General features: G+C 42.3%; 1 protein-coding gene across 1 annotated transcript; it reads right to left on the bottom strand.

Annotated features, from left to right (window-relative positions):
• Nucleotides 1–26,660: 26,660 nt before the first annotated feature.
• LOC120872470 (cytochrome P450 2B4-like) lies at nucleotides 26,661–57,772 on the bottom strand. Its single transcript, XM_040252858.1, has 9 exons — nucleotides 57,553–57,772; nucleotides 48,145–48,307; nucleotides 47,905–48,054; nucleotides 47,014–47,174; nucleotides 46,419–46,595; nucleotides 44,220–44,361; nucleotides 42,880–43,067; nucleotides 32,117–32,258; nucleotides 26,661–27,204 (listed from the first exon to the last, which is right to left on the bottom strand). The coding sequence occupies exons 1-9, from the start codon at nucleotides 57,715–57,717 to the stop codon at nucleotides 26,948–26,950; spliced, it is 1,545 nt and encodes a 514-aa protein (XP_040108792.1). The 5' UTR covers nucleotides 57,718–57,772; the 3' UTR covers nucleotides 26,661–26,947.
• Nucleotides 57,773–59,665: the final 1,893 nt, after the last annotated feature.

The following is a 59,665-nucleotide window of genomic DNA, read 5'->3' as shown; positions in this document are numbered from 1 at the left end:
TCCCTGATTTCCAATGTTTCGTTAACCCGTCTTGGTACCAAATGGGCAGAGGAAGAGAAGTGTTGTGGTAAGTTTAAAAAATTTAAAACAAATAAAGCTGTATTAACAATAGTTATAGGTTTAGAAACTACCTTATGTTGGAATCTAGTAAAGTCTGCTTTAGATAAGGAAGACAGTAGTGTCCCTGTGTATCCCCCCTTTATTATTATTATTATTAGCAACTTTAGTGTGTGATGTGCTCGTTCGACTATGCCTTGTGCCTGTGGATTATAAGGAATACCAGTAATATGTTTAATAGAAAAAGATTGTAAAAATTGTTTAAAGTGTCTAGAAATGTAAAGTAGTCACTCAGTCGTGTCTGACTCTTTGTGACCCCGTGGACTGCAGCCCACCAGGCTCCTCAGTCCATGGGATTCTCCAGGCAAGAATACTGGAGTGGGTTGCCATTTCCTTCTCCAGGGGATCTTCCCGACCCAGGGATCGAACCCAGGTCTCCCGCATTGGAGGCAGACGTTTTAACCTCTGAGCCACCAGGGAAGTCTAGAAATATAGGCAGGGCCATTGTCTGTTTTTATAGAACTAGGAGTTCCCATTACAGCAAAACAAGCTAATGAGTTATAACGTGTTGTGTAGCCTCACCGTGAATAGGTGTGGCCCAAATAAAAAAAGAATTAGTGTCGATTCAGACATGCAAGAAAGAAGATGGAGAAAGTTCAGGGCAATGAGTTACATCCATTTGCCATAGATCATTAGGTTGCAAACCGCGAGGATTAATACCTTGTGCGATGGGTCGAAGATGTAGGGGTCTACAAGTAGAGCAATTACTAATAATTTCTTTAGCCTGGCGGTATGGGATTTTCCATAGCTGGTGTAGGGAGCCAGCACTGTTATGCAACAGAGCATGCTGTTCCTCTGGAGTCGCAAAAGAAAGCAGTTTATCAGCTTGCTCATTACCGTAAGTCATGGGGCCAGGAAGACAAGAATGTGCTCGAATATGTGTAATATAAATGGGAGAATTGCTGTTTCTAACAACAGATTGTAGTTCGAAAAAGAGTTGTTGAATAATGGTGGAGGTTTCTATATATTTTTAACACAAAAGTGGTTAAGGCTCTGACCTTCCACTGCACAAGTTCGATCCCTCCTCTGCCTACCCCAGGGCATGGCCTAAGTAAATATAGAGTCAGAGACAATATTAATGGGGTAAGGATGTAGGCAAATGACTTGAATAAGAGCATATAATTCATTTTGTTGAGCAGAATGAAATTTAGTATAATGACTTTATATTCCTTAAGAGACCAGAATGAAGCTTTGGCTTTTTTAGTCCCATCTATATAAAAACCTCAGCCTGTGGAATAGGCTGTGAGCTGATAATGTGAGAAATAATAAATTCAGTATTTTTAAAGAAATTCTATAGCTTACCAGAAAGATAATGAAATGAAATTTCTCCAAAATATTTCAGAAAAGCTATTTGGAAATTGGTAGAAGTTTGTAATGTGTTCTCAAATTGAGATTTATTGATAGGTATTACAATTTTATGAGAATCAGAGGCAGTTAGAGTTTTAGTCTTATTTCTTCCATTGACAATGATTAGAGCAATTAAGGTAAGATATAAGTGACTTTATTTCTTTAAAACGGGTATAGATCCATTATACTGGGTGTTCTTGTTGGGCAAGAAGTCCTGTGGGAGAATGAAGAGAGGGGAGTATAAATAATTCTAGAGGTAAATCCAGTTTGATGCGAGTAAGAAATTGTTTTTGTAATTTATTTTGCACCAAATAGAGTTCTCGTGCCTCTTGAGAAAGTGAACAAGGGCTATTGAAATCAGAATCTCCTTTTAAAGTATTAAATAGGTTATTCAGCTGATAATTAGCAATGTCTAAAGGTCTAATCCAATTTATAAAGAGCTTTTAAAAATCATTTAAGGTTGATAATTTGTCAGTAGGGATCTGAGTTAGTTGAGGAGTAATACGTTGTCTATTAACAACAAGCCCCAAGTAATGGTAAGGTGTAGAGGTTTTAATTTTTTTTAGGGGCAATGATTAATCCAGATTTTTTAAAGCATAGTTGAGCTATATCAAACATGTGTTGAGTTTCTAAGATAGATGGAGCCGAAAACAATATATCATCCATATAGTGAATAACAAGAAAGTTAGGAAATTGCTTTCTCACAGGCTCAAGGGCTTTGGCTACGTAGCACTGACCCATGGTGGGAGAATTCATCGTCCCTGTGGCAGTCCAGTCCATTGGTACCGTTTATGAGGTCCGATATGATTAGGGTAAGGGAGAGAAAAAGCGAACCTCTCTCGGTCTAAAGGGTGTAAAGGTATATTAAAAAAGCAATCTTGTAAATCAATAATAATAATGTGCCAACTTTGAGGAATAGTGGTAGGTGATGGGATTCCTGGTTGTAATGCACCCATAGGTTTCATAGATGCATTAGCTTTTCTAAGGTCTGTTGCTGCTGCTGCTGCTGCTGCTGCTGCTAAGTGGCTTCAGTTGTGTCCAACTCTGTGCGACCCCATAGACGGCAGCCCACTAGGCTCCTCTGTCCCTGGGATTCTCCAGGCAAGAACACCGGAGTGGGTTGCCATTTCCTTCTCCAATGCATGAAAGTGAAAAGCGAAAGTGAAGTCCCTCAGTCATGCCCGACTCTTAGCGACCCCATGGACTGCAGCCTACCAGGCTCCTCTGTCTATGGGATTTTCCAGGCAAGAGTGCTGGAGTGGGTTGCCATTGCCTTCTCCAAGGTATGTTAGGAGATGTCATTTGTTAGATTTCTTTTTTATAACAAATAGGAGAGTTCCAAGGGGAACAAGATTCCTCAATATGCTTTAATTCTAGTTGTGTATCTATAAGTTCCTTAGCCGTCTATAATTTCTCTTTCGTGAGGGGCCACTGCTCTGTCCAAATAGGCTCGTCATTCTTCCAAGTTATTTTAATAACTGTATTGTTTGTTAAATGAGCAGTGGCCCCTCGGAAAAACGTGGAATGTATATCTGAGTTTGCCATTGCATAAGTAAATCTCTTTCTATTAGATATAGGGGTGCATCTATCACATAAGGTTTAATTTTGCAGGTTGGCCTTCTGGTCCCTCACATGGATAAATTTGAGTACTCTGATAAACTTCTTGTACTTTGGTTTGAGAAATCCTTGCAATTTGGCAAGAAACTTTTTGTACAGGTCAGGATTTGGGCCATAAATGTTTGGAAACAATAGTAATATCAGATCCAGTGTCGAGGAGACCAGAAAATCTTTTACCATTAATTTTGATATTTATAGTCGGTTGGGCAAATTCAGATACTAATGATATCCAGAAGGACTGTTTTTGATCTGTACTGCTGAATCTGCCCATCCGTACATCATTAGGAGTTAATAGAAATGTAAGGTAAAAGAAGTAATTGAGCAATTTTATCCCCCCCTTTTGATTTGTCATAAAATCTGAGATGACATCATAATTTAATTTCTCCTTTATAATCTGAATCAATTACTCCAGGGTGAAAAGTAATTCCTTTGGAAGTCCGACTAGATCGGCCAAGTAAAAGACCGAAGGTTTGTGGGGGCAGGGATCCAAAAAGTTCAGTAAGTATTCTAGAGGGGACTGCCTTGGGGTAAAGGAGAAAGGCATTTAGGGCTGGTATATCTACGGCAGCGCGGCCGGCTGTTGAGGGTTTGAGGGAAAAGATGGAATTTGCCCCTGGTTTTTGTTGAAGGGGACCTGGGGGGGTCCCCTGCTTGGAGTTTCCCGGAATAAGTTTCCTTTCAATGTCAAATTTAGATTTACAATCTTTGGCCCAATGCTTTCCTCTATGGCAGTGAGGGCAGATTTTTGGAGGTTTTTTATTAGCTTTCTTAGGGCGGTCCCTTTTTAAATGGTTCTTATCTCCACATGTAAAGCATCCTTCATTTCCCTTTCTTAAGGCAGCAACCATTGTTTCAGCTAACATTTGCATCTTTTGAGTTTCTGATCCTAGATGCGACAAGCCTTCAGATAATCAATAATAGTCCCTGTCTCACGAAATGGAGCTATAGCCTTTTGACATTCCTGATTTGCATTTTCATAAGTAAGTAATTTCTCTAGTTGCCTTTTGGCTTCTTCTCCAATTACAGTACAGGAAATAGCAGTTTCTAATCTAGCTAAAAAATCAGCATACGTTTCATTAGGTCCCTGAACTTTAAATAAGTGATGAAGTAAAGTAGAAAAGTGATGGGGCTTTCCAGCCGTTTTACCCATGTCTTGGTACTTACCGGCCTCAATAGGCCCTTGGGGTCACTCCGTCCGAATCTGCCACGTGTACCAAGCCCCTGTTCTGGGTGCCACTTGTTGAGATCCTTTAATGGACCGGAACCTGGTGGTCTGGAGTCGATGATAAGAAAGTAAAAGAGAGAGAGAGAGAGAAAGAAAGAGGCTGATATTCCTTGGTTTAAGCAGAAACCCAAAAAAGTCCTTGATACAGGGCTTGTGTCGCTCACAAAGGCACCTGGCGCCCTCTCGAGTGGGTGAAGGCACAGTGCGCCTTCTTGAGAGGGTCTTAGAAGCCCGGGCAGGACAGTGAGCACGACGGGTTTCTGCGCTCCAGAGAATTAGCCTGAGAGACAGAGAGACAGAGACAGAGAGACAGAGAGACAGAGACAGAGAGACAGAGAGACAAGGAAAGAAAGAAAGACATGAGGACCCGAGCTCTGATGGAGCAAAGGTGTTTTATTCAACTTCGTGTGAGTATGTATACTGTCTTACAAGGTAGCTATTTTCAGCAAAAATAAAAATCAAAAGTCCAGACTTACAAATTATCAAGGAAAACATAAGGCTATCCATATCAAAGAGAGGGTTGTAAATAATCACTTTTACCATATGGTTCATAAAAAGGAAGAGTGTCCTAAATAGTTACTTATCACCGTATGGGAAAACTAACGAAGGAAATGCATGCATTCCTCAGCCCCTGGGAGTAGTTTGCTACTCCAATTAATTCCTGAATATTCACGAATTAATAATGACAGCCTTGATGTACTCCTTGTCCTATTTGGAGCCAGTCTGTTGTTCCATGTCCAGTTCTAACTGTTGCTTCCTGACCTGCATATAGGTTTCTCAAGAGGCCGGTCAGGTGGTCTGGTATTCCCATCTCTTTTAGAATTTTCCACAGTTTATTGTGATCCACACAGTCAAAGGCTTTGGCATAGTCAATAAAGCAGAAATAGATGTTTTTTGGAACTCTCTTGCTTTTTCCATGATCCAGCAGATGTTGGCAATTTGATCTCTGGTTCCTCTGCCTTTTCTAAAACCAGCTTGAACATCTGGAAGTTCACGGTTCACGTATTGCTGAAGCCTGGCTTGCAGAATTCTGAGCATTACTTTGCTAGCACGTGAGATGAGTGCAATTGTGCAGTAGTTTTGAGCATTCTTTGGCATTGCCTTTCCTTGGGATTGGAATGAAAACTGACCTTTCCCAGTCCTGTGGCCACTGCTGAGTTTTCCAAATTTACTGGCATATTCAGTGCATCATCTTTCACATCTTCCAGGATTTGAAATAGCTCAAGTGGAATTCCATCACCTCCACTAGCTTTGTTCATAGTGATGCTTTCTAAGGCCCACTTGACTTCACATTCCAGGATGTCTGGCTCTAGGTGAGTGATCATACCATTGTGATTATCTGGGTCGTGAAGATCTTTTTTGTACAGTTGTTCTGTGTATTCTTGCCACCTCTTCTTAATATCTTCTGCTTCTGTTAGGTCCATACCACTTCTGTCCTTTATTGAGCCCATCTTTGCATGAAATGTTCCCATTGTATCTCTAATTTTCTTGAAGAGATCTCTAGTCTTTCCCATTCTGTTGTCTTCCTCTATTTAACTTATATGCAGAGTACATCACGAGAAACACTGGGCTGGAAGAAGCACAAGCTGGAATCAAGATTGCCGGGAGACATATCAATAACCTCAGATATGCAGATGACACCACCCTTATGGCAGAAAGTGAAGAGGAACTAAACAGCCTCTTGAGGAAAGTGAAAGAAGAGAGTGAAAAAGTTGGCTTAAAGCTCAACATTCAGAAAATGAAGATCATGGCATCTGGTCCCATCACTTCATGGGAAATAGATGGGGAAACAATGGAAACAGCATCAGACTTTATTTATTTTTTTGGCTCCAAAATCAATGCAGATGGTGATTGCAGCCATGAAATTAAAAGATGCTTATTCCTTGAAAGGAAAGTTATGACTAACCTAGATAGCGTATTAAAAAACAGAGACATTACTTTGCCAACAAAGGTCCATCTAGTCAAGGCTATGGTTTTTCCAGTGGTCATGTATGGAGGTGAGAGTTGGACTGTGAAGACAGCTGAGCTTTGAAGAATTGATGCTTTTGAACTGTGGTGTTGGAGAAGACTCTTGAGAGTCCCTTGGACTGCAAGGAGATCCAACCAGTCCATCCTAAAAGAGATCAGTCCTGGGTGTTCATTGGAAGGACTGATGCTAAAGCTGAAACTCCAGTACTTTTGCCACCTCATGCGAAGTGTTGACTCATTGGAAAAGACTCTGATGCTGGGAGAGATTGTGGGCAGGAGGAGAAGGGGATGACAGAGGATGAGATGGCTGGATGGCATCACTGACTTGATGGACATGAGTCTGAGTAAACTCCTGGAGTTGCTGATGGACAGGGAGGCCTGCCATGCTGCAATTCATGGGGTCGCAAAGAGTCGGACACGACTGAGCAACTGAACTGAACTGATGGTGTTGGAGGACTCTTGAGAGTCCCTTGGAGAGCAAAGAGATCAAACCAGTCAATCCTAGGAAATTCTGGGAGACCACTTTAAGTTAATGATAGCCTCAAGAAAGCTTCCCAAGTGGCACAGGGTAAAGAATCTGCCTGCTAGTGCAGACACAAAAATGCAGACCCAAAAGATGCAGTTTCAGTCCTTGGGTTGGGAAGATCCACTGGGGTAGGAAATGGCAACCTGCTCCAGTATTCTTGCCTGGAAAATTCCATGGACAGAGGAGCTTGGAGGGATACAGTCCATGGGGTTGCAAAGAGTTGGACACGACTAAGCAACAAAGCACACGCACACACACTAGAAAGCTATCAGAATGTCGTGGCATGAAGCAGGCTTGCTTAACTATAAAGCCATAAATAAGCATGAGCTATGTCCCAGGCCATTAGGTAAAAGAAAAATACCAGCCTTCTACTGATTTGAATAAGTGCTATGATAATCCTAGTTTGACCTTGGAGGGTCAGACACTCTCCTGCCCAACATGAAGAAGGAGCTAGTGGTATAAGCCTGATGTCAATTCAAAGAAGGCAGTCCTTTCCCCTCTCCACTTTCCTTTGACTTTAAATTGTAGCCCACTTAATCTTTGGGGTAGAGCCCCCTCACCTGCCTGCTTGCATCTCTTACAGGTGTCCTATATTAATAAATCTACTTCTTGCCTATCACCTTGCTTCTAGCTGAATTCCTTCTGCGCTGAGGTACAAAGAACCTGAGTTTCATTAAGTCCTGAAATGAAATGCATGGAAGACCAGGTTTTGGCCAGGTTTGAGTCCCTGCTGTGGGGGTTCAAGTCCCAAACTGGATTTTGGCCGGGTTCAAATCCCAATCTGAGGTAACTGGTTTCACTTCTCTGGATGAGGTAAGTCTCAGAAAACCTCAGTGACAAGGAGCAGCCTTCTAAGAAGCCCTTAGAAAAGCTAGTGAGTTGGAACGTTTGTAGTAAAGAGTCATTCTGGTTCTTCCCTAGTGGTCCACTTGTTAAGACTCCACACTTCCATTTGATTCCTAGCTAAGGAACTAAGATCCTGCATGCCAGGTGGCACAGCCAAAAAAAAAAAAAAAAAAAAAGTTGACTCATTTCTATGCCACAGGCTAATTAAATGGACCAAAAGTCACGTCCCAAATACCCACTACTTAGTGAGCACATTAAGTGTCATGGAAATAAAAGTCCTACATGGACATTCCTTGGATGTTTAATTCTAGCTCATTTTGGTAAGGAACCTGAATCCAAAGCTCCAAATTGGTCTTCTTTAAGACATTAGATGTCCACCTTATGTCTTAGTTCTCAGTCTCCTAATGTCTGAAATGGACTGGATAACATCTCCCAGAGTCAAGACTAGTTTATGATACCTGCTTACCTCCCAAAGTTATTTTAAAGCAAGCATGATGACTGTGTCAGCAGAAAGGTTATACGTGGCCAGTTGCTTGGGAAAGGAGTTTTTCAGCTCTCGGTCACGGAAAAGCTTTGCTCCAAATGAACTTCCCCCACTTATTTACTTCCTGTCCTAGCCATTTGGGCTCATTGTCATAGCTCTCATCACTGGCTGCCAGGATCTTTTTATTTCTTTTCTCCCCAAGTTGGTGTCAGTTCCAATGTGGCAGGGACATCTCCCTGGTTGCTTGCCTAATCCCAGCCTCAGCACAGTGTCTGTTTAATGTTTTGGAAATTTTTGCTGTCATCAAGTTGTGTGTGTTAGTCACTCAGTCATATCCATCTCTTTGCGACGGCACAGACTGTAGCTTGCCAGGCTTCTCTTATCGATGGGATTCTCCTGGCAAGAATGCTGGAGTGGACTGCCATTCCCTTCTCCAGAGGATCTTCCTGACCCAGGGATCGAACCCTGGTCTCCTGCATTGTAGGCAGATTCTTTACCGTTTGAGCAAAAGGAAAGTCCTATTCATCATCAAGTTACTGTTCTGTTTTCATGTGTATGTAGGTAGAAATGTAACTGAAAGTGGGGTCTGGCCGCTCGCTGCTCAAAAGCCAATAAAGAAGTAAAGTTGGTTGGAAGGAAAGTTAGCTTTATTTTGCATGCTGGCAATTGGGAGTAGGGGGAGGCTAAACTCCTGTGCCTCTCCCCCTCAACAATCTGCAGGCAAGAGCTTTTATAGATTGAGAGAAGGGGCTGCATGCAGACAAACACAGTCAGCTCTGACCCTTTTTTTTTTTAGTTTTTTTTTTTTAAATTACATTTATTTATTAAATGTAGTATAAATAAAACTACATTTATTTATTTATTTTTGGTTGTGTGAGTCTCTGTTACTTTGCATGGGCTTTCTCTAGTTGTGGTGAGTGGGTGCTACTCTTCCTTGTGGTGGGCAGGCCCCTCACTGGTGGCTTCTCTTGATTTGGAACACAGGATCTAGGCGCACAGGCTCAGTAGTTGTGGCACACAGGCTTACTTGCTCCATAGCATGTGGAATCTTCAGCATTGGCAGGTGGATTCTTACCTACTGTACCACCAGAGAAGTCTTCTGATAGTCATCTTGAAATTGGTCATCAGTGATCGGACCAGCATCATCTCGACTCTTTCAAGTACAATTAATCTTCAGTTCCAGGGTCAGTTTGTTCCCATTTTCTTGGGGTCTGTTCTTGGAATCATGGCAGCTGAAGTCCTGGCCCAAGTCTGGTCATCGTGTAGTTAACTTCGTCCACGCGGTGGGGGGTTTAGTATCTGTAAGACAGTTCACAGAATATGGCTTAGAATGTTATCTTATAGCTCTTGAGTAGGAACTAAAAGTCCTTGACTTTGCTTAATGGCTAAAGTATTATTGTTTTGTCCTGTTTGACTGCTTTTATTCGCTTCTACATTTTCTCACTTTCTGATTAAACTTATTCTTTGGCGAAAGTTTTTTCCAGAGACAAAAGGCAGTCAGAGGACATCGTGGGGAATGGCCATAGAGTCCCGCTCCGTTTCAGAAATGAAGCCCTTTGTGAATGGCAACTTCTTTGTGAGCAATACAAAAGAATTATTGACATATGTACTTTGTAAAATGAAAAATCACTTTGCAGTAATGTACTCTGCTAAGGTATTTTGTAGACAGAAATATTGTTATCTGTTATGAAATACTTTGTAAACCACCCAGTGTTTATCTATGCTATATCCTATGTACATAGTAGAATCTTTGTAAATGTCAAAGTGCATTGTAAGTTTAGAAGTACTTTAAAAAATACAAAATGTTCTGTAAACAGCAAGAAATTCTGTGTACTGCAGTATACTCTGTAAACATTACAGAGGTTTTCTAAAGGCAATTTTTTTTTTTAATGTGAAGTGATCCATACAAGTTGAATTGTTTTGTAATCAAGTGCTCTTAAAACTGTAAAATGCTTTATAATTGGAAAGATGTAAATTGCTCTATGCTTTTGAATAATCAAATTATTTACAAGAGGCAAAGTCTCTTGCATATTGTAAAGCACTGAGCTCACTAAATAACAAAGTAATGTGTAGACAGCAGTGTGTTTGTCAGTGATAACTGGCTTATTAATATAGGATTTGTTATTTATGAAATAATTTGTGACTTCCCTGGCAGTCCAGTAGATAAAACTCTACACTTCCACTGTAAGGGGGCATGGGTTCAATTCCTGGTCAGAGAACAAATATCCCACTTGCCTCGCAGGGTGGCCAAAAATTTTAAAAATTAAACAAATACTTTAAAAAATAAAATAATTCAAAATGGGATAGCTTTTGAAGGACATGACCACCACAGAAATGGTCTTAACTACTTTGAAGCATTTGACCCCAGGTGTCTAAAACATGCTTGGCACACACCAGAGGCTCAATAAGTGTTTCTGGGATGAATGAATATTTTGTAAACTTTAAAGTATTTTGCAAACACTAGAACGATTTTAAATATTACACCATAAATTACATAGATTAAAAAGTATGATGTTTTGATAATCAGCAAATTGATTGTAGATTGTAAAGCATTTGGTCATTTTTTAATGCAGTTGGATATCTACAAGGCAGTGCTTGTTGTTCGTTATTCATTTTTCAGTTGGTCAGTCGTGTCTGACTCTTTGTGACCCATTGACTGTAGCACGCCAGGCTTCCCTGTCCTTCACCATCTCCCAGAGCTAGCTCAAACTCATGTCCATCGAGTTAGTGATGCCATCCAACTATCTCATCCTCTGTCATCCCCTTCTCCTTCTGCCTTCAATCTTTCCCAGCATCAGGGTCTTTTCCAATGAGTTGGCTGCTTTTTGCATCAGGTGGCCCAAGTATTGGAGCTTCAGCTTCAGCATCCGTCCTTCCAATGAATATTCAGGACTGATTTCCTTTAAGATTGACTGGTTGGATCTCCTTGCTGTCCAAGGGACTCTCAAGAGTCTTCTCCAACACCCCAGTTCAAAAGCATCAATTCTTAAGCATTCAGCTTTCTTTATGGTCCAACTCTCACATCCATACCTGACAACTGGAAAAACCATAGCTTTGACTGGATGGACCTTTGCAGTAATGCTTGACATTTTAAGATATATGATATGCTGACATGTATTTGGAAAAGATAAACTTATTTTAATAATGCCTTCAAAATGATGAAGTATTTTGTACATGAAAAACTGTGATTTGAACTGCAAATTACAGCATCCCTTATAAAGTGTTTTTTATAACAATTAATTAATTATTTGGGGCTTCGATGGGTCTTTGTTGCTGCACGTGAGCTTTCTCTAGTTGCGGAGAGCTGGAGCTACTCTCTAGTTGTAGTTTCCGGACTTCTCATTGTGGTGGCTTCTCTTGTTGTGCACAGGCTTTGGGCGCTTGAGCTTCAGCAGTTGTAGCACACAGGCTCAGTAGCTGTGATGCACGGGCTTAGTTGCACCGAGGCATGTAGAAGTTTCCCAGACCAAGCATCAAACCCGTGTCCCCTCTGTCGGCAGGCAGATTCTGATCCACTGTGCCATCAGAGAAGTCCTCTTACAAAGTATTTTGTAACTGAATGTTTTGTAATACACCTGCAGTAGGATTCCATTTATATGAAACTTCCAGAACAGACAAAGAAACATACCAGTGGCTAGAGGGAAGGAAGAGTGGTGAGTTACTTGATAAGGGGATGAAGTTTCCTTTTGGGGTGATTAAAATGTTTTAAAAGAAAAAGATGATGATGCAGAACATAGTGATTGTACTCAATGCCATGGAACTGTTTAAAGTGGTTAAACATTAATTTTACAATACGTGAATTTTACCTAAGAGAGAGGGAGAGCAAGGGAGCACAGATAGCCATTGGCTAGAAAGAACAGAACTTTATTTTGGTCTCACTGGTTTTGGAGGATAAAATCAGAGAGGGGAGGAAGATACACAGCATAGAAGTTGAGAGCTGAACTAGCCATGTCAATTCAAGGTAGGAGGAGGAGGGCAGGGGTATGCAGAGCAGATGGAGACAAGGGTGGGAGGCAGGAGATCTGGTATTGATGCCGCTGTTCTGGGTAAGCTTGGCTCTAAATCTTGTCCTCCTTTTGGGCCTCAGTTTTCCTAACTGTGCTGGGAGGTTTGGTGGTGACACTAAGATATTGCAGGTATTTCTTGACCCTGAAATATCCTCAGTTAACAGTGCAGGCCATCTGGGGATGAGGGTGAATACATCAGGTTGGAGATGATGGGGAGCCCACAGAAGGGACTTTCCACAGGAGAGAGTGAGCAGGGAGGAGTCAGGAGCCTGCACACGTTAATTCTGGACAGAGGGAGGGGCTGGAGGCAAAGACTCCAAGGGGATCTGGACCTCTTCTTGCCTTCCCCCTCCCCTGCAGAGCAGGAAGCTGAGCTGGAACACAGAAGGTGGTCGCACTGCCCCTATCTCCCTCGGCATGAGGTCGATGTCTTCCGGGCCTTGGGAGACCCCAAGGAGAAGTTCTGCAGCAGAGAGGTCAAGAAGAGGAAGTGCTCTGAGCAGACGAAGCTCTCACCCAGACAGAGGCGTTTTCCTGGAGGTGTAAGGGAGAGGGTGTCAATGGAGGGGGATCCCTGGAAAACGTGTGGCTGCCCCACCTCCACAGTCCTGAAATATGTGCATGCTCATTTACATAGATTTGCAGGCAAAGTACTTGTGATCCTATCCTTGTCCTCAGTACCAACACCAGTGTGTGTTGGGGCGGGGGGAGTGGGGCTGTCTGTGTCAGTGCATGCAGGGGTGTGTGTCTGTAAGTTCTGCTTCAGTTCTGCCTCTTCTCAGCCTATCCCATACAGATGCCTTCCTATGTTCCTTCTGGCCCCTAGTCGTTTCCTATCTAGGAAGTTGTGTGCCTCTATATGTTGATTATAATCTCAACTAAGCCAATTTATGAGAAAATGGGAAAACACTGGAGAAATCTCTGGCAGCGTGCCTTGGCTGTGAGGTACAGGGGAACTGAAACCTCTGGCCTGTCCTGAAGTGGGTGGGCACTTGGCTGTACAAACAGTGACCTACTTCTAATCAGTGGATAAACTGCCTTTGCTCTAAGCTTCTGGGTGTCCTCACTTTTCTGGTCACTTCCACCCTCCTCCCAGCCCCCTGGTCCTGCCCACCATCAGCAGTCAACAGAGTCAGCCTCCCAGACCCAATCCCCACACCCCAACCCGTGGAGCTTCTGACTGCTCATGCCCACATCATGCTTGATAAGTACCCTTGAATAGTGCCCTGCTCACCCTGGAGCCTCATTTTCTATCATAACACCCACTCATGTGGTGTCCATCACAAAAGTGTCCATGGAGGTGGAGCCCTGAATATCCACAACTGACTTCAGCACAGGCTGTGCCCACTGGAATAACCAAGAGAGGGACCAGTGTGTGCTTGGGCTGGGCCACAGTTTCTACTTCATCCTGTTGACCCACAGTCTCAGTGGGAAGGAAAGGATCCCAGAGAGCTGCCTTGTGTGTGTGGCAAAGTTCATTACAGCTCATAAGTAGTCACAGCACATCTCTGGGTGCATAAACATCTCTGGCACATTGAACTTGGATGGGACTTGCTTTGTCCAATGACCTGAGGGCTAAACAGGTGCATATTATTCTGTTTTCCTTGTTTCTGTGTGTGTCTGGATAGAGTTCCCACTAGCTCCATTTCTACACGATTGTTATGACCTGGGGTGGGGGGCATATTGGCTGAGCAGAAAAATAAACTTTTGACTTTTAGTTCTTGAGATATTAAGCATATTTATCATAGCTTAGCTGTGCCCTGACCTACATAGACCATGACTTCCTACTGGGTCTTCAGCAAGCCCTCTGCCCTCCTGGGCCTCTCTGTTCCAATTCTACAAGAGAGAAAGATTCCATAATCAGACATTGACTGTTTCTTTAAGAGGTCAAGGGAGAAAAACAATTTGATCCCTTAACAGGAGCTGAAAAAATTATCGAGAATACTCAATGCGAGTATTAAATTAAAATTTTAAGAAGAACTTGTTGTAAAATAGGGAGAAGAGAGATATTTCCTTTGGTAGAGTAGTCATAAAATATCTGGAATAAGCAATAGCCAGCATTCAGCTTCATAGAGAAACTAAAAAGACTCTCAAACTTAGGACTTGGGCAAGATTGCTCACTATCAGTGCTATTACATTACATGATTCCAGAAGGGCTAGCCCCTGATATTAGGGAAAACATGACATGACATATGGCTTTAGCATAAGAAATAATTAAGTCATGATATTATCATTTACAGATGCTAACACCCGTTATTAGGAAAACCCAAGCGAATAAAGGAAACATTGTTTGTTATGAAAGTAATACAAAGAGTTTGTTCAGTTATGACAGACATATACACCCCAAAAGCTCAGTGGATTTCTGATATACTTATTAAAACAATTAAAATGTTCTTAGAAGAGTGTTTCTGGACTGAAGTGTGTCCTCCCAAAATTTATTTGTTACAGTCCAAACACCCATGGTGATATATCCTGAAGGAACCTTGGAAGATAATTAAGTTTAAGTGAGCTCCTTAGGGTGGGGCCTCCTTGAGGGGAGCTGCTGCTGCTGCTAAGTCGCTTCAGTCATATCTGACTCTGTGCGACCCCAGAGACGGCAGCCCACCAGGCTCCCCCGTCCCTGGGATTCTCCAGGCAAGAACACTGGGGTGGGTTGCCATTTCCTTCTCCAATGCATGAAAGTGAAAAGTGAAAGCGAAGTCACTCAGTCGTGTCCGACTCCTAGCGACCCCATGGACTGCAGCCTGCCAGGCTCCTCCATCCGTGGGATTTTCCAGGCAAGAGTACTGGAGTGGGTTGCCATTGCCTTCTCCAGCCCTTGAGGGGAGAGGATTCTTATAAGAAGAGGAAGTGATACCAAAGCCCTCACTCTGCCATGTGAGGCCACAGCAAGATGGCGGCTGTGTGCAAGCCAGGAAGACGACCGTGCTGGCACTCTGATCGCAGACTTGTGGCTTCCAGAACCAGGAGAAAATAATTTTTTTGTTAAACCATCCAGTCTATGGCATTTTGGTATAGCAGCCCATAGCCCAACCTGACAAAGAGGCTCTACAAACAATAGCCACAATCTCCTCCCACGTTTCTTAGCAATAAACTTAGCAAGAAATATACAAAACCTAGCTAAAAAGTTCAAGATGCCTCCAATGATATGAGAAGGACTAAATGGACACACTATCTTTTGTCTAGGATGTATTCAACATGTAGACTTGTCAAAGCTATGTGAATCAAATTACAAATTTAGGTTAACCCTCATAAAATCCCAGTGGAATTTTTTTTGAGACTGTAACAAAATGATTCTAAAGTATGCTTGGAAGAAAAATAAAACATGTTACATGAACAAAGAAGAGCAATGGCACCTGTAAAATATTAAAACACATTGTACAGATAGGATAATTCAAATAATATTGTATAGCTGGAAAAGACAGATTAGACAGTCAATGTGAATATGCATCATTATAAAAAACAGAGAGAAATAGACCTAAGGAGATTAAACATTTTAAATATAAATTTCAAATAGTGGCTAAAAATTGAATCATTTGATAGGTGATGGATTACGGGTACCTGCAAAATTCTGGGAGTAAATATTCCTTAATTTCTCCTGGATCTCATTCTAAACTGGCTTGTATTTTAAATATGAAACTAGCTAGCAAGAAGTAAATCAATGAGTTTTTCTTCTTTCTTTTCCTTTCTGTCCCTTTCTTTCTTTTTACTGTTCTTTCAGCTACTTAGCCATTATCTATCGATCTATATCACATACCTTGAGAGTGAAAGTGAAAGTCACTCAGTGGTGTCCCACTCTTTGCAAACTCATGGACTATACAGCCCATGTAATTCTCCAGGCCAGAATACTGGAGTGGGTAGCTGTTCCCTTCTCCAGGGGCTCTTCCCAATCCAGGGATCGAACCCAGATCACCTACCTTGCATATGTGTAAATATTAAAAATATTTTAAAGGACATCATCTGTAGTATTAACAGGTCTAATTTAGCAGTGACTTAAAGGTTATTTTTAGTGCCAACTTTTTACTTTATGTCCTTATTTGTGTAAGTTAGAAGAAAAACGGCTATTTTAATTTTGAAAGAAAAACTGTAAACACTTTTTTTTCCCTCATTGTTGGGACATAGCAGGTGCTTAATAATAGATCATTTATTTGTCTGTTCTCCGTGTTCAAGTGTGTGTCTGTGTCTCTCACTTTATCACTGAGTCTTCATCTTTCTTCCTCATCATACCTCATCCCTTCCTTCCCCCGCCCCATCACCGCCCCCCACTATCCTTGTCTCTGTAGATGTCTTGCTTTCTCTGTCCTTAAAAATCTCATCTTTTGCTGAAACGTGTTTGGGCCTGAACTGAGTCAGAAAGTCCCACACAGAGCGGGAGTGAGCAGGCATTCCCTTGGGGAAGAAAGAGCATGGCTTATCCATGGAGAATGGAATGAAGACTTCTGACTTCCTGAAGTTGCCCTGCGCATCCAGGAAGTGGCCAGGGTAGAAGGCATCTGGCTTCTCAAAGTGGTGTGGGTCATGGAGGGCAGAACTCAGGATGGGATATATGGTCATGCTGTAAGAGGATGTTAAAGACAAGTGGACCCAAATGACCACCAACAAAGAGTGACTGAATCTACTATGGTGTCTTGACTGCTGATAATGAGCTTCACCCACTGTGTGGCTCTATAGTTGCTGGCAGGAATGTTGAAATGACTCTCCCCCATTTGGTTGCTAGTATCCCATCCCTCCAGGTATCCTTCACCAACCACCCTGATCCCTCATCCCCAAGACCCTTTGGTCTTCTTTATGATCCATCAACTAAAAGGCTCACATCTGACTCAACAGAGCCCTATAAGAAGCTGACTCCAGGACTAGGGCCAGAATATAATCTGATGGGTGCTGGTATCAATCAACCATTGGGTGATCGACACCGTGAATATCACCCCTAGGTGCACCTATACTCAGCAACATAAGCTACCATGAAAAAAAAGTTAGAACCATAGGCATCGACCTGAATGATATATCTATACATTCTGCTGCTATCTGTGCTCAGTCATGACTGACTCTTTGTGACGCCATGAACTGTAGCCTGGCAGGCTCCTCTGTCCATAGGGATTCTCCAGGCAAGAATACTGGAGTGGGTTGCCATTTCTTTCTCCAGGGGATCTTCCTGACCCAGGAATTGAACCTGCAGCCCCGGCACCTCCTGCATTGGCAGGTGGATTCTTTCCTACTGGGCCACCTGGGAAGTCACCAGGGAAGCCCCTGTCTATACAGTGTACTGTTATATTAAAAAAGGAAAGCCATACTCATACACACACACCAGACACACACCAACAAGTTGCACATTGTACTGATATGGACTTAAAGGCCGGGGGGAAGGTGACATGCACACTGGACACAAGTTGCAAAGTGACAGACACGGTATCAGTCAGTTGTTGTGTATGTGGAAAATCGCTGCAGACAGTAACTTCAGCCAGGAAACTAAAAGATGCTCCTGGAAGGAAAGCTTCGACAAACCTAGACAGGTAGGTTGTAAAAAGCAGAGACACCACTTTGCCGACAAAGGTCCATATATTCAAAGCGATGTTTTCTTCTAGTCAGTCAGTCAGTTCAGTCGCTCAGTCGTGTCTGACTCTTTGCAACCCCATGAATTGCAGCACGCCAGGCCTCCCTGTCCATCACCAACTCCTGGAGTTTACTCAAACTCATGTCCATCGAGTTGGTGATACCATCCAGCCATCTCATCCTCTGTCGTCCCCTTCTCCTCCTGCCCCCAATCCCTTCCAGCATTGGGGTCTTTTCCAATGAGTCAACTGTTCACATGAGGTGGCCAAAGTATTGGAGTTTCACCTTCAGCATCAGTCCTTCCAATGAACACCCAGGACTGATCTCCTTTAGAATGGACTGGTTGTGTGTCCTTGCAGTCCAAGGGACTCTCAAGAGTCTTCTCCAACATCACAGTTCAAAAGCATCAGTTCTTCAGCGCTCAGCTTTCTTCACAGTCCAGCTCACATCCATACATGACCACTGGAAAAACCTGGCAAAGTAATGTCTCTGCTTTTGAATATGCTATCTAGGTTGGTCATAACTTTCCTTCCAAGGAGTAAGCGTCTCTTAATTTCATGGCTGCAATCACCATCTGCAGTGATTTTGGAGCCCCAAAAAATAAAGTCTGATGCTGATTCCACTGTTTCCCCATCTATTTCCCATGAAGTGATGGGACCAGATGCCATGATCTTCGTTTCCTGAATGTTGAGCTTTAAACCAACTTTTTCACTCTCCACTTTCACTTTCATCAGGAGGCTTTTTAGTTCCTCTTCACTTTCTGCCATAAGAGTGGTGTCATCTGTATATCTGAGGTTATTGATATTTCTCCCGGCAATCTTGATTCCAGCTTGTGTTTCTTCTAGTCCAGCATTTCTCATGATGTACTCTGCATAGAAGTCAAATAAGCAGCGTGACAATATACAGCCTTGACGTCCTCCTTTTCCTATTTGGAACCAGTCTATTGTTCATGTCCAGTTCTAACTGTTGCTTCCTGATCTGCATATAGGTTTCTCAAGAGGCAAGTCAGATGGTCTGGTATTCCCATTTCTTTCAGAATTTTCCACAGTTTATTGTGATCCACATAGTCAAAGCCTTTGGCATAGTCAATAAAGCAGAAACAGATGTTTTTCTGGAACTCTCTTGCTTTTTCCATGATCCAGCAGATGTTGGCAATTTGATCTCTGATTCCTCTGCCTTTTATAAAACCAACTTGAACATCTGGAAGTTAGTAGTCACGTATAGATGTGAGTGTTGGACCAAGAAGAAGGCTGAGTGCAAAAGAATTGATGCTTTCGAATTGTAGGGCTGGAGAAGACTCTTGAGAGTCTCTTGGACTGCAAGGAAATCAAACCAGTCAATCCTAAAGGAAATCAACCCTGAATGTTCATTGGAAGGATTGATGCTGAAGCTCCAATACATTGGCTACCTGATGCAAAGAGCTGACTCATTGGAAAAGACCCTGATGCCGGGAAAGATTGAAGGCAAAGGAGAAGGGTGCAGCAGAGGTTGAGATGGTTAGATAGCATCACTGACTCAGTGGACATGAATTTGAGCAAACTCTGGGAGATAGTGGAGGACAGAGGAGCTTGGCATGCTGCAGTCCATGGGGTCCTGAAGAGTCAGTGACTGAACAATAACAGTAACAAATGGGTATATATAAGCCTGAGTTCATATAAACATAAAGGTGAGATGATAAAATAGCTTTTAAAAAACTAACTCTATTGTATAACAGATTTCAATACAGATATGTTACTTTTCAGCAAATCTAACATCTTATAAAGGTAAAAAGATAAGATAGAATAAACAGGAGAGGACTTTTCTCTTTTTCTAAAATCTCCCTTTCTCCCATAAAAATCTAGAAATAAAAATTCTTCTTATAGTCCTACATCAGACAGCAACCATAGGACTGGGTGCAGACAGCACCTTCCAACTGATTCTAGCCCTGCTGGTCTCACCTTAGGGAGGTAATATCCCCAGAAGTGAGTGTCTTTGATGACTGAGTGGGGCACACCAGAGGGGAGGAGGTCACTGAATCTCTGAATCCTGTGGATGACGGCCTCTGTATAAGGCATTTTTGCCTGATCTTCCAGGGCTGGGAGATGGTGTGCACCAATCACTCTGTCGATTTCTGCCTGGACTTTCTCTGAGATTGATAAGGATGGGAAGAAGGTACACAATAAATGCTCATAACAGTGGACCTAAAATGACCTGCAGACTGTTGAGAGGGTTTTATAAATTCTTAAGTAAGATATTGGGTTATCATTCCTTCTCAATGAAAGCATCAAAAAAGAGAGTCAGAAGCTTCTTTGTGGGGAAGTCTTGTGTGATGTTTCCACTCACATTATAACAGAGGGTAACTTGGGTAAGGTTGTGTGGGTAGAAATTCATTCAACATTTAAGGATGCCTCCCCCCCCCCTCTTCTAAAAATGAGTTGTAGCTAAAAATGATGTCATATCCTTTTGTGCCACTGACAGCTAAGTGATATTAGATAAGTCTCTCCCTTCTCTAGCCTTAAATTCATTCCCGTGAAATAATGGAGTTTGATCAGTTTCTCCAAGAAACTTTGAGAGCTTCTCCAAGTCTGATGTGCAGACCATCAACAAGAAAACCACAGCAGGGGCTTTATAATTAGTTGTAAATCAGCAATGTACTTTAAAAAGTCAAGTTCTTAGTCAACGTCAAAAAGTAGTTGGCAAAAATTATGTACTTTGGTGGACGATGAAACACATTGCAAATGGTAATGCTTTGTATTGAGCCTGGCTTATAAACTAGAAAGTATCTTAGAGTCACCCAAGAATTTTTCAAATTACAAAAAACTTCATAATTACAAACACCTTCTACACCAGAAGGTGCTTCACTGATGGAAAAATATTTTGTAAACCCCAAAGTGCTTTGTCAAATTCAAAGAGCTTTGCCTGCAGCAAATCTTTATGACAAGTTACAAATCCTGATAAGGGTGATTTTTTATTTTTCAGACTGCTCAGGACAGAACTTGTCTGTCTTATCCCATGAGCCAACCACCTTCCTTAGAAATGGAAGGCATGGCCTTAGCGACCCTCAATTGTCCCCCATCCCCACCTCCCATAAGCCCAGCTCACCTATGACATCAGGGTTCTTGACAAGAAGTAGAAACCCATAGCAAATAAGGAGCTAGAGGTCTCTGTGCCAGCGAAGAATAGTGAGAGCACCGTGTGAATGAGACTTTTCTGGTGAAACCAATTCTCAGGATCTGAGCGCTCCTAGAGATGGGGATGGTCAATTTTTAATGTCTCCTCTTGCAAAGATTCCCAATGTCTGGGTCTTACTATCTCCCTACCAACACGTTACTCTATGCCAGTTATTCTTTTTCCTGATCCTTTTTTCTTTAAGCAAGGCCAACAAGGTACCAAAGGGGTGAGATCTGGAGCTAAAGTGCTTGGATTTCAAACTCAATCCTACCATTTACTAGCTGTGTGTCTTTAGACAAGGAATATAACCTCTCTGTCCCTTAGCTCATCATGTGGGGTTGTTTTGAAATAATATATGACACACACCATACCCTTGGGGTTAATTTCTTGTTAATATTGTTGATGTTGTTGTGTCCTTGGGTGTCATTGCACTCCGGATTGGCCCTTGTGGCTGACATTCCATGGATGATACCAAAAATATTTAAAAACCAGTAGGCACTCGCCTACTAACAGTGAACTAATATGGACTGGAATGGGTGAATTTAACTCAGATGACTGTTATATCTACTACTGTGGGCAAGAATCCCTTAGAAGAAATGGAGTAGCCATCATGGTCAACAAAAGAGTCCTAAATGCAGTGCTTGGATGCAGTCTCAAAACTGACAGAATGGTCTCTGTTCGTTTCCAAGGCAAACAATTCAATATCATGGTAATACAAGTCTATGCCATGACTAGTAATGCTGAAGAAACTGAAGTTGAACGGTTCTATGAAGACCTACAAGACCTTCTAGAACTAACACCCCCAAAAGATGTCCTTTTCATTATAGGGGACTGGAATGCAAAAGTAGGAAGTCAAGAAACACCTAGAGTAATAGGAAAATTTGGCCTTGGAGTACAGAATGAAGCAGGGTAAAGGTTAACAGAGTTCTGCCAAGAGAATGCACTGGTCATAGCAAACACCCTCTTCCAACAACACAAGAAAAGATTCTACACATGGACATCACCAGATGGTCAACACCGAAATCAGATTGATTATATTCTTTGAAGCCAAAGATGGAGAAGCTCTATACAGTCAGCAAAAACAAGACCGGGAGCTGACTGTGGCTCAGATCATGAACTCCTTATTGCCAAATTCAGACTTAAGTTGAAGAAAGTAGGGAAAACCACTAGACCATTCAGGTGTGACCTAAATCAAATCCCTTATGATTATACAGTGGAAGTGAGAAATAGACTTAAGGGACTAGATCTTATAGACAGAGTGCTGATGAACTATGGAATGAGGTTTGTGACATTGTACAGGAGACAGGGATCAAGACCATCCCCATGGAAAAGAAATGCAAAAAAGCAAAATGGCTGTCTGGGGAGGCCTTACAAATAGCTGTTAAAAGAAGAGAAGCAAAAAGCAAAGGAGAAAAAGAAAGATATTCCTATTTGAATGCAGAGTTCCAAACAATAGCAAGGACAGAAAAGAAAGCCTTCCTCAGTGATCAATGCAAAGAAATAGAGAAAAACAACAGAATGGGAAAGACTAGAGATCTCTTCAAGAAAATTAGAGATACCAAGGGAACATTTCATGCAAAGATGGGCTCAATAAAGGACAGAAATGGTATGGACCTAACAGAAGCAGAAGATATTAAGAAGAGGTGGCAAGAATACACAGAAGAACCATACAAAAAAGATCTTCATGACCCAGATAATCATGATGGTGTGATCACTCACCTAGAGCTAGACATCCTGGATTGTGAAGTCAAGTGGGCCTCAGAAAGCATCACTATGAACAAAGCTAGTGGAAGTGATGGAATTCCAGGTGAGCTATTTCAAATCCTGAAAGATGATGCTGTGAAAGTGCTGCACTGAATATGCCAGCAAGTTTGGAAAACTCAACAGTGGCCACAGGACTGGAAAAGGTCAGTTTTCATTCCAATCCCAAAGAAAGGCAATGCCAAAGAATGCTCACACTACTGCACAATTACACTCATCTCACACGCTAGTAAAGTAATGCTCAGAATTCTACAAGCCAGGCTTCAGCAATACGTGAACTGTGAACTTCCAGATGTTCAAGCTGGTTTTAGAAAAGGCAGAGGAACCAGAGATCAAATTGCCAACATCTGCTGGATCATGGAAAAAGCAAGAGAGTTCCAGAAAAACATCTATTTCTGCTTTATTGACCATGCCAAACCTTTATTGTGGATAAGCCTTATTGTGTGGATCACAATAAACTGTGGAAAATTCTGAAAGATATAGGAATACCAGACCACCTGACCTGCCTCTTGAGAAACCTATATTCAGGTCAGGAAGCAACTTAGAACTGGACATGGAACAACAGATTGCTTCCAAATAGGAAAAGGAGTATGTCAAGGCTGTATATTGTCACACTGCTTATTTAACTTATATGCAGAGTACATCATGAGAAACACTGGGCTGGAAGAAGCACAAGCTGGAATTAAGATTTCCAGGAGAAATATCAATAACCTCAGATATGCAGATGACACCACCCTTATGGCAGGAAGTGAAGAGGAACTAAAAAGCCTCTTGATGAAAGTGAAAGAGGAGAGTGAAAAAGTTGGTTTAAAGCTCAACATTCAGAAAAATAAGATCATGGCATCTGGTCCCATCACTTCATGGGAAATAGATGGGGAAACAGTGTCAAACTTTATCTTTTGGGGCTCCAAAATCACTGTGGATGGTGATTGCAGCCACGAAATTGAAAGATTCTTACTCCTTGGAAGGAAAGTTGTGACCAACCTAGATAGCATATTAAAAAGCAGAGACATTACTTTGCCAACAAAGATCTGTCTAGTCAAGGCTATGGTTTTTCCAGTGATCATGTATGGATGTGAGAGTTGGACTGTGAAGAAAGCTGAGCTTTGAAGAATTGATGCTTTTGAACTGTGGTGTTGGAGAAGACTCTTTGAGAGTCCCTTGGACTGCAAGGAGGCCCAACCAGTCCATCCTAAAGGAGATCAGTCCTAGGTGTTCATTGGAAGGACTGATGCTAAAGCTGAAACTCCAATACTTTGGCCACCTTGGCGAAGAGTTGACTCATTTGAAAAGACCCTGATGCTGGGAGGGATTGGGGGCAGGAGGGGAAGGGGATGACAGAGGATGAGATGGCTGGATGGCATCACCGACTCTATAGACATGAGTTTGAGTAGACTCCGGGAGTTGGTGATGGACAGGGAAGCCTGGCGTGATGCGATTCATGGGGTCGCAAAGAGTTGGACACGACTGAGCGACTGAACTGACTGACTGACTGAACAAGCAATCCCAGAATCTCAGTTCCTTACAAGAGCTAAGCATATTTCTTGGTCACATTTATTTTTATGGGAAGTCAACAAGAGATTCTACTGCACGTCTTCTTCATTTGGGGACTCAGAAGAAGAGACAGGCTCCATTGGGGATTTTGCTTGTCTAGCAGCAGAGTTAAAAGAGGGATGATGACAGACTCTGCAATGGCTCCTACAGCTTTCACTGTGAGAACACTCAGCACTCCTGCTTGTATTCCATTGACCAAAGTAAGTCATATGTCCAGGCTGGACATCTGTAGCGTGGGAAATACAGTCTATCTGTAGGGGGAGTAAGGGCACAACAGCCCTGGGGTCCAACACAGGGAAGACAAGTCCCCTTAGCTGGTTTGAAAACTGGCAGGGCTCACCAGAGGGCTATAAGACTTTGCTCTTAAAGAGCGTGCATTGTTGGGTTGCTTACTCCCCATCACAACACTAGGTTATATGGAAGAATGCAGAAGCTATCTGGAAGATAGAATAATGGAAAGCATCCAATCAGGACAGCAATAAGAAAAACAAATTTTTAAAAAAGAGGATAGTTTAAGATAGCTTTGGGACATCAAGTGTACTAACATTCACATAATAGAGGTCCCATAAGGAGAAGAGAGAGAGAAAGGGGTAGAATGTCTTTGATAGCATTGTAGTGGAAAATTTCCAGAAGCTGAAGAAGGAAACAGATTTCCAAGTACAGGAAGCATGGAGAGTCCCAAAGAAGATGAACCCAAAGAAATCCACACCAAGATGTATCATAGTTAAAATGGCAAAATTAAAGAATTTTCAAGGCAGCAAGAGAAGAACAAAAAGTCGCAAGAGACTTTAAGACTATCAGTTGATTTTTCTGCAGATTTTTTGCAGGCCAAAATGCTCAAATGGTCAAAGTGCTGAAGGGAAAACCACTCAGAGTTGAAGGAGAGATAAAGAGTGTTGCAGACAAGCAAAAAAGTAAGAGTTCATCAATACTAAACTGAACTTACAAGAAGCATTAAAGGGTCTTAAGTGAAAAAGAAAAAGTTACAACAGAGTAACTTTTTATAGGAAGTAAGAATTTAAAAGGAAGGAAAAAATCTGACTAGTAAAAGCTGTGAATCAACCACTTAAGTAAGCTAGTATTATAAAAAGGTTAGAAGACAAAACCTGTAAAATTAACTCTAACTACCATAAACAGTTAAGAGATAGATATCAAGATGTAAAAATATGGCATTAAAAATGTAAAATGTGAAGGAAGGGAGTAAAAAAGGTAGATTTTTTTAGACTGCAAAAGGACTTAAATGACTTAAATATAGATATTTAAGTTATTTTTAAAATGTAAATATAAACTTAATCATCAGTTTGAAATAAGTATATATAGATATAAGTCAACATATAGGAACTCCATGATAACAATAAATTAAAAGTCTATATTAGATACAAAAAAAAAAAAAAAAAACCTAGAAAGAAAGGAATATAAGCACAACCCAAAAGAAAATCATCAAACCAAAAGGGAAGAGATGGAAAGGTGAAGAACACCTTCCTTCCATTACCCTGATAGAGAGTAAAACAAAAATAGGGTGTCCCTGTTCTCGAATGTTCCTAGCAGCTCCATTTACAACACCCAAACTGTGGAAGCAACCACACGTCAATAAACTGATGAATGAATACACAAAATGCACCACACAATGGAATACTGTTTGGCCATAAAACGAATGATGTACTGATACCTGCTACAGTATGGTTCAATCCTGATAACATTAAGCTAAATGAAAGACCCAGAGACAATCACTTACTGTATGATGCTATTTATTTGAAATTTCCAGAATAGGTAAATTCATGTGAAAAAAAAAAAAAAGCACACTAACGGTTGTTAGGGATCAGTGGGAGGAGAGAACTGGAGACTGACATATTTTAGCAGGGTGGAGTTTTGTTATGGGATGATGAAAATGTTTTGAAATAGATGGAATTGATCCTTACACAACATTATGATTGGACTAAGTGCCATTGAAATGTACACCTTAAAATAGCTGTGGTTAATGTTACAATATGCAAATTTTACCTAAAAAGAGAGAGAGAAAGAGGCAGCACAGATAGCCATTGTCCAGAAAGAACAGAACTTTATTTTGGTTTCACTGATTTTGGAGGATAAGCTCAGAGAGGTAAAAGAGCTATTTTGGAGTCATGCAGTGCAGAAGTTGAGGGCTGAATTAGTGATTTCAATTCAACGGAGGAGGGGGGAGGGCAGGGGTATGCAGAGTAGATGGAGACAAGGCAAGGGAGGCAGGAGATCTGGTACTGCTGCTGCTGCTCTGGGTAAGCCTGGCTCTACATCTTGCCCTCCTCTGGGGCCTTAGTTACCCTAACTGTTCTAGGGATGGTGGTAACACTAAGTTATTGAAGGTAATTCTTTTTTAAAAAATTTTATTTGTTTGTTTGTTTTTGGCTGCACTTGGATCTTTGTTGCAGCACATGGGCGTTCTCTTTAGTTGTGGCAATTGGAGACTGCTCTCTACTGGCGCTGCTCGAGTTTCTCATTGAGTTGGCCTCTCTTGTTGTGGAGCACAGGCTCTAGAGCAAGGGCTTCAGCAGTTGTGACCCACAGGCCCAGTTGCCTCGTGGCATGTGGAATCTTTCCGAATCAGGAACTGAATCTATGTCCTCTGCACTGGTAGGTGGATTTTTTTTTACCACTGGACCACCAGGGAAGTCCAGCCCATATTTCTTGACCCTGAAATATCCTCAGTCAACAGTGCAGGCCATCTAGCAATAAGTGGCGACTACAGCAGGATGGATAGAGAGACCACAAAAGGGACTTTCCACAGGAGAAAGTGAGCAGGGTGGAGCCTGCACATGTTAATTCTGGACAGAGGCAGAGGCTGGATGCAAGGACTCAGAGGACATCTGTGCTTCTTCTTGCCCTCCCCCTCCTCTGCGGGGTAGGAAGCAGACCTGGAACAAAGGGGGCGGTCTCCCCAGCCCATTCTCCCTGGGCGTGAGGTCGATGTCTTCAGGGGCCTTGGGAGATCCCAAAGAGAAGTTCTGCAGCAGAGTGGTCAAGAAGAGGAAGAGCTCTGAGCGGGCCAAGCTCTCACCCAGACAGAGGCGTTTTCCTGAGGGTGTAAGGGAGGTAGTATCATTGGAGGATAAGATCAGAGAGGTTAAGGGAGCTATTTTGGAGTCACACAGCACAGAAGCTGAGGGCTGAATAAGCTACTTCAACTTGAAGAAGGAGGAGGGCAGGGGTGTGCAGAGTAGATGGTGACAAGCAAAAAGTAAAAGTTTATTAACATGAAGCTGAACTTGAGAACACTTGGTTGCCCTGCTCCCCGAAACCCCAGGATATTTGCATGTTCACTTACATAGATTTACATGTGAGGTGTTCTGATCCTATTCTTGTCCTCAGTACCAACAACACCAACAACATTAGTAGGGGCTGAGAGTGGGGGCGGGCATAGGGTGAGCAGTGTTCGCACATTTCTATCTCAGTTATATTTCAGTTCTGCCTCCTCTGGGATTATCCAGTACAGTGCCCTCCTCTGTCCCTCCTGGTACCAAGTCCTTTCGTGTCTGAAGTTCTTTCATTTTTTTGTGTGTCTCTGGTTAAGTATACTGTCAACTAAGCCAATTTATGAGAAAAAAATGTGAAAATGCTGGAGAAATCTGTGGCAGTATGCTCTAGGGATGAGGACCATGAGAGAGGGGTTCAGGGGAGCTGAAACTTCTGGCCTGTCCTGGAGAAGGCGGACACCTGGATGATCAAATATTGACCTACATCTGATCATTTGCTCTAAACCTCTCAGTGTCTGCACTGTTCTGGCCATCTTGACCCTCCTCCCAGCCCCCTGGTCCTGCCCACAATCAGCAGCCAACAAAGCCAGCCTCCCAGACCCAATCCCCACACCCCAACCTGTGGAGGTTCTGACTGGCAATGCCCACTTCATGCTTATAAAGAATTGAATAGCACTCTGTCCACCTTTGCCCTCATTTTTCTAACACCTACTCATATCTTCCTGCACGATGAGGTTGACCACCACAAACTGTCCCATCGAGGTGGAGCCCTGAATATCCGCTGACTTCAGCACAGGCTGTGTCCACTGGAATAACCAAGGGTGAGGCCAGCATGTCCCTGGGCTGGGCTAGAGTTTCCACTATATCCTATTGACCTGCAGTCTCATGGGAAGGAAAGGAGCCCAGAGAGCTGCCCTGTGTGTGTGGCTAAGTTCACTATGCTTCATAAGTATTCATAGATCATCTCTAGGTGTATAATATCTGAGCCACATTGAACTTGGATGGGATTTTCTTAGTCCCGTGAAGTGAGGGCTAAACTTATGCATGTCACGCTGTTTTCCCTGTGTCTTCATGTTTCAGGATAGAATCCCCGTTAACTCCCTTTTCTACGTGACTGTGATAGTCTGGGATGGGCATGTTGCATGATCAGGAAAACAGTCTTTTGGCTCTAAGTTGCTGAGATGTTCAGAGAGTTTATCACACCTTAGCCCTGCCCTGACCTCTGTAGATCATGACTTTATACAGGGGCTTGGGCAAGTCCCCTGAAACCTGAGCCTCTCTTTTTCCAATTCTACAAGACAGAGAATGAGTCAACACTCAGACATCAAAGGAGAAAAGCAATTTGATCATCTTGACAGGAGCTGAAAAGGTTATTAATACTCAATATAACATCCTGATCAAATTTTTCAAAAACTAAAAGCTTGTTGTAAAATAGAGATTAAAAAGATCTTTCCCTAATTTCATTTAGAGTTGAGAAAAATTGGGACCTTCTCTGGCAGTCCAGTGGTTAGTACTCTGCGTTTTCACTGCAGAGGACACATGTTCAATTCCCAGTCAGAGATCTAAGAGCCCACAAAATGTGCGTCGTGGCCAAAAAAAGAGAATAGAATTGAGAAAATATATGGTAGGATCACTGACTCAATGGACATGAGTTTGAGCAAACTCTGGGAGATAGTGAAGGACAGGGAAGCCTGGCATGCTGCAGATCATGGGGTCACAAAAAGTCAGACATGACTTATTGACTGAATAACAAAATATGTTAGAATAGCTATAAAATATCTGGAATAGATCATAGCCATCATTAAGCTTAAGAGAGAAAATAAAAATATTCTCCTTAAAGTTAGAAGTCACTACTTTTACTGTCACTACTATTACTTCACATGATTCCAGAGGTGCTAGCTCATGATATTAGGGAAAACATGTCACTTTAACACAAGAAACAAAAAAGTCAAAATATCATCATTTGCAGATGCTAACACCAATTATTTGGAAAACCCAAGAGAATGAAAAATGGTTAGTTGTAAAAGTAATATAAGGAAATTGTCTGGTTATGACAGAAATATACATTTCAAAATACCAGTGGATTTCTGATATACCTATTCTAAAAATTTAAAATACTACATCAAAAAATTGCTGTGAACTTAATCATGTCCTTTCAGAATTTATATGTTGCAGCCCTAACTCCCAATGCAATGGTACTTGGAGAAAGAATCTTAGAAAGTAATTGGGTTGATCTTTTCTTTTTGGCCACCCCTCATGGCACGTGACATCTTAGCTCCCGGACCAGGGATGGAACTCATGCCCGCTGCAGTGGGAGTCTGGGGTCTTAACCACTTGACCACCAGCAAAGTCTGGTTATTAGGTTTGCATGCATGCTTGCTAAGTCACTTCTGTTGTGTTGGACTGTTTGCGACCTATGGACTGTAGCCTGCCAGGCTCCTCTGTCCATGGGATTCTCCAAGCAAGAATACTGGAGTGGGTTGCCATGCCCTCCTCCAAGGGATCTTTGCCACCCAGGAATCAAACCTGCATCTCTTATACCTCCTGCATTGGCAGACAAGTTCTTTACCACTAGCACCACCTGAGGAGCACATAAGGTTTAGATAAACTCATTAGAAAAGCTCCTTAGGCCTCCATGAGGGAATAGTGTTCTTTTTTGTTAGTTTGTTTAAAAATTATACCGTTTTGTATTCTCTAAACTTTCAACAATATATTAGCTTTATAATCAGAAGAAAAAGGTACTAAAGAGGAAGAAAGGAAGGAAGGAATGGAGGGAGGCAAGGAGAAAGAATGCTCTCATGTGGTAAAAACAATTCCAAGGGATTGAGTTCTTATAAGAAGAGGAAGTGATACCAGAGCCCTCACTCTACCGCGTGAGGTCACAGCAAGATGGCGGCTGTGTGTGAGCCGGAAGACAGACCCCACGAGAACTTGACCATGCTGGCTCTCTGAGAGCAGACCTCCAGCCTCCAGAAATATGAGGTGATGAATTTCTGTTGTGTAAGGCACCCAGTCTGCAGCCTTTTATTATGGCAGCCTGAGCTGACGAAGAGGTTCTATCAGCAATAGCAACAATCTCTTCTCATATTTCTTAGGAATAAATCTAGCTAGAAGTACTCAAAACCTAGTTTAAAAAAAAATTCAACTGATATAGAGGTGATTCAAAGGAAATGCTATCTTCTTGACTGTGTGTGCGCTCAGTCCTGTCCAGTTCCTTGTCAGTCCACAGACTGTAGCTTGCCAGGCTCTTCTGTCCATGGAGTTTCCCAGGCAAGAATACTGGAGTGGGTTACCATCTCTTCCTCCAGGCGATCTTCCCAACCAAGGAATTGAACCCATGTCTCCTGCATTGGCAGGCATATTCTTTACCACTGGGCCACCTGGGAAGCCCTTCTTCTTGACTGGGCTGTCAAAGTTATTTTAATTTGTAAAGCTGTCAAAGTTATTCAATGTAAACTACAAATTCAAGTTAATCTTAATAGAATTCCAGGGGGAGTTTTTGAGACTTTGACAAAATAATTCCAAAGTATACTTGGAAGAAAAACAAATATGTTAAAAAATAACCATAAAACTATCTATAGAAGAAGAGTAATACAGAGAAACTAGCAACTGTAAAATATTAAAACATATTTCTTGGGTAGAAATAGTCAAGCAGTATTATATAGCTAGAAAGACAGATCAGTAAATGAACCAGATTTATATCTACTCAGATTGAAATTTTTTAGATATGATAGATTTCAAGTCAGTAACTAAAAGTTGAATTATTTTATAGATGGTTGAATTAGGTTGTTGTTGTATAGTTGCTCAGTCATGTCTGACTCTTCTGTGACCCCATGGCCTGTAGCCCACCAGGATCCTCTGTCCTTGGGATTTCCCAGGCAAGAATACTGGAGTGAGTTGCCCTTTCCTTCTCCAGGGGATATTCCTGACCCAGGGATTGAACCTGTGTCTCCTGCACTGGCAGGTGGATTTCTTATCACTGAGCCACATGGGAAATCTGATTGGATCAGGGCACACATGCAAATCCAAGAATGAATATTCCTTAAATCTCTGTTCTTTAAGTGCCTTCTGAACCTCACGCTAGTCCATGGCTTGGATTAACAACTGACAAACAAGGAATAAATCGCTGAATCTTCCTTCTTTTCTCTTCCTTTCTTTTTACTATTCTTTCATTTTCTTACCTATTGTCTATGTATCTATCTGTGTATCCATGTATGTACCTATTTATCTACCTATCTATCCATCTAAACCTTTGTGTTTGTATACATGCTAAAAAAAAAGGACATCCTCTGTTATTAATAAGTGTGGTTGAGTGGTAAGTTACAGGTGATTTTCAAATTGAATTTTATTCTTTCTTGCTTTGTATAAATTAGAAAAATAATGGTTTTTTTCATTTTCAGAGAACATGTGAAAACTGCCCTTCCCTGATTTCAGCACATAACAGGTGCTTGGTAATGGATCACTTATTTGTCTGTTATTTTGAGTGTGCAAGTGTGTGTCTGTGCTGTCACTTTATCTCTATCACTGAGTCTCCATCTTCCTCCTCCATCGTACCTCATCTCTTCTTTTCCCCTTCACACTATCTTTGTTTCTGTAGATGTCTTTCTCTACCCTTCAGAATTGTCATTTTTTCCCAGAAATGTTCACCTGGAGTTTGGAGTCGGATCAAGAAAGAGAGTCACACACAGAGCATGAGTGAGCAGGCATTTTCATGGGGAAGAAAGCATGACTTACCCATGGAGAATGGGATGAAGACTTCTGGCTTCTTGAAGTTGCCCTGTGCATCCAGGAAGTGGCCAGGATAGAAGGCATCTGGCTTCTCAAAGTGGCGTGGGTCATGGAGAGCAGAGCTCAGGATGGGGTACACGGTAATGCCCTAAGAGGATGTTAAAAACAAGTGGAATCGTCAGTTCATCAGTTCAATCGCTCAGTGGTGTCCGACTCTTTGTGACCCCATGGACATTAGGGCCTCCTTGTCCATAACCAACTCTCAGAGTTTAATCAAATTCATCTCTATTGAGTTGGTGATGCTTTTCAACCATCTCACCTTCTGTCGTCCCCTTCTCCTCCTGCCCTCAATCTTTGCCGGCATCAGGGTCTTTTCCAATGAGTCACCTCTTAGCATCAGATGGCCAAAGTATTGGAGTTTCAGCTTCAACATCAGTCTTCCAATGAACACTCAGGACTGATTTCCCTTAGGATGGACTGGTTGAATCGCCTTTGCAGTCCAAGGGACTCTCAAGACTCTTCTCCAACACCACAGTTCAAAACCATCAATTCTTTGGTGCTCAGCTTTCTTTATAGTCCAACTCTCACATGCATACATGACTACTGGAAAAACTGTAGCTTTGACCAGATGGACCTTTGTTGACAAAGTAATGTCTCTGCTTTTTAATATGCTGCCTAAGTTGGTCATGACCTGAATCAAATCCCTTATGATTACACAGTGGAAGTGAGAAATAGTTTTAAGGGCCTAGATCTGATAGAAAGAGTACCTGATGAACTATGGAATGAGGTTCATGGCATTGTACAGGAGACAAGGATCAAGATCATCCCCATGGAAAAGAAATGCAAAAAAGCAAAATGGCTGTCTGGGGAAGCCTTACAAATAGCTGTGAAAAGAAGAGAAGTGAAACGCCAAGGAGAAAAGGAAAGATATAAGCATCTGAATGCAGAGTTCCAAAGAATAGCAAGAAGAGATAAGGAAGCCTTCTTCAGTGACCAATTCAAAGAAATAGAGGAAAACAACAGAATAGGAAAGACTAGAGATCTCTTCAAGAAAATTAGAGATACCAAGGGAACATTTCATGCAAAGATGGGCTCGATAAAGGACAGAAATGGTATGGACCTAACAGAAGCAGAATATATTAAGAAGAGATGGCAAGAATACACAGAAGAACTGTACAAAAAGGATCTTCATGACCCAGATAATCACGATGGTGTGATCACTCATCTAGAACCAGACATCTTGGAGTGTGAAGTCAAGTGGGCCTTAGAAAGCATCACTATGAACAAAGCTAGAGGAGGTGGTGGAATTCCAGTTGAGCTATTTCAAATCCTGAAAGATGATGCTGTGAAAATGGTGCACTGAATATGCCAGCAAATTTGGAAAACTCAGCAGTGGCCACAGGACTGGAAAAGATCAGTTTTTATTCCAATCCCAAAGAAAGGCAATGCCAAAGAATGCTCAAACTACTGCACAATTGCACTCATCTCACATGCTAGTAAAGTAATGCTCAAAATTCTCCAAGCCAGGCTTCAGCAATACATGAACCGTGAACTTCCAGATGTTCAAACTGGTTTTAGAAAAGGCAGAGGAACCAGAGATCAAATTGCCAACATCCTCTGGATCATGGAAAAAGCAAGAGAGTTCCAGAAAAACACCTATTTCTGCTTTATTGACTATGCCAAAGCCTTTGACTATGTGGATCACAATAAACTGTGGAAAATTATGAAAGAGATGGGAATTCCAGACCACCTGACCTGCCTCTTGAGAAATCTGTATGCAGGTCAGGAAGCAACAGTTAGAACTGGACATGGAACAACAGACTGGTTCCAAATAGGAAAAGGAGTACTTCGAGGCTGTATATTGTCACCCTGCTGATTTAACGTATATGCAGAGTACATCATGAGAAACGCTGGACTGGAAGAAACACAAGCTGGAATCAAGATTGCCGGGAGAAATATCAATAACCTCAGATATGCAGATGACACCACCCTTATGGCAGAAAGTGAAGAAGAACTAAAAAGCCTCTTGATGAAAGTGAAAGTGGAGAGTGAAAAAGTTGGCTTAAAGCTCAACATTCAGAAAACGAAGATCATGGCATCCAGTCCCATCACTCCATGGGAAATAGGTGGAGAAACAGTGAAAACAGTGTCAGACTTTATTTTTCTGGGCTCCAATCACTGCAGGTGGTGACTGCAGCCATGAAATTAAAAGACACTTGCTCCTTGGAAGAAAAGTTATGACCAAGCTAGATAGGCATGTTCAAAAGCAGAGACATTACTTTGCCAACTAAAGTCCGTCTAGTCAAGGCTATGGTTTTTCTAGTAGTCATGTATGGATGTGAGAGTTGGACTGTGAAGAAGGTTGAATGCTGAAGAATTGATGCTTTAGAACTGTGGTGTTGGAGAAGACTCTTGAGAGTTCCTTGGACTGCAAGGAGATCCAACGAGTCCATTCTGAAGGAGATCAACCCTGGGATTTCTTTGGAAGGAATGATGCTAAAGCTGAAACTCCAGTACTTTGGCCACCTCATGCGAAGAGTTGACTCATTGGAAAAGACTTTGATGCTGGGAGTGATTGGGAGCAGGAGGAGAAGGGGACGACAGAGGATGAGATGGCTGGATGGCATCACTGACTCGATGGACGTCGGTCTGAGTGAACTCCGGGAGTTGGTGACGGACAGGGAGGCCTGGCATGCTGCGATTCATGAGGCTGCAAAGAGTCAGACACGACTGAGCAACTGAACTGAACTGAACGGAACTGAAGTTTGGTCATAGTTTTTCTTCCAAGGACCAAGCGTCTTTTAATTTCATGCCTGCAGTCAATGTCCACAGTGATTTTGGAGCCCAGAAAAATAAAGTCAGCCACTGTTTCCACTGTTTCCCCATCTATTCACCATGAAGTGATGGGACCAGATGCTATGATCTTAGTTTTCTGAATGTTGAGCTTTAAGCCAATTTTTCACTCTCCTCTTTCACTTTCATCAAGAGGCTCTTTAGTTCTTCTTCACTTTCTGCCATAAGGGTGGTGTCATCTGCATAACTGTAGTTATTGATATTTCTCCCAGAAATCTTGATTCCAGCTTGTGCTTCCTCCACCCCAGCGTTTCTCATGATGTATTCTGCATATAAGTTAAATAGGCAGGGAGACAATATACAGCCTTGACATACTCCTTTTCCTATTTGGAATTAGTCTGTTGTTCCATGTCCAGTTCTAACTGTTGCTTCCTAACCTGCATACAGATTACTCAAGAGGCAGGTCAGATGGTCTGGTATTCCCATCTCTTTTAGAATTTTCCACAGTTTATTGTGATCCACACAGTCAAAGGCTTTGGCATAGTCAATAAAGCAGAAGTAGATGTTTTTCTGGAGCTCTTTCGCTTTTTTGGTGATCCAGTGGATGTTGGCAATTTGATCTCTGGTTCCTCTGCCTTTTCTAAAACCAGCTTGAACATCTGGAAGTTCACAGTTCACATATTGTTGAAGTCTGGCTTGGAGAATGTTGAGAATTACTTTACTAGCCTGTGAGATGAGTGTAATTGTGCAGTAGTGTGAGCATTCCTTGGCATTGCCTTTCTTTGGGATTGGAATGAAAACTGACCTTTTCCAGTCCTGAGGCCACTGCTGACGTTTCCAAATTTGCTGGCGTATTCAGTGCAGCACTTTCAAAGCATCATCTTTTAAGATTTGAAATAGCTCAACTGGAATTCCATCACCTCCTCTAGCTTTGTTCATAGTGATGCTTTCTAAGGCCCACTTGACTTCACATTCCAGGATGTCTGGCTCTAGGTGAGTGATCATACCATCATGATTATCTGGGTTGTGAAGCTCTTTTTTGTATAGTTCTTCTGTGTATTCTTGCCACCTCTTCTTAATATCTTCTGCTTCTGTTAGGTCCTTACCATTTCTGTCCTTTATCAAGCCCATCTTTGCATGAAATGTTCCCTTGGTATCTCTAATTTTCTTGAAGAGATCTCTAGTCTTTCCCATTCTATTGTTTTCCTCTATTTCTTTGCACTGATCACTGAGGGAGGCTTTCTTATCTCTCCTTGTTATTCTTTCAAACTATGCATTCAAATGGGTATATCTTTCCTTTTCTCCTTTGCTTTTGGCTTCTCTTCTTTTCTCTCTTTGTAAGGCCTCTTCAACACCCATTTTGCCTTTTTGCATATCTTTTTCTTGGGAATGGTCTGATTCCTGTCTCCCATACAATGTCACAAACCTCCGTCCATAGTTCATCAGGGACTTTATCTACCAGATCCAGTCACTTAAATCTATTTCTCACTTCCACTGTGTAATCATTAGGGATTTGATTTAGGTAATACCTGAATGGCTTAGTGGTTTTCCCTACTTTCTTCAATTTAACTCTGAATTTGGCAATAAGGAGTTCATGATCTGAGCCACAGTCAGCTCCCGGTCTTGTTTTTGCTGAATATATAAAGCTTCTCCATCTTTGACGGCAAAGAATATAATCAATCTGATTTCAGTGTTGACCATCTAGCGATGTCCATGTGTAGAGTCTTCTCTTGTGTTGTTGGAAGAGAGTGTTTGCTATGACCAGTGCATTCTCTTGGCAAAACTCTATGAGCCGTTGCCCTGTATCATTCTGTACTCCAAAGACAAATTTGCCTGTTACTCCAGGTGTTTCTTGTTTTCCTGCTTTTGCATTCCAGTTCTCCATAATAAAAAGGACATCTTTTTTGGGTGTTAGTTCTAGAAGGTCTTGTAGGTCTTCATAAAACTGTTCAACTTCAGCTTCTTCAGCATTGCTGGTTGGGGCATAGGCTTGGATTACTGTGATGTTGAATAGTTTTCATTGGAAACGAACAGAGATCATTCTGTCGTTTTTGAGACTGCATCCAAGTACTGCAGTTTGGACCCTTTTGTTGACCATGTTGGCTGCTCCATTTCTTCTAAGGGATTCTTGCCCACAGTAGTAGATGTATTGGTCATCTGAGTCAAATTCACCCATTCCAGTTTATTTTAGTTTGCAGATTCCTAAAATGTCGACATTCACTCTTGGCATCTCCTGTTTGATCACTTCCAATTTGCCTTGATTCATGGACCTAATATTTCAGGTTCCTAGTGGAGGTGATGGAATTCCAGTTGAGCTATTTCAAATCCTGAAAGATGATGCTGTGAAATTGTTGCACTCAATATGCCAGCAAATTTGAAAAACTCAGCAGTGGCCACAGGACTGGAAAAGGTCAGTTTTCATCCTAATCCCAAAGAAAGGCAATGCCAAAGAATGCTGAAACTACCACACAATTGCACTCATCTCACACACTAGTAAAGTAATACTCAAAATTCTCCAAGCCAGGCTTCAGCCATACATGAACCGTGAACTTCCAGATGTTCAAACTGGTTTTAGAAAAGGCAGAGGAACCAGAGATCAAATTGCCAACATCTGCTGGATCATGGAAAAAGCAAGAAAGTTCCAGAAAAACATCTATTTCTGCTTTATTGACTATGCCAAAGCCTTTGACTATGTGGATCACAATAAACTGTGGAAAATTCTGAGAGAGATGGGAATACCAGACCACCTGACCTGCCTCTTGAGAAACCTATATGCAGGTCAGGAGGCAGAAGTTAGAACTGGACATGGAACAACAGACTGCTTCCAAATAGGAAAAGCAGTACGTCAAGGCTGTATATTGTCACCCTGCTTATTTAACATATATGCAGAGTACATCCTGAGAAATGCTGGGCTGGAAGAAGCACAAGCTGGAATCAAGATTGCCGGGAGAAATATCAATAACTCAGATATGCAGATGACACCACCCTTTTGGCAGAAAGTGAAGAAGAACTAAAGAGCCTCTTGATGAAAGTGAAAGAGGAGAGTGAAAAAGTTGGCTTAACTCAAATTCAGAAAACTAAGATCACGGCATCTGTTCTCATCACCTCATGGCGAATGTATGGGGAAACAGTGTCAGACTTTATTTTTCTGGGGTCCAAAATCACTACGGATGGTGATTACAGCCATGAAATTAAAAGACATTTACTCCTTGGAAGGAAAGTTATGACCAACCTAGATAGCATATTCAAAAGCAGAGACATCACTTTGCCAACAAAGATCCGTCTAGTCAAGGCTATGGTTTTTCCAGTGGTCATGTATGGATGTGAGAGTTGGACTGTGAAGAAGTCTGAGTGCTGAAGAATTGATGCTTTTGAACTGTGGTGTTTGAGAAGACTCTTGAGAGTCCCTTGGACTGCAAGGAGATCCAACCAGTCCATCCTAAAGGAGATCAGTCCTGGGTGTTCACTGGAAGGACTGACATTGAAGCTGAAACTCCAATACTTTGGCCATCTGATGCAAAGAGCTGACTCATTGTAAAAGACCCTGATGCTGGCAAAGATTGAGAACAGGAGGAGAATGGGACGACAGATAATGAGATGGTTGGACGGCATCACTGACTCAATGGACATGGGTTTGGTTGGACTCCTGGAGTTGGTGATGGACAGGGAGGCCTGGTGTGTTGTGGTTCATGGGGTCGCACGAGTCAGACATGACTGAGCCACTGAACTGAACTGAACTGATGCAATATTGCTCTTTACAACATCGGACCTTGCTTCCGTCACCAGTCACATCCACAACTAGTTGTTGTTTCTGCTTTGGCTTCGTCTCTTCATTCTGTTAGCAGTTTTTTCTCTACTGATCTTTAGTAGCATATTGGGCACCTAAACATGGAACAACAGACTGGTTCCAAATAGGAAAAGGAGGACATCAAGGCTGTATATTGTCACCCTGCTTATTTAACTTATATGCAGAGTACATCATGAGAAACGCTGGGCTGGAAGAAGCACAAGCTGGAATCAAGATTGCTGGGAGAAATATCAATAACCTCAGATATGCAGATGACAACACCCTTATGGCAGAAAGTGAAGAGGAACTAAAAAGCCTCTTGATGAAAGTGAAAGGACAGGACAGGACAGAGTCACTCAGTCGTGTCCGACTCTTTGCGACCCCGTGGACTGTAGCCTATCAGGCTCCTCCATCCATGGAATTTTCCGGGCAAGAGTGCTGGAGTGGATTGCCATTTCCTTCTCCAGGGGGCAAGTGAAAGAGGAGAGTGAAAAAGTTGGCTTAAAGCTCAAATTCAGAAAGCTAAGATCATGGCATCTGGTCCCATCACTTCACGGCAAATAGATGGGGAAACAGTGGAAACAGTGTCAGACTTTATTTTTGGGGCTCCAAAATCACTGCAGATGGTGATTGCAGCCATGAAATTAAAAGGCACTTACTCCTTGGAAGGAAAGTTATGACCAAACTATATAGCATATTGAAAAGCAGAGACATTACTTTGCAAACAAAGGTCCGTCTAGTCAAGTGTTGAGACACTTTGCAAACAAAGTGTCCATCTAGGCATTACTGACAAAATGGAGGCATGGCCCCAACTCCCTCTCTTTGTCCCACAGGCACAGACCTGGGAGGAAGGAATTAGGCTTTGTGATTCTGACTTGTTTTTTCCTTTCCTCACCTGAGTTGACTGAAAAGAATATTAAGGTGCTTATTGTTCTTGAGAGGAGCATGAAAAAGCACAAAACCTTCTGCAGCTGTGCTCAGAGAATAATTCATAAAATTAATCATTGACATTTGTTCAAGGACTTTTACAAAATAGTGTTCCAGGGTGAGCATGTAGGCTGCAGCTTGTGGCCATGGGAGGGATTGCTATCTGAAGCCTATTTGTGAGGAAAGTGTTTATGGCAAAGGAGTTTGCTGAATTTAGGGCTTAGGAATAATTAAAATAGTTAGAAGCTAAAGATTTAAGGAATGTTGTAATGTTAGCATATTCTACTATAGCTTATAAAGATTAGGAACTTTAGAGATATTAATAGCTAGAAGCCTTTTTTAAGAAATAGTAAGAAACCACAATGAGGTACCATCTCACACCACTCAGAATGTCTGTGATCCAAAAATCTGCAAGCAATAAATGCTGGAGAGGGTGTGGAGAGAAGGGAACCCTCCTACACTGTTGGTGGGAATGCAAACTAGTACAGCCAATGTGGAGAACAGTGTGGAGATTCCTTAAAAAATTGCAAATAGAACTGCCTTATGACCCAGCAATCCCACTGCTGGGCATACACACTGAGGAAACCATAATTGAAAGAGACACATGTACCCCAATGTTCATCGCAGCACTGTTTATAATAGCCAGGACATGGAAACAACCTAGATGTCCATCAGCAGATGAATGGATAAGAAAGCTGTGGTACATATACACAATGGAGTATTACTCAGCCATTAAAAAGAATACATTTGAATCAGTTCTGATGAGATGGATGAAACTGGAGCCGATTATACAGAGTGAAGTAAGCCAGAAAGAAAAACACCAATACAGTATACTAACACATATATATGGAATTTAGAAAGATGGCAATGATGACCCTGTATGCAGGTCAGCAAAAAAGACACAGATGTGTATAGCGGACTTTTGGACTCAGTGGGAGAGGGAGAGGGTGAGTTGATTTGGGAGAATAGCATTGAAACATGTATAATATCATGTAAGAATCGAATTGCCAGTCTCTGTCCGATGCAGGATATGGCACGCTTGGGGCTGGTACGTGGGGATGACCCAGAGAGATGTTGTGGGGAGAGGGGTGGGAGGGGGGTTCATGTTTGGGAATGCATGTACACCCGTGGTGGATTCATGCCAATGTATGGCAAAACCAATACAGAATTGTAAAGTAAAATTAAAAATAAATTAAAAATAAATAAATAAATAAAAGTCACTGAGATAAAAAAAATAAATAAAATTTAAAAAAAAAGAAATAGTAAGCTTAGGATACTAGGGGCAAACAGGACTTAGAAAGATAAGAAATAAGCTGAGGTTTGTATTATGCACAAGTTACAATGTAATCATGAGTTAAAGTAAACACTATTCTGAGAGAACCGCTGGGGCAGAAACTCTGTTTGAAGGGCAACAATGATTTATGGAGACAATAAATCTGGGTGAGGGGAAATTGAAAATGTCAAACCTCTGACCTAATGCTTTTGTTAAAGTATAAAAAGAATCTTAAGCTTGAAGTAAAGTTACGCAGTCCAAGAAAACTGAGAGGCTGGGTCATTTCTTGCCGACACCACCCATCTCTTCAGGTTGATTCCCTGGCTGCTGGAGCTGGACTCTGACAGTCAAGACTATGGTTTTTCCAGTAGTCATGTATGGATGTGAGAGTTGGACTGTGAAGAAAGCTGAGTGCCGAAGAATTGATGCTTTTGAACTGTGGTATTGGAGAAGACTCTTGAGAGTCCCTTGGACCGCAAGGAGATCCAACCAGTCTGTTCTAAAGGAGATCAGTCATGGGTGTTCTTTGGAAGGAATGATGCTAAAGCTGAAACTCCAGTACTTTGGCCACCTCATGTGAAGAGTTGACTCATTGGAAAAGACTCTGATGCTGGGAGGGATTGGGGGGAGGAGAAGAAGGGGACAACAGAGGATGAGATGGCTGGATGGCATCACTGACTCGATGGATATGAGTTTGAGTGAACTCTGGGAGTTGGTGATGGACAGGGAGGCCTGGCGTGCTGCGATTCATGGGGTCGCAAAGAGTTGCACACGACTGAGTGACTGAACTGAACTGAACCGACCTGGGGAATTCATCTTACAGTGTTTTATCTTTTTGCCTTTTCTTACTGTTTATTGGGCTCTCAAGGCAAGAATAAGTGGTTTACCATTCCCTTCTTCAGTGGACCTCATTTTGTCAGAACTTTCCACCATGACCATCCATCTTGGGTCGCCATAGATTGCATGGCTCATAGTTTCATTGAGTTAGACAAGGCTGTGGTCCATGTGATTAGATTGGTTACTTTTCCGTGATTGTGGTTTCAGTCTGTCTGCCCTCTAATGCCCTCTTCCAGCACATACCATCTTACTGGGGTTTCTCTGACCTTGGACCCAAATGACCATTAACAAAGAGTGGCTGAATCTATTAATGTGCCTTCACAGCTGATAATGAGCTTCATCCAGTGTGTGGCTCTATAGTTGCTGGCAGGAATGTTGAAATGACTCTCCTGCATTTGATTGCTAGTGTCCCATCCCTCCAGGTTTCCTTACCAACCACCCTGATCCCTCATCCCCAAGACCCCTTGGTCTACTTTATGATCCATCAACTAAAAGGTTCACATCTGACGCAGCAGAGCCCTATAAAGAGCAGACTCCAAGACTGGGGCCAGAATATAACCTGATGGGTGCTGTTCATTGGGTGATTCAAAACTGTGAATATCACCTCTAGGAAAACCTATACTCAGCAACGTAAGCTACTGCAAAAAAATGAGTTATAACCATAGGCATTGTCCTGAACAATATATCCACAGCAAACTGCTATATTTTAAAAATAAAGGCACACTCACGTACACACATACACACACACACACAAATTGCAAATTGTGTTAGATGCATAAAAAGACAAGGTCACTCAGTTGCAAACTGACTCTCACAGTATGAGCCAATTGTTGTGTGTATGGATATATATAAACACATGGATTCATATAAACATTAAGAAGAAATGATTTTAAAAGATTTTAAAAAACCAACTCTACTGTATAACGAGCTTCAAAAATATATTCTATTTTCTCCAGCAAACCTAATATCTTGTAAAGCTAATAAATATGACTGAACAAAAGAAAGAAGACCTAAGTATATTTGTAAAATCTCTTCTCTTCCATAGAAATCTGGAAATGAAAATTCTTATCATAGTTCAACAACCAGATATGAACCATAGGATTGGAGGCAGACAGCACCTACAATCAAGATTTGTGACCCTGCTGGTCTCACCTTAGGGAGGTAATATCCTCGGAAGTGAGTGTCCTTGATGACAGAGTGGGGGATACCAACAGGGACGAGGTCACTGAATCTCTGAATCTCATGGATGACGGCATCTGTATAAGGCATTTTTGCCCGATCTTCCAGAGCTGGGAGACGGTGTGCACCAATCACTCTGTCGATTTCTGCCTGGACTTTCTCTGAGAACAGTTCAAGTGGGAGGAGGGTATGTCAACAAATGCCCATAACAGTGGACTCAACCAAGTGACCTGAAAATGACCTGCAGACTGATGAAAGGGTCTTGTAAATTCTTTTCTAAGATGTTGGGTTTTTGTTCCTCTCAATGAGAAAAAGAAAGTTAGAAACTTGTTTGTGAACAAGTCTTATCTGTTATTTTTACTCTAGTTATGAGTTATGACAGGGGGTAAATTGGGTAAGGACGGGTGGGTAGAAATTCATTCAACACTTAATGGTGCTTTTTGCTTTTCCAACTAAAAATGAGTTGTAGCTGAAACTGGTGTCATCTCCTTTGTCTCACTCATTTCCTATGTGATTTTAGATAAGTCATTCCCTCAGGCTGGCCTTAAATTCATTCTTATGAAACAATGGAGTTTGATGAGGTGAGAGTTTCTCCAAGTCTGATCTGCAGACATCAATATGAGAACCAGTGAAGGTGCTTTTTAATTAGTTGTAATTTGGCAATATATATTAAAAAGTCAAGTTCTTAGTCCACCTCAAAGAGTAGTTGGCAAGAATCATATACTTTAGTAGACAGCAAAATGCACTGCAAAAGGTAATGCTTTATGTCAGGAGCATTCTTTGAAAACCAGAAGGCACCTTACCATCACTCAGGGCAGATTGCAAAACACTTCATAAGTACAAACACTTTCTACACCAGACGGTGCTTGCCTGCATGAAAAATTCTTTGTAAAGTAAATCCTAAAGTACTTTGTCAACTTCAAAGAGCTTTGTCCCTAGCAAACTTTTATTACAAGTTACAAATGCCTGTGTGCTGTGCTTAGTTGCTCAGTCACATACGATTCCTTGCAATCCCATGGACTATAGCCCACCAGACTCCTCTGTCCATGGGGATTCTCCAGGCAAGAATATTGGAGTGGGTTGCCATGCCCTCCTCCAGGGGAATCTTCCCAATGCAGGGATCCAACCCAGGTCTCCCCCATTGCAGGAGGATTCTTTACCAGCTGAGCTACCAGGGAAGCCCTCTAGGGGTGATTTTTTTTTTCCCAGATCGCTCAGGACAGAAGTTATCTGTCTCAGCCTATCAGCCTCCCAGCATGGCCTTAGAGACCCTCATTCCTCCCCTGCCCTCACCTCCCATAAGCCCAGCTCACCTAAGACACCAGGGTTCTTAAGAAGGAGTAGAAACCCAAAGCAGAGTGTGGAGCTGGAGGTCTCTGTACCAGCAAAGAACAGTGAGAGCACCGTGTTAACGAGATGCTCCTGGTGAAACTCACTCTCAGGATCTGAGCGCTCCTAGAGATGGAGATGGGTGATTCTTAACATTTCCCCCTGCAGAAATTCCCCGTTTCTGAGTCTTCTTATCTCCCTACCAACACCATGTTCCTCTTCTTTTTCTTGAACCTTTTTTTCCTCTAATCAAGGCCAGTTCAGTTCAGTTCAGTTCAGTCACTCAGTCATGTCCGACTCTTTGTGACCCCATGAATCGCAGCATGCCAGGCCTCCCTGTCTATCACCAACTCCCGGAGTTCACTCAGACTCACGTCCATCGAGTCAGTGATGCCATCCAGCCATCTCATCCTCGGTCGTCTCCTTCTCCTCCTGCCTCCAATCCCTCCCAGCATCAGAGTCTTTTCCAATGAGTCAACTCTTTGCATGAGGTGGCCAAAGTACTGAAGTTCAGCTTCAGCATCATTCCCTCCAAAGAAATCCCAAGGCTGATCTCCTTCAGAATGGACTGGTTGGATCTCCTTGCAGTCCAAGGGACTCTCAAGAGTCTTCTCCAACAACAAGATACCAAAAGGGTGAGCTCCAGAGTGAAAGTGTCTGGACTTCAAATTCTGGCCCTAACATTTACCAGCTGTGTGTATTTGGGCAAGGAATATAACCTCTTTGTGCCTTAGCACATTCTCATGGAGTTATTTTGATAATGTATGATAAGCTCAATGAAAATTAGAGGTTAATTTCTTGATGTCATTGCTGTTGTTGATTTTCTCTGTCCTGGGGTGTCATTGCACTCCGGATTGGCCTTTGGAGCTTACATTCCAGGGATATTGCTGAATATATTTAACAACTAGTAGACACATTACTTTGCTGACTAAGGTCCGTTTAGTCAAGGCTATGGCTTTTCCTGTGGTCGTGTATGGATGTGAGAGTTGGACTGTGAAGAAGGCTGAGTGCTGAAGAATTGATGCTTTTGAATTGTCGTGTTGGAGAAGACTCCTGAGAGTCCCTTGGACTGCAAGGAGATCCAACCAGTCCATTCTGAAGGAGATCAGCCCTGGGCTTTCTTTGGAAGGAATGATACTAAAGCTGAAACTCCAGTACTTTGGCCACTTCATGCAAAGAGTTGACTTATTGGAAAAGACTGTGATGCTGAGAGGGATTGGGGGCAGGAGGAGAAGGGGATGACAGAGGATGAGATGGGTGGATGGCATCACTGACTCGATGGACATGAGTCTGAGTGAACTCCGGGAGTTGGTGATGGACAGGGAGGCCTGGTGTGCTGTGATTCATGGGGTCGCAAAGAGTCAGACATGACTGAGCGACTGAACTGAACTGAACTGAGGCACTTGCCAGAACAGACATTGGTCTCAATCAGTTAGAACAGATGTGGGCTTCTGACTAATCAGAACAGACTCAGTTCTGTGCCTCTCAGAATTGGAGGAAGGAGTGAGATTCATCTCAGAGTAAGCTTACTGGGCCACATGTTAACTCCTTGGTCTTAATCTCTTTAAAAGCATTCCAGAAGGAAGGCTTGGAGAGGATTAGGAAGGAATAGAGGGGAGGTATTGGACCATGGACTGCTTGCTAATCCTTAGGGAAGTATTTCAACGTTTAAAGAACACGTACATCCCACACAAAGATACTAGCTCGGTGACAGTAGTGTGTCCATCACTCTCTTTCTGGCTCCCCCAGGGCAGCCCTTGCCTTGTCCATATTTAACAACTGGTATGGCTCTTGCCAGACCAATCAGAACAGACATTGGCCTGCACCAATCAGAACAGACATTGGTCTTTATCAATCTGAATATACATGGAGCTTGACCAATCAGAACAGACTTGACTCTGTCACAGCTGGGGGAAGGAGTGAGCTGTGTCTCAGAGAAAGCTTACTGGACACATGTTAACTGCTTAGTTACCAGCTCTTTAAAGGCTGTTTGGAGGAAGGCTTGGAGAGGCATAGGGGAAAATGGTGGGGGATTATGGATCTTGGCTTTCTTGCTAATCCTTAAGGAACTACTTCAACGTTTAAAGAACACATACATCGCACCGAAAGATATTAGTTCAATGTCAGTACAGTTTCCATCGCTCTAATTCCCATCCCCAATGCATATCCGGGGCAGGTCTTGCCTTGTCCATGCGAAGCAGGAAGGAATCAATGAAGTCCTTAGGGCCACTGGGATCCAGCACCTTCTGGTGCCTCTCCACGTTCTCAGTGATAAAATCTTTCACTTCTTCAATCATGCTGTATAAGCGGATGTGTTTGCCAGGAAAGTGTTTCAAGATGCCCGGGAATATTTCAAACACCTACAGGGCAGCCAACAAGGCACAGAACTCATTGTATTCACTGGGCTGGTTCTGTGAGTGTTGATGCTCTGAGCTGCACACGTAGCAACATCTAAAGGGCATCATTCACCCCGTGGACTTGGAGGGTGTGCCTCCCAACCGAGTGTGCATGCACACACTCATACACACACACATACTCACACAAACAGTGGTGCCTGGACCTCTGCACCCAGCCCCAGTCACTCTCACATCTACTGAGGTTCCTTCTCTAGAAGCCTGTCCTGTCCAAGGCCTGATTTAGACCCCAAACTGACGGATGGCCTCACCTTGGAGGGCCACTAAACCTTCTGTTTTTAGTGTTCAGGACAGAAAAAGTATCTGATCTCTTCCTGGGGTCCACCACCCTAATTGCTGGCCCACTATGTAGTTGATGACTCACCTGGGTATAGAAGGAGGCAAGAGTGATGAAGATTTCATTAAGTAAATGTAGCAGCTGTGATAGTCTAGGGTCCTGATAATTAAAGCGTTCACCAAAGACAATGGAGCAGATTATGTTGGCACTGATGGAGTTAAAAAGGAAATGAGGATCCAGGTAGGCCCCTGAGGAGAGAGATCTGTCATGGGGGGAGGAGTCCCCTGCACAGTCCTTCTGATTGGCTCTGACCTGACTGGTGCCATCTCATCCTGGCTGGTGCCATCTCATCCTATCTTCTTTGATTAGTTTCTTTGTCTTTCTCTTGGCTGACTGGGCTTTCATTGGGTATCTAAGATTTTCTTTCTGAAAGTCTTCTTTGAGTCTCTTGTTGCTTTTCTTGGTCTATGTCTTGGGCTGACTTTCTCTGGACTTTCTCTGGTCTTTTCATTAACTCTACTCACTCTTTCTTTCAGACTCACTCCTTCTCTGTTCTCTTGCCACATCTTTGTAGCCCCTCTCCTTAACCTCATTGACATTCTGTGTTCCCCTGACTTTAATAACTCCCTACTCCCTTTACGTTTTGCTTTCACTTCTCCTTGCAGTTTCTGTTCCTAGATTTATTGTGTCACATTCTCCATATCTCTCTGTCTTGCTTTTGCTGTGTTTCTCTCTGTCTATTCTCTCCGTGCTTCTGTCTACTTTCTCTGCCTCTCCCTCTCTCTTTGCTAGTCTCTGTCGCTCTCTGTTTTTCCTCATTCTCTTTCTCTTTTCTGTCTCTATCTCCTTCTCCTCTCTTTATCTGAACCTGTTTCTGCCTCTCTCTGTCTTTGTCTCTAGATCTCTCTTCATCAGTCACAAGCCCTCTCCCTCTCTCTCACCCCATCTCATCCCCACCTCCACCCAGCCCGCACTCACCCTGGGATTTCTGAAGCTCCTCCACCAGACACTGAGCCTCCTCCTTGATTCGTTCCTCAATACTCCGCTTCCCCTTCCCAAAGTCCTTCATGGTGGTCACAGAGAATTGCCGGAGAACCTTCCATGACTTCCCACTGGCAAGACCCACACCTGATGGTGGGTCATGGAGGGAAGGTTTTGAAGGCACATGGGATAGTCCCTCCTCCTCTCCCTAATCCTCAACCTTATCCCCCCACTCACCTGGTTGCTGGAAGACAGAGTGAATGATGGTGATGTGCGCTCGGCCAGAGAATGCTTCAGCCTGATCCACCAGAGCCTCCCTCATTGCTTCATACCCCCACAGGATGACAGCAGGCCGAGACCCCAGATAGACAGTAAAGACATCCCCGTATTTCTCCCGCAGCTGTGGGGGCAGAGTCCAGGTCTCACTCTCTGACTCAAGAAAAGGATCTCCACCTCACCCCTGGATCACACCTCCCAGCTAGCCTACAGCCCCATCAGGGAAGAGCAAAGACTAGAACTCTATGGTTTCCTCCGAACCTCACATATATCACCTGACCCAAAGCATCTGCCTCTGTTGACTTTACCCTGAGCCCTCCCAGCTTTGCTTTTAAGAATTACAGAGGGCACGGTCCTAAGATGGTGGAGGAATAGGACAGGGAGACCACTTTCTCCCTGACAAATTCATCGAAAGAACATTTGAACGCTGAGAAATTTTCACAAAACAACTTCTGAACTCTGGCAGAAGACATCAGGCACCCAGAAAGGCGTCCATTGTCTTCAAAAGGAGGTAGGACAAAATAGAAAAGATAAAAAGAGAGACAAAAGAGTTAGGGATGGAGACCCATCCCAGGAAGGGAGTCTTAAAAGAGAAGTTTCCAAGCACCAGGAAACCCTCTCACTGGCAGGTCTGTGGGGAGTTTTGGAATCTCAGAAGGCAACATAACCAGGAGGAAAAATAAATTAATTAATTAATTAAACCCATAGATTACATGCCTAATGGCAACTCTCAGCAGAGAAGTAGACCAGATGCTCGCCACCAGCAAGCAGGGGCTGAACAGGGAGGCTCGGGCTGCATTGCTTAGGGTAAGGGCCAGGTCTGAATGTCCTGAGGGCAATCTGAGGGAGCTAATGTGAGATAGCACCCAAACTGTAGGATAGCCAGAGAGAGTGTGAGGGATAAAAAGAGAGAGAGAGAGAGAGAGAAAGAGAACTATCCCGCAAAAAGCCCTAATCTAAGGCACTGTAGGGCCCGCTCACAGAACAAAGGACTGTGGACTGGCCCATCCCCTGCCAGAGGCAGGGAGGCAGGCAGGTGGCAGCCAGAGCTGGAAAGGGGCAATCTCAGCCCCAGAGATGGCATCCTCTACCAAACTGCAAGCAGGCTCCCAGTTGCTAACCAAGACTTCCTGGGATTCTGGACAGCTGACATCTGCCGGGAGGGTTGCAGCCAGAGATCAGCTCCCCAGAAGAGATACACAGTACACCTGAGACAGTGCGCCTGCTGTGTACCCAGGAAACCGAGTGGCTGGGACAGGGGAGGCAATAAGACACACCCACTACCTAGGGAGAGTGCGCTCTCCAAGCACCTGGTCCTTGAGCTGCTAGGACCTAGGAAAGGCACAAAATACAGGCCCAATTGAGTCTGTGCCTTTGTGGAATACCTAAGAACCTGAACCTGAGCGGCTTAGACCTGGGAAGTGCACACAACCCAGGGCCCACTTTAGACAGTTCCCCTGCAGAGCAACCTGGAGCCTGAGCAGTGTAGACTGGGAAAGCACACATGCCATGAGTGGGGGCAAACCCAGTGTGGCTGAGATACTGCGAGCACTCCCCACACACGCCAGTGATATTTGTTTGCAGTGTTCCTCCCTCCCCACAGCACGATTGAACAAGTGAGCCTAAATAAGTGACCACCTTCACCCCCTTGTGTCAGGGTGGAAATTAGACACTGAAGAGACCTGCAAACAGAAGAAGCCAAAATAAACAGAGGGAACTGCTTTGGAAGTGACAGGTGCAACAGATTAAAGCCCTGTAGTTAGCACCGATTACATTGGAAGGGGCCTATAGATCTTGAGAAGAATAAGCTGAAGCAAGAAACTATCTGAAACTGAACTGACCCCACACTGCCTGCAACAGCTCCAGAGAAATTCCTAGATATATTTTTACTATTATCATTTAAAAAATTTTTTTAAGTCCTCTATTACTCTCTCCCCCTTTTGACTCTCCTTTTTCTCCCCCAGGTCACCTCTATCTCCTCCCTATCTCCTCCCTCCCCCTTCTCTTCTCTACCCAAATCTGTGAATCTCTTTGTGTGTTCCAGGATGTGGAGAACACTTAGGGAACTGATTACTGCTTAGATCTGTCTCTCTCCTTTTGATTCCCCCTCTTCTCCTCCTGGTTACCTCTATCTCCTTCCTCCTTCTTTTCTCTATGTAACTCTGTGAACCTCTCTGAGGGTTCCAGACTGTGGAGAGCACATAGGAAATTGATTACTAGCTAGATTGCTCTCTCCCCTTTTGATTCCCCTCTTCTCCTCCTGGTCACCTCTATCTCCCTCCTCCCTCTTCTCTTCTTGATGTAAGTCTGTGAACCACTCTAGGTGTCCCTCACTGTGGAGAATCTTTTCACCATTAACCTAGATGTTTTATCATCAGTGCTATATGGATGGAGAAGTCTTGAGGCTACTGTAAGACTAAGATTGAAAACCAGAGGCAGGAGGCTTAAGCCTAAAACCTGAGAACACCAGAGAACTCCTGACTCAGGGAACATTAATCACTAAGAGCTCATCCAAAAGCCTCCATATCTACACTGAACCAAGCACCACCTGAGAGCCAACAAGTCCCAGAGCAAGACATACCATGCAAATTCTCCAGCAATGCAGGAACATAGCCCTGAGCTTCAATATACAGGCTGCCCAAAGTCACACCAAACCCATAAACATCTCAAAACTCACTACTGGACACTTCATTGCACTCCAGAGAGAAGAAATCCAGCTCCACCCACCAGAACACCAACGCAAGCTTCCCTAACCAGGAAACCTTGACAAGCCACTCGTCCAACCCCACCACAGGGAGGAATCTCCACGATAAAGAGGAACGACAAACTGCCAGAATTACAGAAAGGCCACCCCAAACACAGCAGTCTAAACAAGATGAAAAGGCAGAGAAATACTCACCAGGTAAAGGAACATGATAAATGCCCACCAAACAAAACAAAAAAGGAGAAGAAAGGGAGTCTACCTGAAAAAGAATTCAGAATAATGATAGTAAAAATGATCCAAAATCTTGAAAACAAAATGGAGTTACAGATAAATAGCCTAGAGACAAGGATTAAGAAGATGCAAGAAATGTTTAACAAGGACCTAGAAGAAATAAAAGAGAGTCAATCAACAATGAATAATGCAATAAATGAGATCAAAAACACTCTGGAGGGAACCAACAGTAGAATAATGGAGGCAGAAGATAGGATAAGTGAGGTAGAAGATAGAATGGTAGAAATAAATGAAGCAGAGAGGAAAAAAGAAAAAAGAATTAAAAGAAATGAGGACAACCTCAGGGACCTCTGAGACAATGTTAAATGCCCCAATATTTGAATCATAGGCGTCCCAGAAGAAGAAAACAAAAAGAAAGGCCATGAGAAAATACTTGAGGAGATAATAGTTGAAAACTTCCCTAAAATGGGGAAGGAAACAGTCACCCAAGCCCAAGAAACCCAGAGAGTCCCAAACAGGATAAACCCAAGGTGAACACCCCCAAGACACATATTAATCAAATTAACAAAGATCAAACACAAAGAACAAATATTAAAAGCAGTGAGGGAAAAACAACAAATAACACACATGTAGATTCCCATAAGGATAACAACTGATCTTTCAATAGAAACTCTTCAGGCCAGAAAGGAATGGCAGGACATACTTAAAGTGATGAAAGAGAAAAACCTACAACCCAGGTTACTGTACCCAGTAAGGATCTCATTCAAATATGAAGGAGAAATCAAAAGCTTTACAGACAAGCAAAAGCTCAGAGAATTCAGCACCACCAAACTAGCTTTTCAACAAATGCTAAAGGATCTTCTCTAGACAGGAAGCACGGAAAGGATGTATAAACTTGAACCCAAAACAATAAAGTAAATGGCAATGGGATCATACTTATCAATAATTACCTTAAATGTAAATGGGTTGAATGCCCCAACCAAAAGACAAAGACTGGCTGAATGGATACAAAAACAAGACCCCTATATATGTTGTCTACAAGAGACCCACCTCAAAACAAGGGACACATACAGGCTGAAAGTGAAGGGCTGGAAAAAGATATTTCACGCAAATGGAGACCAAAAGAAGTAGCAATACTCGTATCAGATAAAATAGACTTTAAAATAAAGGCTGTGAAAAGAGACAAAGAAAGACACTACATAATGATCAAAGTATCAATCCAAGAAGAAGATATAACAATTATAAATATATATGCACCCAACATAAGAGCACCGCAATATGTAAGGCAAATGCTGAGAAGTATGAAAGGGGAAATTAACAATAACACAATAATAGTAGGATAGTTTAATACCCCACTCACACCTATGGATAGATCAACTAAACAGAAAATTAAAGGAAACACAAACCTTAAATGATACAATGGACCAGTTAGATCTAATTGATATCAATAGGACATTTCACCCCCAAACAATGAATTTCACCTTTTTCTCAAGTGCACACGGAACCTTCTCCAAGATAGATCACATCCTGGGCCATAAATCTAGCCTTGGTAAATTTTTTAAAAATGAAATCATTCCAAGAATCTTTTCTGAACACAATGCAGTAAGATTAGATGTCAATTACAGGAAAAAAACTATTAAAAATTCCAACATATGGAGGCTGAACAACATGCTTATGAATAACCAACAAATCACAGAAGAAATCAAAAAAGATATCAAAATATGCATAGAAATGAATGAAAATGAAAACACAACAACCCAAAACCTACGGTACACTGTAAAAGCAGTGCTAAGGGGAAGGTTCATAGCAATACAGGCTTACCTCAAGAAACAAGAAGAAAGTCAAATAAATAACCTAACTCTACACCTAAAGCAACTAGAAAAGGAAGAAATGAAGAACCCCAGTGTTAGTAGAAGGAAAGAAATCTTTAAAATTAGGGCAGAAATAAATGCAAAAGAAACAAAGGAGACCATAGCAAAAATCAACAAAGCGAAAAGCTGGTTCTTTGAGAAGATAAATAAAATTGACAAACCATTAGCCAGACTCATCAAGAAACAAACGGAGAAGAATCAAATCAACAAAATTAGAAATGAAAATGGAGAGATCACAACAGACAACACAGAAATACAAAGAATCATAAGAGACGACTATCAGCAACTATATGCCAATAAAATGGACAACTTGGAAGAAATGGAAAAATTCTAAGAAAAGTATTAACTTTCCAAAACTGAACCAGGAAGAAATAGAAAACCCTAACAGATCCATCACAAGTACGGAAATCGAAACTGTAATCAGAAATCTTCCAGCAAAAAAAAAGCCCAGGACCAGACAGCTTCACAGCTGAATTCTACCAAAAATTTAGAGAAGAGCTAACACCTATCCTACTTAAACCCTTCCAGAAAATTGCAGAGGAAGGTAAAATTCCAAACACATTCTATGAGGCCACCATCACCCTAATACCAAAACCAGATAAAGATGCCACAAAAAAAGAAAACTACAGGCCAATATCACTGATGAACATAGATGCAAAAATCCTTAACAAAATTCTAGCAAACAGAATCCAACAACATATTAAAAAGATCATACATCATGATAAAGTGGGCTTTATCCCAGGGATGCAAGGATTCTTTAATATCTGCAAATCAACCAGTGTAATACACCACATTAACAAATTGAAAGATAAAAACCATATGACTATCTCAATAGATGTAGAAAATGCCTTTGACAAAATTCAACATCCATTTATGATTTAAAAAAAAAAATCTCCAGAAAGCAGGAATAGAAGGAACATACCTCAACATAAATAAAAGCTATATATGACAAACCCACAGCAAACATTATCCTCAATGGTGAAAAATTGAAAGCATTTCCCCTAAAGTCAGGAACAAGAAGAGGGTGCCTACTCTCATCACTACTATTCAACATAGTTTTGGAAGTTTTGGCCACAGCAATCAGAGAAGAAAAAGAAATAAAAGGAATCCAGATTGGAAAAGAAGAAGTAAAACTCTCACTGTTTGCAGATGACATGATCCTCTACATAGAAAACCCCAAAGACTCCACCAGAAAATTACTAGAGCTATTCAATGAATATAGTAAAGTTGCAGGATATAAAATTAACACACAGAAACTCCTTGCATTCCTATACACTAACAATGAAAAAACCGAAAGAGAAATTAAGGAAACAATTTCATTCACCACTGCAATGAAAAGAATAAAATACTTAGGAATATATCTACCTAAAGAAACAAAAGACCTATATATAGAAAACTATAAAACACCGATGAAAGAAATCAAAGAGGACACAAATAGATGGAGAAATACACCATGTCCATGGATTGGAAGAATCAATATAGTGAAAATGAGAATACTACCCAAAGCAATCTATAGATTCAATGCAATCCCTATCAAGCTACCAATGGTATTTTTCACAGAACTAGAACAAATAATTTCACAATTTGTATGGAAATACAAAAAACCTTGAATAGCCAAAGCAATCCTGAGAAAGAAGAATGGAACTGGAGGAATCAACCTATACTACAAAGCTACAGTCATTAAGACAGTATGGTACTGGCACAAAGACAGAAATATAGATCAATGGAACTAAATAGAAAGCCCAGAGATAAATCCATGGACCTGTGGACACCTTATATTTGATAAAGGAGGCAAGAATATACAATGGAGAAAAGACAATCTCTTTAACAAGTGGTGCTGGGAAAACTGGTCCACCACTTGTAAATGAATGAAACTAGAACACTTTCTAACACCATACACAAAAATAAACTCATAATGGATTAAAGATCTAAATGTAAGACCAAAAACTATAAAACTCCTAGAGGAAAACATAGGCAAAACACTCTCTGACATAAATCACAGCAGGGTCCTTTATGACCCACCTCCCAGAGTAATGGAAATAAAAGCAAAAATAAACAAATGGGACCTAATTAAACTTAAAAGCTTTTGCACAACGAAGGAAACTATAAGCAAGGTGAAAAGACAGCCTTCAGAATGGGAGAAAATAATAGCAAACGAAGCAACTGACAAAGAATTAACCTCAAAAATATACAAGCAGCTCATGCAGCTCAATTCCACAAAAATAAACAACCCGATCAAAAAATGGGCCAAAGAACTAAACAGACGTTTCTCCAAAGAAGACATACAGATGGCTAACAAGCACATGAAAAGATGCTCAACATCACTCATTATCAGAGAAATGAAAATCCAAACCACAATGAGGTACCATCTCACACCACTCAGAATGGCTGCTATCCAAAAATCTACAAACAATAAATGCTGGAGAGGGTGTAGAGATAAGGGAACTCTCTCACACTGTTGGTGGGAATGGAAACTAGTACAGCCACTATGGAGAACAGTGTGGAGGTTCCTTAAAAAACTGGAAATAGAACTGCCATATGACCCAGCAATGCCACTGCTGGGCATACACAGCGAGGAAACCAGACTTGAAAGAGACACGTGTACCCTGATGTTCATCACAGTACTGTTTATAACAGCCAAGACATGGAAGCAACCTAGATGTCCATCGGCAGATGAATGGATAAGAAAGCTGTGGTACATATACACCACAGAATATTACTCAGCTATTAAAAAGAATGCATTTGAATCAGTTCTAATGAGGTAGATGAAACTGGAGCCTATTATACAGAGTGAAGTAAGTCAGAAAGAAAAACACCAATATAGTATACTAACACATATATATGGAATTTAGGAAGATGGTAACAATAACCCTATATGCGAGACAGCAAAAGAAGACACAGATGTATACAACAGTCTTTTGGACTCTGTGGGAGAAGGCGAGGCTTGGATGATCTGAGAGAATAGCACTGAAACATGTATATTATCATATGCGAAACAGATCGCCAGTCCAGGTTCGATGCATGAGACAGGGTGCTCAGGGTTGGTGCACTGAGATGACCCAGAGGGATGGGATGGGAGGGAGGTGGGAGTGGGTTCATGATAGGGAACACATGTACAGCCATGGCTGATTCATGTCAGTTCAGTTCAGTTCAGTTCAGTCACTCAGTCGTGTCTGACTCTTTGCGACCCCGTGAATCGCAGCACGCCAGGCCTCCCTGTTCATCACCATCTCCCTGAGTTCACTCAGACTCACGTCCATTGAGTCAGTAATGCCATCCAGCCATCACCCTTGGTCGTCCCCTTCTCCTCCTGCCCCCAATCCCTCCCAGCATCAGAGTCTTTTCCAATGAATCAACTCTTCGCATGAGGTGGCCAAAGTACTGGAGCTTCAGCTTTAGCATCATTCCTTCCAAAGAAATCCCAGGGTTGATCTCCTTCAGGATGGACTGATTGGATATCCTTGCAGTCCAAGGGACTCTCAAGAGTCTTCTCCAACACCACAGTTCAAACGCATCAATTCTTCGGTGCTCAGCCTTCTTCACAGTCCAACTCTCACATCCATACATGACCACAGGGAAAACCATAGCCTTGACTAGACGGACCTTAGTTGGCAAAGTAATGTCTCTGCTTTTGAATATACTATCTAGGTTGATGTATGGCAAAAACCATTACAATATTGTAAAGTAATTACCCTCCAATTAAAATAAATACATTTTTAAAAATGAAAAAAAGAAAAAGAATTACAGAGACTCCCTACATCCAAGCTATAGAATCTCTCCCTCTCAACCCACACGGTGTCACAGCTCAAAGTCTCACATCTATTCGAATGTCTCTCTCCAAAGGGAACCCTCCTACACTGTTGGTAAGAATGTAAATTGGTCTAGCCAGTATGGGGAACAGTATGAATGTTCTTCCAAAAACTAAAAATATAGTTGCCTTATGACCCAGGAATCCCACTCTTGGGCATATATCCAAAGAAAACCATAAGTCAAAAAGATACATGCCCCCCAGTCTTTACTGCAGCACTGTCTACAATAGCCAGGACATGGAAGCAACCTAAATGCCCATACATAGAGGAGTGGGTAAAAAAGATGTGGTACATATATACAGCCATATATATTACTCAAATTACTCAGCCATAAAAAACAATGAAGTAATGTCATTTTCAGTAACATAGATGGACCTCGAAATTGTCATCCTGAGTAAAGCAAACCAGACACAGAAAAACAAATATATGGTGTCACATATACATTGAATCTTTAAAATAATGGTACAAATGGACCTGTTTACAAAACAGAAATTGAATTACAGATGTAGAAAACAAACTTACAGTTACCTAGTGGGGAAAGGCAGTGTGATAAATTAGGGAATTTGGATTCACATATATACACTACTATACATAAAACGGAAGTGTTAGTCACTCTGTTGTGTCCAACTCTTTGTGATCTCAGGCAGTAGCCAGCCAGGCTCCTCTGTCCATGGAAATCTCCAGACAAGAATACCGGAGTGGGTAGCCAATCCCTTCTTTAATTATTCCACCCCCTTTGCCCTTTCCATCTCACTGCCTGGAAAGACTTGAGGAGGCCCTTCTGGTCCATTTGCAAGACATTCCCCAGGAAGGGCAGAGGCCAAGGTCCAGGAGGAAGGTGGCCCCGGGAAGCAGGGCGGCCCCAGAGGAGCAGGAGGCCAATGAAGAGAATGAAGAACAGGATGGCAGAGAGAGCCATGGTCTGGGCCTGCCTTTGATCAAGCTGTCCCTCTTAAAGGTAGCTTACTTTGTTGTTTGTTATTTTGCCCTGTGGGTGGAATAGGTGTGTCAAGATCCTCCCTTGGCAGAGCTCCTGCTAACTCTCCAGAGACAAGAGGAAGCCCAAAGGACCAGGTGCTGCAGAGGCCACAATGTTTATCATCTCAGTGGATCCCAAGCAGCTTCTGATAAGCCCTTGTGGGTTGGAATTGTCTTGGTGGGCAATTCCCTTGAACAGAGACCATGTCTCCCAAGGAAGAAGAGTGGTGTCAGCTCCAGGAACTTGTGGAGGCTGTGTTTAGAGTGTTGGCACCACAAGGGCAGCTCTCAGACAGTTTTATCAGTGAGTGGCATTGCATCATGAGGGAATGAGGTTAGCTGGCCATCAGAAATGGGCGTCCTGTGCCCGCTGGGGCTTGGGGTTTGTTTGCACATATGTGGAGAGAGTGGTCTGGAGAAGGAGGTGGGGTCTGATGGGAGACCTAACTCCATGTGGTCTGAGATGATTCATTCATTCATTTCACAGCAAGTGTTTTATTTTATTTTATCTTATCATTTTATTTTGCCCCATTGTGTGACATGTGGAATCTTTCCCAACTAGGGTAGAAACCCATGCCCCCTGCAGTGGAAGCTCGGAGTTAATCACTGGACCAACAAAGAAGTCCCTTTGGCAAATATTTTAGACACCTGTCACCTGCCACATACTGCTCCAGGTACTGAGAGTAGAGTGTTGAACAACACAATATGTTTTCCCTCAAGCAACAGGCGTTGAGGGGAAGGAGAATTCAGTTCAGTAGCTCAGCTGTGTCTGGCTCTTTATGACCCCATGGACTGCAGCGCGCTAGGCCTCCCTGTCCATCACCAACTCCTGGAGCTTATTCAAACTCACATCCATTGAGTCAGTGATGCCATCCAACCATCTCATCCTCTGTTGACCCCTTCTCCTGCTGCCTTCAATCTTACCCAGGATTAGGGTCTTTTCCAATGAGTCGGCTCTTGGTATCAGGTGGCCAAAGTATTGGAGCTTCAGCTTCAGCATTTGTCCTTCCAATGAATATTCAGGACTGATTTCCTTTAGGATGGACTGGTTGGATCTCATTGCTGTCCAAGAGACTCTCAAGAGTCTTCTCCAACACCACAGTTCAAAAGCATCAATTCTTCGGTGCGCAGCTTTCTTTATAGTCCAACTCTCACATCCATACATGACTACTGGAAAAACCATAGCTTTGAGTAAACGGACATTTGTTGGCAAAGTAATGTCTCTGCTTTTTAACATGCTGTCCAGGTTAGTCATAGTTTTTCTTCCAAGGAGCAAGCATCTTTTAATTTCATGGCTGCAGTCACCATCTGCAGTGATTTTGGAGCCCAAGAAAATAAAGTCTGTCACTGTTTCCATTGTTTCCCCATCTATTTGCCATGAAATAATGGAACCAGATGCCATGATGTTAGTTTTGTGAATGTTGAATTTTAAGCCAGTTTTTTCACTCTTCTCTTTCACTTTCATCAAAAGGCTCTTTAGTTCCTGTTCGCTTTCTGCCAAAAGGGAGGTGTTATCTGCATATCTGAGGTTATTGATATCTCTCCTGGCAATCTTGATTCCGGCTTGTGCTTCATCGAGCCCAGCATTTTGCATGATGTACTCTGCATTATATAAGTTAAATAAGCAGGGTGATAATTTACAGCCTTGACATACTCCTTTTCCAGTTTGGAACCAGTCAGTTGCTCCATGTCCAGTTCTAATGTTGCTTCTTGACCTTCATACTGATTTCTCAGGAAGCAGGTAAGGTGGTCCAGTATTTCCATCTCTTGAAGAGTTTTCCACATAGTCAGTAAAGTAGAAGTAGATGTGTTTCTTGCAAGGTATTCTCTTGCTTTTTTGATGATCCAACAGATGTTGGCAATTTGATTTCTGGTACCTCTGCCTTTTC

Source organism: Oryx dammah, unplaced genomic scaffold (assembly GCF_014754425.2).
Source record: "Oryx dammah isolate SB20612 unplaced genomic scaffold, SCBI_Odam_1.1 HiC_scaffold_13, whole genome shotgun sequence".
Lineage (NCBI taxonomy): Eukaryota > Metazoa > Chordata > Mammalia > Artiodactyla > Bovidae > Oryx > Oryx dammah.
Note: the sequence above shows the minus strand (reverse complement) of the source record. Positions and strands in the feature narration are given on the sequence as shown.

Excerpts from the sequence above, each read along its gene's own strand:
- LOC120872470 (XM_040252858.1), bottom strand. The coding sequence starts at position 57,717 with ATGGCTCTCTCTGCCATCCTGTTCTTCATTCTCTTCATTGGCCTCCTG. Across the intron at positions 44,362-46,418 it reads TCCTGCTTCGCATGGACAAG|GAGCGCTCAGATCCTGAGAG; the intron begins GCAAGACCTGCC and ends CTCCATCTCTAG. Across the intron at positions 27,205-32,116 it reads CTTCATCCCATTCTCCATGG|GAAAACGCCTCTGTCTGGGT; the intron begins GTAAGTCATGCT and ends TTACACCCTCAG.